This window comes from Notolabrus celidotus, chromosome 2, assembly GCF_009762535.1.
Source record: "Notolabrus celidotus isolate fNotCel1 chromosome 2, fNotCel1.pri, whole genome shotgun sequence".
In the NCBI taxonomy this organism is placed as follows: domain Eukaryota; kingdom Metazoa; phylum Chordata; class Actinopteri; order Labriformes; family Labridae; genus Notolabrus; species Notolabrus celidotus.
Window position 1 is genome coordinate 10,775,844 of NC_048273.1, and position 60,948 is coordinate 10,836,791.

Below are 60,948 nucleotides of genomic sequence, written 5' to 3' on the forward strand. Positions count from 1 at the left end.
GACCGGGAACTGAGAGAAGATGGATGAGACAGGACAGGGAACAGAGAGAGAGAGAGAGGGATGAGAAAGGACCGGGAACAGAGAGAGAGGTAGGGATGAGACAGGGCGGGCAACAGAGAGAGAGAGGGATGAGACAGTACCGGGAACAGAAAGAGAAAGAGAGGGATGAGACAGGACCGGGAACAGAAAGAGAAAGAGAGGGATGAGACAGTACTGGGAACAGAAAGAGAAAGAGAGGGATGAGACAGGACAGGGAACAGATAGAGAGAGAGAGAGAGAGAGAGAGAGAGAGAGAGAGAGAGAGAGAGAGAGAGAGAGGGATGAGACAGGACCGGGAACAGAGAGAGATGGATGGAGAGGCGAGGGAGAGGGGCAGGAGTCCCAGGAAATGAAGATACAGGTTGAAGAGGCCTGTGGAGAGAGAGAGAGAGAGAGAGAGAGAGAGAGAGAGAGAGAGAGAGAGAGAGAGAGAGAGAGAGAGAGAGGGATGATGGTGAAAGAGGATAGAGGATTGCTGGAGGGGAGCTTAAATCAAAACCACATGCAGGCTCAGTCTCCTGTATTGTTCCCAACTGGAACCAGCTGGCCGCTCTTGGCTGATCCATCAAAACAAACATTCTGTGGATGGCCAGGAGCTGCAGCGGCCTGTTCGTCATTAGAGGAGCTTCAGTTCGTCCTGCAGGCTCGCTTCATCACAGCACACACACAGCGACACACATAAACTACAATCTGACATATGTATGAGCTGCATTAGACACTGTTTGCTGGTATTCACCGGCACATCCTGCTGTGGGATGATTTAGAGGCACATGTTTGCTGCACGCTTGTTTGTTTGTTCTTCATAGACTTTTATAGCTGTTAACCTGAGTTTGCTGGCTCAGGGTCAAAGCATTCTGAAGCTATTACTGTAGGCCTTCCACATGAATCACACGTTTGTTTTTTCTCTGCTGGATTCATTCCTGCAATTAAAGTTTGAATCAATGTACAAACCACAGAGAGCACTTCAAAGACGCAGCATGTCCAGGCTGAGGCTCTGTGTTCAGTTTGGATCAGAACGCCAAGAGACCTGCAGCTGCTGTTGCTGCTGCCGAGAGAGCCCTAAACTCAGAGCTCTAAACTCAGAGCTTTAAACTCAGAGCTCTAAACTCAGAGCTTTAAACTCAGAGCTCTAAACTCAGAGCTTTAAACTCAGAGCTATGGACTCAGAGCTCAAAACTCAGAGCTTTAAACTCAGAGCTCTGAACTCAGAGCTCAAAACTCAGAGCTCGAAACTCAGAGCTTTAAACTCAGAGCTCTGAACTTCATAGCTTTAAACTCAGAGCTCGAAACTCAGAGCTTTAAACTCAGAGCTGTAAACTCAGAGCCTTAAACTCAGAGCTCAGAACTTCAGAGCTTTAAACTCAGAGCTCTAAACTCAGAGCTCAAAACTCAGAGCTTTAAACTCAGAGCTCTGAACTTCAGAGCTTTAAACTCAGAGCTCGAAACTCAGAGCTTTAAACTCAGAGCTGTAAACTCAGAGCCTTAAACTCAGAGCTCAGAACTTCAGAGCTTTAAACTCAGAGCTCTAAACTCAGAGCTCAAAACTCAGAGCTTTAAACTCAGAGCTCTAAACTGAGAGCTCTAAACTGAGAGCTCTAAACTGAGAGCCTTAAACTCAGAGCTGTAAACTAGCATGATGTAGACCTTTAGGCAGATAAAACCCATGCACCGTTACAATCCCTGAACCACAGCGGTGGTCCTTGATTCAGTAATTACCGCAGAAAACATTGGTGAGATAGAGAGAGAAAGAGAGAGAAAGAGATGAAGAGAGAGAGGGATGATAGAGTGAGAGAGAGAGAGAGGGATGATGGAGATGAGAGTATCCTGACATGTATGTAGACCGGTCTTTGTTGTTATGGGGTCTGATGATCAACAGGTCTTATCTCCTCATTACAAACTGACAGACAGTCTGCAGACTGTTAGGCACACGTGGGCCATCAGGGGGGTTCTCTGCTCCCTCGGAGGTGATGGAGAACTTGTTGTTAGTTTTTCAACAACCACTTTGCTGTTCTGGTTTTATCTGGTTTTGTTTGTGTTCAGGATGTTCTCTGTTTTTTGTGAGAATGAAGTGATCTCTAGTTTCCCTGTTGAAATTGGAAAATAAATGTTGTTTTTAAAACCAAAACGTCATTACAAACAGCTCCACAGCGCCCCCTGCAGGCCGGTGTTTCAGTGTTCAGGACCTGCTCTGTTGGTGAAGCGTCTTCAGATAACATATGTTGTGATTTGCCTGAAGAGATAAAGATTTATAGGCTTTGTATAGTTCCTGTATTTGCAGCCTGCTTGCTGTTGTTCAGGGTTTGTGTTTTTAACTTCAGTGAGTGTTTGTGACTCAGCAGCTCCTGATGTGAGGACTTGCCAGTCTCCCGTGAGGGTCTTTGTTCTGTGTTTGATGAACCGGCTGTCCTCAGTGGGAGATGTGTGATCAGCAGATGACAGAGAGTAATGAATACATGCAGAAGGAGAGGTGTCAGTCAAAGCCCAGCTCAGAGTCTTTGCTGTGAGATCCTCTCTGTGTGTTTCCCTTGGTCGACCCCTCTTGGAGCGTGCCTCATGTATGACCCGTGATAATGATCCATCTAAGCCTCACCTCTGACCCCACAAACCTAAACCAGGTGTGTGTGGTGTGAGTGCAGGAGGAGGAGGCGTGAATGTGTTTGTGTGCATGAAGGACCCCTGACTGAGCTGAGTGACAGCTCTGAACTTTTCCTGATACCACCAGGCTGAACCAGAGAGCCCCTCTCCTCTCTGCTTTCTGCCCTGCGGGACTCAAGTCCGTCCATGTGTCGGCCAACTAGGACCCCAAAGATCGCACAAACAGAGAGCCCAGAGGAGATCCTCTTCTGTCCCACAGTCAGAAACTGAAACCAACCCACGGACTCAGTGCTCATGGATACAGGTTCTGTATTCACGCATGTTATCTGGACTTAAGAGCGTTAGAGAATGTCTGTCCCTGACTTCAGACGTTTCCTGCCTGTGTCAAAGTCTCCTCGCGGAGTCAGGTGAGCTGACATGAGGACTCAGCAGGTCACACTCAGGTAGACTCACTGTGAGTGAGTTAGTGGGGTTTACATCACGTGACCGGTTTGTAATGAAGCTGCTTCATCCTCCTCTCTGCTCCCAGCATGCTCTCCTACTCTCATTCGTTGATGTTGTGAAGACGTCCAATCACACACAGCGTTGATAGAATCACTGTCAAAGTTGGATTCTGCTTCACACACACACACACACACACACACACACACAAACATACACACACACGCATGCACGCACACAAATGAGCATACACACACACGAACATAAACACACGCACACACACACAAACACACATACACGCATACACACACGCACACACAAACACACACACACGGATACCCCCCCACACACACACACACGCACACACACACATACACGCACACTCTCCTCCTCAGACTATAAGGAAGTGTGTCTGTGGGACTGTCCCTGCGTGTAGAGGTGGACATCCGTGAGAGTCTGGTGCCTCCCTGACTGCTGGCACCATCTGAGTTATTTTAGAGCAGTGATACCGGAAAACACACACACACACACACACACACACACACACACACACACACACACACACACACACACACACACACACACACACACATACACATACACACACACACACACACACACACACGCACACACACACACACACAGGCCTGTAAATAGAACAGTGGAATCTATGAGGACGGAGTATCCGGATGAAGCAGGTCCCTGATGAGTTTGGATGGATGAAGAGGAGGAGAAGGAGGAAGAGTCTCCTCTGTGTGTTGATGTTGGTCTCTCTCTGCTCGTCTCCTCTTCTAAACTGTTCTCAGGACCTGAAACATGGGAGCAGACTCTTCTCTTAGATCTCCAGATGAGCTCAGTATGACAGCATCTAGTCTTCACACTCGGTCTGCCCCAGAGTTCAGCTTCACGAGTCTCATCCAGAGTCCGTCTCCATGATGCGTTTACAAGAGTGTGTGTGTGTGCGTGCGTGCGTGCGTGTGTGTGTGTGTGTGTGTGTGTGTGTGTGTGTGTGTGTGTGTGTTCGTGTTTGTGTGTGTGTATGTGTGTGTGAAGGTTCAGGAGTGTGTTATAAAACAGGATCTCTGACTGTATATAACCAGGGAGGGAAACACCCTCAGCATCCCAAACCTTCCTGTTTTCACAGGTAACTATATAGGGTATCACGACTACACACACACACACACACACACACACACACACACACACACACACACACACACACACACAAAGACACACACACACTCACACACAGGAAGGAGGGCTGTCGAGAACCTTCAAACAAAGATACATTTTTAGAAAGGTCCTCTTGAGCTGGGAAACAAAGGGGGGAAGTCAGATGACGTTGCACGGGAGGGAATCGAAGGTTCCTCGCTGACGTGACGGACACGCCTATGGTACAGTCACACACTCACACTTTCACACACACATGCGCAACACACACACACACACACACACACACACACACACACACACACACACACACACACACACACACACATACAGTAACACTAACACTAAACCCAAACACAGCTACAGTCCTCTCTAATTAGCCTTTTCCTGGTTTCTTTTTTGTTGATGGATCTTAAGGATGATATTTTTTATCAACCTCATCTTTCCTCTTTGGGTAACCTGTCCTGATCCACCTGTCCTGGTCCACCTTTCCTGATCCACCTGTCCTGGACCATCCTCTGGTCTGATGTGATAAGGACGAGCTGGACTCCAGTCTGATGTGATGAAGACAATTATGGTAGTGATTATGATTATTACATTATTATTATCTGTATTATTATTATTATTATTATTATTATTATTACTCTTATTATAATGATAGTCCATTCTGTGGTGAGGGTTACTCTCGTCAGTGTCTCTGAACCCATTGCACCCTCTGCTGCAGGCTGTGGATCCTTCAGGATGAGCAGCGTTTCCAGATTATTAGAAACTCGAGGAAACTGTGTGAGCTCAGAAACAGAGTAAAGAACCAGCTGATGTTTTTGGCAGTCTAATCCTGACCTCATCATGACCTGAACTCAGGTTCACTAAAGCTCCACCTGCTGCAGCCTGAAACACACCACAGAACCAACCAGGTAGCTCCGCCAAGCCAGGTGCACTCATATTTGTGTTCTCTGGGTAATTTTGGATAATATTATTTCAGCCTGCGGCTCTGAACTTCTCCGCGTGCGCTGGGCGAGCTGGAAAGAGCTCCATCCATGGGACCGGCTCAGACAGAGGGATTACTCATGGTTTGGTCCACTTAAGCATTTCAGTTATTATGTACTTACACTGAACATGACTACACATGAAATTAACCTATCTGTTCAATGTAATAATTTAATGTCAGATATATTTAACTCAGGCCTCTGTGTCTCTGAACAGTGTGTCCACTGGCTGTCTCCCAGCTGAACATGTCATCGTGCCTGTGAGCAGAGAAACAACAGCATGTCTAATTCAATGTTCTGTTGAACTTCTCTCACACACTGTTAACATGCACTCAATGTAACACACACCATGTCCTCAGCTGGTTTCACTGACACACACACACAGGCACACACACATACACAGGGACAGTAACTATCATGCTACACACTCAAATGCTTTTAAAGTGTTTCAGAGTGCCAGCGTAAAACTCTGCATGATCTGTGAATCTCAGACTAAGGAAGGCACCTTTGGTTTTTTGTATGTTTATGTTCATATACTGACAGGAGTACATCATCTGCATAACATGGTACCACTGAATGGATCAACTAGTTTTATGGGCACATGCAGGACTAACATATATCCTGAGGTCCTTGAGCACAGAGAGAGTGCCAACAAATCCACTACATCCATAAAAACTGCAGAGAGGCAGATTATACACAATAATGGATCCTGCACAAGTCAAGCCCTGATGATATAAATGCAACGGATTGGCCAAAGTCTGGATCTGGAGTCCTGATCCCAAACTTCAGGGCCAAGGATGACTGTGTGGTTCATCCAGAGGAGCTCTACATCCTGGATGAAGTCTCATCTGGTCTCAGGTTACAGTTTAATAACAGGCTCAGTGCAGTCTCACCTTGTCTCGGGTTACAGTCTAATAACAGGCTCAGTGCAGTCTCACTTGGTCTCAGGTTACAGTCTAATAACAGGCTCAGTGCAGTCTCACCTGGTCTCAGATTACAGCCTAATAACAGGCTCAGTGCAGTCTCACATGGTCTTAGGTTACAGTCTGATAACAGGCTCAGTGCAGTCTCACCTGGTCTTGGGTTACAGTCTGACAGGCTCAGTGCAGTCTCCCCTGGTCTTAGGTTACAGTCTAATAACAGGCTCAGTGCAGTCTCACCTGGTCTTGGGTTACAGTCTAACAGGCTCAGTGCAGCCTCATCTGGTCTTGGGTTACAGTCTAACAGGCTCAGTGCAGCCTCGCCTGGTCTTGGGTTACAGTCTAACAGGCTCAGTGCAGCCTCGCCTGGTCTTGGGTTACAGTCTAACAGGCTCAGTGCAGCCTCACCTGGTCTTGGGTTACAGTCTAACAGGCTCAGTGCAGCCTCGCCTGGTCTTGGGTTACAGTCTAACAGGCTCAGTGCAGCCTCGCCTGGTCTCAGTTTACAGTTTATTAGGGTGATGGTTTGGATGTTCAGCCATGATCTTAATTGATAAAAATCGTCTGAAACTACTCACAGAGCTCCAAGAACCTCTGATCTGGCGGACAGGTTTAGGTTTCGTTCACCTTTGACCCGTGTGTGTTGAGTGTGGTCTCAGGTTACAGTCTAATAACAGGCTCAGTGCAGTCTCACCTGGTCTTAGGTTACAGTTTAATAACAGGCTCAGTGCAGTCTCACCTGTTCTCAGGATACAGTCTAATAACAGGCTCAGTGCAGTCTCACATGGTCTCAGGATACAGCCTAATAACAGGCTCAGTGCAGTCTCACCTGGTCTCAGGATACAGTCTAATAACAAACTCAGTGCAGTCTCACCTGGTCTTAGGTTACAGTCTAACCTGGTCTTAGGTTACAGTCTGATAACAGGCTAAGTGCAGTCTCACCTGGTCTTGGGTTACAGTCTGACAGGCTCAGTGCAGTCTCCCCTGGTCTTAGGTTACAGTCTAATAACAGGCTCAGTGCAGTCTCACCTGGTCTTGGGTTACAGTCTAACAGGCTCAGTGCAGTCTCACCTGGTCTTGGGTTACAGTCTAACAGGCTCAGTGCAGCCTCACCTGGTCTTGGGTTACAGTCTAACAGGCTCAGTGCAGCCTCGCCTGGTCTTGGGTTACAGTCTAACAGGCTCAGTGCAGCCTCGCCTGGTCTTGGGTTACAGTCTAACAGGCTCAGTGCAGCCTCGCCTGGTCTCAGTTTACAGTTTATTCGGGTGATGGTTTGGATGTTCAGCCATGATCTTAATTGATAAGAATCATCTGAAACTACTCACAGAGCTCCAAGAACCTCTGATTCGGCGGACAGGTTTAGGTTTCGTTCACCTTTGACCCGTGTGTGTTGAGTGTGTGTTCTGTATTCTCACGTGTATGATGGAGGTGTGAGCAGTGAAGGATCCTCGTGCCAAAGCTGAACTCGGTTAGTTTTGTTCCCGTCTCTTGAAGGTATGAGCTCCTCAGATCTCACATGTAAGATGAAGGTGTGTGTGTAGTATGTGTCTGTGATGGAGAGTGTGTGTATTGTGTGTCTGTGATGGAGAGTGTGTGTAATGTGTGTGTTCCTTGGATCTCACATGTGGCTCACATTTAAACTGAAACTCCTCTCAGATCTGCTGGCTGCTTTGAAATGGACGTAAACATGAACCTCTTAATAGTGTGACAGCTCTAAGGGGGCACAGGAGGGGTTTCAATGTGTTTGAGGGATGTTTCCCCATCCTGTGTGTATGTGTGTTTGTATGTGTGTGTTTGTATGGATAGAGTGGGAAAAAAGACATTTCACAACTCTTATAAATGTGTTGACATAGTCTGATTTAGAGGAATGCTAACTCTGAGAAAGGCGGCAGAAAACAGAACAAATGTGGTTTAAAAAGGTCTCTGTCATGAGTTCTGTCCTCGCTCTCATTCACGGACCCTGAAGTTTCCCAGTCCTCTTCGTGCTCGCTGCAGTTACACAACACTGCGGTGTGGCGAGCTGCCCTGTTATTGTTAAAACTCTCCGTACACTCATGGAGAAAACAGCTCTCTCTGAAGCTGATGACCCACATGTGTTAGATTCAGTCACAGTGCTGGGAATCCTCCTGGATTCCTGAACTTTATAACACTGGGGCAGTCAGCACTTATCACAGTCATTTAGACTAAAGAGATATATATAGTATTTACATACAGACATGACATCACCAGGGAAGCTCTCATTTCTGAAAGTAACCTCGGATTCTGCTGTAGTAGATCAAACATTACAAACTGCCTTCTCTGGCGCCCTTTCAGTGGATAACACGTAGAAAAGTGTCCTCTGGGTTCCTCTCCAGTGAATTAAATGCAAAAAAGAACAAAGATGTCTTTTTCTGTAAATAATAATAATAACTTCATTTGTATAGCACCCTTAAAAACAAATGTTTACAAAGGTTTTTGACAAACAAACACATGGCAGGATCTGGAAGATAAATAAGGCATAAAGTTTCCTGTGAATGCCCTTTTATTAAACTTCAAGGAAAACAGTGTCCTCTGGATGCCCTTGTAGTTAATTATGTAATGTAATCTATAATATCGAAATATATCAATCATTTTGTGTTTACATGTAATATAATTATAAATTACAAATACATTCACTACGATGCAGAGAATCAAGTGTAAGGGGCTCAAAATGTTCTGGGGATGGACAATAACACTGAGCGCTAAATACTACACACTGTACCTTTAAATACAACACACTGCACCTTTACTATACACTGTACCTTTAAATACTACACACTGTACCTTTAAGTACAACACACTGCACCTTTACTATACACTGTCACCTTTAAATACTACACACTGCACCTTTACTATACACTGTCACCTTTAAATACTACACACTGCACCTTTAAATACAACACACTGCACCTTTACTATACACTGTCACCTTTAAATACTATACACTGCACCTTAAAATACTACACACTGCACCTTGGGGCGGCAGTAGCTCAGTCCATAGGGACTTGGCTTGGGAACCGAAGGGTCGCCGGCTCGAGTCCCAGCATGGACGAAGCTTGGCAAGTGGACTGATGGCTGGAGAGGTGCTGGTTCACTTGCCTGGGCACTGCCGAGATGCCCTTGAGCAAGGCACCGAACCCCCAACTACTCTGGGTGCACTGGTTGACGGAAGTATCCTCACTCTGACATCTCCCCCTAAGCATGTTCACTGCATGTGCGTGCATTTGTATGTATATACCAAAAAAACTGTATGTGTAGCTTGTCCAAAATAGCATTAGTGGAAAAATTAAATTGAAGAAAGGTACTTTATTGATCCCCAGGGGGATCGATAAAGTACCTTTCTTTCTTTCTTTCTTTGTAAAATACTACACACTGTACCTTTAAATACCACACACCGCACCTTTACTATACACTGTACCTTTAAATACCACACACCGCAACTTTACTATACACTGTACCTTTAAATACTACACACTGCACCTTTACTATACACCGCACCTTTAAATGCTACACACTGTACCTTTAAATACTACACACTGTACCTTTAAATACTACACCCTATATCTTTAAATACTACACCCTGTACCTTTAAATACTACACCCTATATCTTTAAATACTACACACTGTACCTTTAAATACTACACCCTGTACCTTTAAATGCTACACACTGTACCTTTAAATACTACACACCGCACCTTTAAATGCTACACACTGTACCTTTAAATATTACACCCTGTACCTTTAAATACTACACCCTATATCTTTAAATACTACACACTGTACCTTTAAATGCTACACACTGTACCTTTAAATACTACACCCTGTACCTTTAAATACTACACCCTGTACCTTTAAATACTACACACTGTACCTTTAAATATTACACCCTATATCTTTAAATACAACACATTGGTGTTGGTTAATTGGAGGTCTGTTTAAGAAATACTGCTAGAGAGGAAACAGAGTCAAAAGGGATCACACACAGACACACACACTTGAAGTCACCTTGAAATCTTATGTGTGTGCGTTTATAGTTGGTTTCTGCGTCTGTATAAAAGCTGAAACTCAGATGTCGTGCAGCAGTGTTCAGGTTTCGGGCTGTATCATTAAAAAGAGAAAGATGGGATTAACCTTTAAACGCGGTACAGGTCTGCCTCCTGCTGGACAGAGTCATTTCTGCAAAAGCAAGCAGTCAAACGATAACAATTCATGGTTTATTCTGAAAAACACTGTCTATAGACATTAATATATGAAAACATTTTCTCTCTCCGTGGGAACCTTTAAACACACTGCAGAGATGACGGGATTCAGCTGCTCTCTGTGAAAAAACCTTACACACTGACTTCACCTGTGCAGGTAACAACCCTCCGACTGTAAGGGAGAATAAGGACCTGGCATCAGGAGGAACACCAAGAGGAGTAGTATTTAGTATTTGGCATAAGTGCCAGAAAAAGCTCAATCCATACGGAGGAAGGTTTTCAGAGCATTTTGAGTATAAAGTCAGAGTGTAATGTTTCTTCGGGTAATGAACCTGGGACAGACCCCAAACAGACCCAGAAAGGACCTGAGATAAAAACCCCAAAAGGACCCTAAACAGACCCCAAAAGGACCCGAGACAAACCCCAAACAGACCCCAAAATGGGATCCCAAACAGACCAGAAACAGATCCAAAAAGGATCCCAAATTGAGCCCAAAAGAATCCAAACCCTGATCAGAATCTGAAAAGACGCTGAAGGGATGTGTGCTGTGTGCTAACTCATACTGACGTCTAACCATCCGGTCACTGCTCTCACTGCATCTTTTTATTCAGTCTGTCACAGGACAGTGTTACTCAGATTATTCTCTACTGAGTTTGACTATTTTCAGACTTTCTTATCCTTTCTAATTTGTCTTCACTTTATGCCCGGCCACAAAAAAACTCCTCAGTACCGCTTGTTTCTTCATTCAGTGACAGAAACATTGAACATAAATTTAAAGATTATGATCAGGCTGTTCCCTGCATTTAAAAAAACATAAAATAAATAAGGGTCATAATGTCAGACAATTAGAGAGTGAACATTAGAGAGCACAGTTTTCATGGTCACAATAATCCACCTGTTTAAGAGATTACTCATATTCAATTTACCCTCTCATAAAAACTGTCTAAAACAGTCTGTAACACTGTACACAAAGTAAATACACACTAAATCTAGAATCGCCTCAGAAACACTGAAGCTGCATTTTACATTGAAAATACCACAACGACAACATGTCAGACTAATAAATATTTATATTTACGGAAAACACAAATTTAACAGAGTGGACAGTTACATCAACAAACTGAAAAGTAAAAAACGCTGAAGGTGAGTTCTTGTTCCCTCAGTGTGTCGTCCTCGAGTCGTCTGAGTCTTTCAGTGTTTCTGATTATAGGTTGTTTCGGTCTCAGTTCACTTCCTCTTCTCAGCTGCGACTCGTCTTACAGAGCCGGGTTAAAGAAGATCAGAAGGCACCACAACTCTGGCTGACTCCTCATCATCATCTTCAACCTCCTCGTCCTCTTCATCATCATCATCAACATCGTCATCATCGCTTCTCCAGTTTTTTGAACCTGGCCTCTGTGGGCAGAAACAGAGGGGAACCATCAGGCTGAGGGTCATGTCTGGTCCTCTCTCTGTCCATGGTGACACAGCACCACCTGCTGGTGGGCTTCAAAATGACTTTAATGTAAAAGGATCTGCTACACACAAGCATGCAAGCACGCACAAGAAAGTTCTGACAGCTAAGAAATGTTCTTTAGTTTTTATTTTGTTCAGACTTTTGGTTTCTTGTTTCAGTTTAAATGTATCCTGGTTTTAATTTTGGACTACGTTTACTCTAAGTTTACTTTGCATCAGTTTAAGTTCTGTGGTATAGGATACTGGTCCAGGGCGAGACCCAAAAGGACGTGAAAGGATGTTGTGAAGAAACATCTAAAAAGATTTCAAATCCAAAAGACGAACATCCACAAAGACATCCACAGAGTTTAAGGTGGGGCCAAGTAAACTTCAGACAACTCCTGAAGATACGGTACGTCCATCGATCCCAGTGGCTGCCCCTGCTTCTGGTACGAGAGTCACATTCTGATCTGATGACCGGATACATTTTGAAGGATACTAAAACCAATGAAGAGGAGGAAGTGCTGACTGTCCTCTTGATGCACCCGAGATTACTCGGGTGCATCATTACTGACTCATGAACGTTGAGCGTCGTGTGCCGCTCTCTCTCTGAATAAAGTCAATGAGGCGACCCCTCGCTAACAAAGAGCCGTTTCTGAAACAGAGTCAGAAAGACACTGATAAATAAAGTTTCACACACACCCTCCTACCCATGTGTGTGTGTGTGTGTGTGTGTGTGTGTGTGTGTGTGTGTGTGTGTGTCTTACCCAGTTTCTTGGAGTAGGCGTCCAGTTTGTAAGCAGCTTGTTCAAGTGAAGACACCTGCTCCTCAATCTGATTGATCTGGTCCAGGTATGGCTGCAGACATGCATCTGAGGATGCACACACGCACGCAAACGCACGCACACAGGAGATCACTCAATTACTTTGGAGGGGGGGTGCAACATTGGCATGCTGACTCACTGACGTGAGTGTGTGATGCCATGTTATGAGTGTATGAGATGTCATGTTATGAGTGTGTGATGTCATGTTATGAGTATGTGTGATGTCATGTTATGAGTGTGTGTGATGTCATGTTATGAGTGTATGAGTGTATGAGATGTCATGTTATGAATGTGTGTGATGTCATGTTATGAGTGTGTGTGATGTCATGTTATGAGTGTGTGTGATGTCATGTTATGAGTGTGTGTGATGTCATGTTATGAGTGTGTGAGATGTCATGTTATGAGTGTGTGAGATGTCATGTTATGAGTGTATGAGATGTCATGTTATGAGTGTGTGTGATGTCATGTTATGAGTGTGTGATGTCATGTTATGAGTGTATGAGATGTCATGTTATGAGTGTGTGTGATGTCATGTTGAGTGTGTGTGATGTCATGTTGAGTGTGTGTGATGTCATGTTATGAGTGTATGAGATGTCATGTTATGAGTGTGTGTGATGTCATGTTATGAGTGTATGTGATGTCATGTTATGAGTGTATGAGATGTCATGTTATGAGTGTGTGTGATGTCATGTTATGAGTGTATGAGATGTCATGTTATGAGATTGTGTGATGTCATGTTATGAGTGTGTGTGATGTCATGTTATGAGTGTATGAGATGTCATGTTATGAGTGTGTGTGATGTCATGTTATGAGTGTATGAGATGTCATGTTATGATTGTGTGTGATGTCATGTTATGAGTGTGTGTGATGTCATGTTATGAGTGTGTGTGATGTCATGTTATGAGTGTGTGTGATGTCATGTTATGAGAGTGTGATGTCATGCTAGGAGTGTGTGTGAGACTGACATTTGTTGTTCAGGTCCTGCAGGTTCCTGCTGATGTTGATGCTGATGTCCTTCATCTCCATATACTTCAGACTCGTCAGCTTGTTCATGTTTTCCAACAGACAGTAATCCTCACACGTACCTGAACAGGTGAGAGACAGGAGGGAGGATGTATGAGATAATCACAGAGAAGAAGGTGATGAACATGAGAGGGGAGGATCGGATTATAACTACATGGACAAAGCTTTGAACTGCTAAAATAAACGAAAAGAGTCTGACAGTCAGAGAGTCTGACAGTGGCAGAGTCAGAGAGTCAGAGAGTGACAGAGTCCGAGAGTCTGAGAGTCACAGAGTCAGATTGGCAGAGTCAGAGAGTCAGAGGCTGGCAGAGTCAGAGAGTGGCAGAGTCAGAGAGTCAGAGGCTGGCAGAGTCGGAGAGTGGCAGAGTGGCAGAGAGTCTGAGAGTCACAGAGTCTGAGAGTCACAGAGTCAGAGAGTCACAGAGTCGGAGAGTGGCAGAGTGGCAGAGAGTGGCAGAGAGTGGCAGAGAGTGGCAGAGAGTGGCAGAGTCGGAGAGTGGCAGAGAGTCTGAGAGTCACAGAGTCAGAGAGTGGCAGAGAGTGGCAGAGTGGCAGAGTCGGAGAGTGGCAGAGTGGCAGAGTCGGAGAGTGGCAGAGAGTCACAGAGTCAGAGAGTCACAGAGTCGGAGAGTGGCAGAGTGGCAGAGAGGCAGAGAGTGGCAGAGTCGGAGAGTGGCAGAGAGTCTGAGAGTCACAGAGTCAGAGAGTCACAGAGTGGCAGAATCAGAGAGTCAGAGGCTAGCAGAGTCCGAGAGTTGGAGAGTGGCAGAGTCAGAGAGTCTGATAGTCACAGAGTCAGAGAGTGGCAGAGTCAGAGAGGCAGAGGCTGGCAGAGTCTGAGAGTGGCAGAGAGTCTGACAGTCACAGAGTCAGAGAGTGGCAGAGTCAGAGAGTGGCAGAGAGTCTGAGAGTCTGAGAGTCAGAGTCGGAGAGTCAGAGAGTCAGAGAGTCAGAGGCTGTTTTCGAAACCGCCTACTATACTAACAGTAGGCAGTAACCACTTCCTACTACGTTAGTAGGTAAGATGTAGCAGGCTGTTTCAGAAACAGCCTGAGACTCAGGGGACTGGAAAGATCTGTTTTGGTTTGTCTGATGGAGACAGATATACTGAGGAGGAGGAGGAGGGGGAGGAGGAGACTTATATAAAGTATCAGTGAGGTGTCAGTCTGGATGTGTGGGTTGATGGAAACCCTCTGATGAACCCCTGACCTGTGAGCTTTCAGTAGGGGGCGCTGTGCATGTTAAAGTTGTTTAAAGAAGAAGAAGAAGACCTGTGAGCTCTCCCTGCAGGAACACGGCCATCTTTTCAAACATGTCTGTGCACAGCTCGTTGATGTCAGGGTCTGCAGGCTCCACAGCCTCCTCTGCTGTTTCCACACCTGCATCACCTGAGAGAGATCAACCAGAGAGCAGCCCGTCAAACACTGACATACATGTGCACAAGAAGCACTGATCACATGTAAATACAGGGCATGTGATGTGTCCCACTCTAACACTTCAGTTGTTGTGTTAGCATTAGCATACAACAGAAGATGGTAGGACTCAGTCCTCACTGTTCGTGGTGGTCTTTCTCGGAGCCGCCGCCGGGCTACCCGATCCCTCCACCGGTCCTGCTCCCTGCCCACCGGGGCCTCCAGTCGGGTTCAGGGCCGGGTTCAGAGCCGCCGGAGCTCTGGAGATGCTGTCCATGGCTGCAGCGTCGTCTCCAGTGGCGGCCATTTTGATTTGACTCTCCTCTGTCACATGAGCTGATCACATGACGTCCGCCCGCCACCACCCTCCTGCGCGCGCGCACTGCCACGCCCTACTCGTGTTTTTATTTTTAACACTTTTTGTTTTAAAGACAAACTTCTCCATCGAGTTTACGCCGTTCATTTAAAGATATGGTTATTATAAAATACATGTTTATATGCGTTATTGATGTTTGAACTTAAGGATATGGGTTTTGTTTGCTGTTCAGTGGTTCACCTGTTCACACACTTTATCTATACAGTCTATGGTTCACACCTGAACCACTAATAAACCTATCATAACTGACATCCATTCATCCAAAGGCTTGGTCGCCGTGTACGGAGGGTGCAGTGAAATGTTTTCAGAACCTAACAGGAATATGCATTGACATGTAAATAAGTTTTTTTATTATTCATGTTTTTATTTACATGTCTGCTTTTTATGATCTTGTGATTGATGTGAAGACAGGACTCTGCAGTGTAATCTGTGCTTTTATTAATCTATCTATGAGAATAATACACATTTATCATCTGTAATTTTGTTTCTGTGTTACTAACAGCTGGCTACTTTTACCTCTCCTAAAATAAACTTTCTGTATACATAACCTTTCATACAAGCACAGCTCAAATGTCTGATGTCTGCACACACACACACACACACACACACACACACACATATATATATATATATATATATATATATGTGTGTGTGTGTGTGTGCATTTATATATATGTATACATATATATGCACACACACACACACAGATAAATATACATACACATATATATGTATATACCATAGACTATAAAATAAGGACGTAGTATCCGTGACGTTACCCATCTGTTTCTGAAGTGCTGTTTTGAGGCCAATCGGCAGCGGCAGCCATATTGCTACTGTTGAGCGATTGTGACGTAAAGAGTTGGGCTTTGAGCCTCCTAGCCAACAGCTACAGTGACCCGCCTGTCAATCAAGTCAGCTGTGCCTCTCATTAGAAGACTCGTAATCTCAATATCTTCGAAATTGCTGCTTTAGAAAAAAATTCACGCCCTGTACAGTGTGTGCCGATAGAGAAATGAGCTATCCAGACTACACTCATCTTTTGAACCAGGCTGTAAACATTTTTATTTCTGCTGTAAAGATCGTCTCTTTGAATTGGTGTGTATGTGGGTTCTGGTACTTCTGGAACCTGCCTGAAGTGGATCCTTGATGAACTGCAGTTTTTAGCACTTTCACATTGGACTCAAATTTTTAGACCGGAAGTTGCTGCTTGGTATATATAAAATATAAATAAATATATAAATATATATATATATATATATATACACACACACATACAGATACATACACATACACATATATGTATATCATAAGTGTGTGTGGAAATATATATGTATATGTATATACACACGTATAAATATATATACACACACATACAGATAAATATACATACACATATATATGTGTGTATGAGTTTGTGTATACACCACAGTTTATGGTATACACACATGTATGCGCGCTCCTGCTGTGAGCGTGCAGTTCTCGGGGTGCAGATCTCGGCAGTACACCTCCAGGCGCTGTTGTGGGGGAAGCTGATCGTGACAGGCTAACAGCAGCGGACTGTAAACATGGCGGCGTGCACAGCTACAGGGCTGAGCCGAACACCCCGTTCCTGTTAGTGTGAGAGCCGGAGACACCCCGAACATGGAGACCGAGGAGGAGCAGCACATCACCACGCTCCTCTGTATGGGCTTCCCGGACCCAGACGTGATCCGAAAGGCGCTCCGACTGGCCAAGAACGACATCAACGAGGCGGTGGCGCTTCTCACTAACGAGAGCCCCGGACTCGGGTATGGATACGAGCCGATGGAGAGCGGGCCTGCCCCCGGCCCGGGCTCCGGGGGAGACGGGGAGAACAGCGGGCGGACCGGGACTGGAGGGTTCGATCCCCCGCCCGCTTACCACGATGTAGTGGACAGCGAGGTAAGCGGCTGGTCTTGCTAACACAGAGAGGAGGCTAACTATAACTCACTGACAGAGCGGGGCTCGCCTAGTTAACTAGCATAGCTTAGCTTCAAAGCTAACTGTAGCGAGCCCAACGTGCAGAGCTGTCAAAGCAGCAGGTGGGACTCCCTCAGGTGAAACGGGACGAGACGTGTCGCCTGCTCGAAGGGACCTCAGGAGTCTCAGATTGCATAAACACCAGATACTGGAATAATAAAGTAGACTAGTGATTCCTGCTTTACCAGCTAACACTGCTAGCTAGTAGCTGGTCAGCTAACGCTGTTGGAGATATTGAACGCGCCAGTACCTGTCCAGGTGTGTCTGCACAGAGACATCACTGTGGAGGGCTGAAGCTTCTGTGCACATGTGAAGACAAGTACTCTGATGGGATAACAGCTGTCAGATAGCATTGGTTACTGACAGGGACTGTTCAACATGAGTCTGACCCTCGATCGATCAGGTGATGACCAGATTGCAAACCGGTAGAGATCAAGGAATGATCAAGTGATGAGCAGATTATAACAGGTAGAGAACAGGTGAAGATCAAATTACAAACAGGTAGAGATCAGGGAATTATCAGGTGATGTTCAGAATACAAACATGGAACATCAGGGCAAACTGTAGTAATGTGTAAGAAACGATCAGGGATATCAAGTGATCAGTATATGATCAGAGAACAATCATGTTAGGATCATGGAATCAGGTTAGGATCACGTAATCAGGTTAGGATCACATAATCAGGTTAGGATCACGTAATCAGGTTAGGATCACGTAATCAGGTTAGGATCACGTAATCAGGTTAGGATCACGTGATCAGGTTAGGATCAGGTAGTCAAGCTAGGATCACGAAATCAGGTTAGGATCACGTAATCAGGTTAGGATCACGTAATCAGGTTAGGATCACGTAATCAGGTTAGGATCACGGAAGCAGGTTAGGATCACGTGATCAGGTTAGGATCACGTGATCAGGTTAGGATCACGTAGTCAAGTTAGGATCATGTAATCAGGTTAGGATCACGTAATCAGGTTAGGATCACGGAAGCAGGTTAGGATCACGTGATCAGGTTAGGATCACGTGATCAGGTTAGGATCACGTAGTCAAGTTAGGATCAGGTAATCAGGTTAGGATCAAGTAACCAGGTTAGGATAATGCAACCAGGTTAGGATCCCGTTATCAGGTTAGGATCTCGAATCAGGTTAGGATCACGTAATCAGTTTTGGATCATGTAATCAGGTTTAGATCAGGTAACCAGGTTAGGATCACGTAAACAGGTTAGGATCACGTATCCAGGTTAGGATCAGGTAACCAGGTTAGGATCACGTAAACAGGTTAGGATCATGTATCCAGGTTAGGATCACGTAATCAGGTTTGGATCAGGTAACCAGGTTAGGATCAGGTAACCAGATTAGGATCACGTATCCAGGTTAGGATCACGTAATCAGGTTAGGATCACGTAATCAGGTTTGGATCACGTCGGATGTGAACGTCCGAGTCCGATGTGAACGTCCTATGTAAACGTCCAACGTTAACGTTCGATGTGAAAGTCTGACGTGAACGTCTGATGTAAACGTGAATGTCCGATGTAAACGGCAGACGAAAACGTTCGATGTGAAAGTCCGACGTAAATGTCCAACGTCAACGTTAAATTTGAACGTCCGATGTGAACGTACGATGTGAACGTACGATGTGAACGTACGATGTGAACGTCTGATGTGAACGTCCGATATGAAAGTCCGATCTGAAGTCTGATGTGAAGGTCCGATGTGAACGTCCGATGTTCATGGTAACTCATGGTAACTAGATTGACTCAAAATGTTGATAACCATCTTCGTGTGACGGGTTAGTGCGATCTCCTTTGTTAGGTTCAGTGTAGGCAGATCAGGAGAAGTTATCTGGGATATGTTGAACTCGCTTTGTAGTATACCCCTCAGCTTAAATCTATTCTCTGTTAGCTTAGCCCTGTTAGCTTAGCTCTGTTTTTTGTGTTGGTACATCAAGGGAGTGTCACAGGACTTTGGCCTCATGTTGTGTTCCTAAATATAGCCCCCCCCCCTGCCCACACACATACACACACATTGCAGTTGTTGTTTTTTTGCAGTGGGGTCCCTGGAGGGCTGCTAGGTGCATAGTAACAGAGCAGTAGAGCTACCTCTTCGTCCTACACACACACACACACACACACACACACACAGGGTTGAACACGGAGCTCTGCAGTGTGAGGAGGGTTAGGCTTGTGTCTGGTTCTCTATGGGACGGTTGCTGACTTTAATGATCCTTAATAATCAGTGTTTCAATTACTTTCTGAGTTTGCTCTTTAAAATCAAGTCTCATAATGTTGAAACATGCCAGCAGCACTCTCCTGCAGTAACCTGACGCTCAGTCAGAGAGGTGTCAGGTTTATCTCTCTCTCTGTTTGCTTCCTCTCATCCCTCCATCTCTCTGTCATTTATCAATTTCTGATTAAAGGAAGAGATGAAATCTGATCCCTGTTTCCTCCCTCCATGCTCTTCTCATCTCTGTGACATCAGTGCATCCCTTCATACTGTGTGTGCATACTACACTAAATATATTCTGCACACTGGATATCTCATTATATACTATACACACTATATGTGCTGTCACTACCCTTTACACTGTACGTACAATGTATACGCTTATATTGCATATACACTGTATATACCTTTATACTGCATATACACTATACCTTTATACTGCACACTATATACCCTGTATACTGTACTGTATGGTAGTACACCACATGATTGTCAGGGTCTGAGGTTGTGAGGGTCTGGTTGTTGGGGAGCATTGTTTGAGCCTGGTTCGTTGGAGGCTGCTGGTTCCTGTTGGCCTCTTCAGTAGTGTTGAAGCTGAACAGTGTTTTGAAGTCTCGGAGTGAGACGCGTGTTTCAGTGTTTATCGTGTTTCAGCTCTAACGTTGAGCCTTCAGCGTGTAAGGACAGGAGGAGCTGGGCCACAGGGTACGGAGTAGATTAGATTACTGCTGCAGTATAAATCTATCTATACTACAACAGACTGATTCCAGCTCTTTCCTCCTCTTCATCCCCTCATCCTCCCCTCATCATCCCCTCTTTCTCGGTCTCTGTTTAGCTTTTATTAGCAGATAAAATGACCCCCTAGTTTCCTTAAACACAGAGGAGCTCCTCTCTTCCTCTCCTTGACTCTGAGCAGTCTGCCTGCGTCTCTGCAGAGACAGAGGTCAGATTATAAAGGGGACAATTTCCTGATGAGAGCTTTCACTCTGCCCCCGAAGGACTCGCCTTCAGAGACTGACTCTGAAGACTCGTCCTGAGTCCGACTCTGATGACTCGTCCTGAGTCCGACTCTGAAGACTCGTCCTCTGAGTCTGACTCTGAAGACTCGTCCTCTTAGTCTGACTCTGAAGACTCGTCCTGAGTCAGACTCTGAAGACTCTTCCTCTTAGTCCGACTCTGAAGACTCGTCCTGAGTCCGACTCTGAAGACTCTTCCTCTTAGTCCGACTCTGAAGACTCGTCCTGAGTCGGACTCTGAAGACTCGTCCTTTGAGTCGGACTCTGAAGACTCGTCCTGAGTCTAACTCTGAAGACTCGTCCTGAGTCTGACTCTGAAGACTCGTCCTGAGTCTGACTCTGAAGACTCGTCCTCTGAGTCAGACTCTGAAGACTCGTCCTCTGAGTCCGACTCTGAAGACTCGTCCTCTGAGTCCGACTCTGAAGACTCGTCCTCTGAGTCCGACTCTGAACAGGCCGTTTAGACTTTCCTCCCTCAGAGGACAGAGACTCCGTTCAGGTGATGGAGCAGCTGTGTGAGATCAGCTCACCTGGTCAGTGTTGTAATTTGTCCTGTGTGTGTGTGTGTGTCGACAGAGGAGTAACGATGAGAACGGGAACTGTTCTGGGGGCAGTATGGAGTTTCCCACCACCAACCTGTACGAGCTGGAGAGTCGGGTCTTCACCGATCATTGGTCCATCCCGTACAAGAGGGAGGAGTCTCTGGGGAAGTGTCTGATCGCGTCTACCTGCCTGGCTCGACACGGTGAGAACACATCTTTGTTTTTAAGCTCTCACTTTAAAAATACTCGCTTAGACTTCTCCTCCTCGAACAGGTGAGTCTCTGTAACCAGCTCACATTGCTCATAATACATTGTGGGATGCTTGAGCAGTTCCAAACTCCATTACAGATTACATGGGATGGGAATTTACTGGAATTAATGGGAATTAATGGGAATTGAGTGTAATTTAATGGAAAGGTATCATATCCAAGCATAAATATTTGTTTAGTTATAAGCAGACATCCATCCAAAATAATACAATTAAAACAGATTTATTTGTAAGTAGAACTTTATCAAGTCTTAAATATTTTTTTGAACAATCAATTCCTTCATTGAAGAACAAAAACATTAATGTTGAGTTAAATATTACTCGTCCCCCTGACCCAACCCATTGAAAAATTAACAAAAATGCAATCCCAGCAAAGTCCCATTCAACATGTTAAATGAAAAGAGCCCCTCTCCCTCCAAAAAAGTCACAGTCAACATGAAAATCTAAAAGCATCGTTCCCTCAAGCTTCACAAGCCTAGCCTCTGCAGGATTCTAGAAATCATCTGTGCATGTGATGGAGGAATGCACAGTGCATGTAGGGGGCGTGGTCTCAATAGCCCTGCAGTAAGCAGTGTGCTATGTGCATGTGATGGAGGAATAGCATAGATATTCAACTGTACTTGCATGAAATCTGGTTGTTTTAGTCAGGATTATGCTAAAATATATTTTCCCCAACTATATTTAAGTTCCCTATTAAGAGCCAACCTTCAATTTAGTAAATTCCTGGTTTATTCACATGGCAAGTTTCCAACTTTGAACATTCCCAGAATTTTGCAACCCTATGTATAACTTCTTAACAGTAAACTCCTTCCTGTCTCAGGTCTTGCGGACGCTGATGAGAACTGTAAGCGCTTCATCGACCGCTGCATGCCCGAGGCCTTTAAAAAGGTGAGGATGTTTCTCTGACTCTGCAGGTTTTATTCATTTCATCTAACTAACTGACTGACTTTCACTCTCTGTGCTGCTGTCCTCCAGCTGCTGACCAGCAGTGCTGTGCATAAGTGGGGCACAGAGATCCACGAGGGGATCTACAACATGCTGATGTTACTGGTGGAGCTGGTAGCAGAGCGGGTGAAGCAGGACCCCGTCCCTGTGAACCTGATGGGGGTCCTCACCATGGTAGGTCCTCTTTGTGTTAAAGCTTTTAACTGTTAGCAGCTCAGTGGGCTGGTTGACAGTGTGGATGGACTTGGTGTCAGTGTCTCTGTGATGGTGTACGTGTAGACTAATGAGGGGTAAAGACAGCTGTTGCCTCCTCGTGTCAGAGGACTGGTTGTCCTGTTCATCTCAGATTTTTGGCCCACTGCACCAACAGATAAAAACACTGAGAAGATCTTTAGATCCTTGAGAAGGACTTCCTGGGAGTTAAAGTGTGACTCAGCGTTTTACTTGGTTTTATGTCAGCACTTTTTAAACGTCCTGCAGTTGAACCTTTGAGGGATTTTGTGAGCAGTGAATCTTTCCTGCAGAGATTCAGAGCTGCAGTGTTTTTATTAATGAAACACTGTTTATGTCTGTCTCTTTGTCGTGTGTCCACATCCTCTCTCTCTCTCTGTGTTCAGGCCTTTAACCCTGACAACGAGTACCACTTCAAGAACAGGATGAAGGTCTCTCAGAGGAACTGGGCTGAGGTGTTTGGAGATGAAGCCAACATGTTCGCTGTGTCTCCCAGTAACACCTATCAGAAAGTAAGAGACGTTTGTCTGCTCTCTCTCTCTCTCTGTCTCTCTCGGTCCCTCTCTCTCTCTCTCTCTCTCTCTCTCTCTCTCTCTCTCTCTCTCTCATACACACACACACACACACACACACAAACACACACACACACACACACGCACACACACAGCTTTGTTTACAGTCAGTGTTCATGTTCAGGACAGAAAAACAAGCTGTTTATATCGGTGTTGTGTAACCGGTCCTCAGCAGCTCAGCAGAACATGACACTGACATACAACAGCTGTCTCAGAACTGTGTGTGTGTGTGTGTGTGTTTGTGTGTGTGAGTGTGTGTGTGTGTGTGTGTGTGTGTGTGTGTGTGAGCGCGCGTGCGCGTGCATGTGTGTCTGTTCAAGTGTTTGTATATGTGTGTGTTCAAGTGTTTCTGTGTGTGTTTAAGTATTTGTATATGTGTGTGTGTAAGTGTTTGTATATGTGTGTGTTTAAGTGTCTGTATATGTGTGTGTTTAAGTGTCTGTATATGTGTGTGTTCAGGTGTTTCTATGTGTGTGTTTAAGTGTTTGTATATGTGTGTGTTCATGTGTTTCTATGTGTCTGTTTAAGTGTTTGTATATGTGTGTGTTCATGTGTTTCTATGTGTGTGTTTAAGTGTTTCTATGTGTGTGTTTAAGTGTTTGTATATGTGTGTTCAAGTGTTTCTATGTGTCTGTTTAAGTGTTTGTATATGTGTGCGTGCGTGTGTTTTTGTGAGTGTTTAAGTGTGTGTGTGCGTGCGTGCGTGCGTGCGTGCGTGCGTGCGTGCGTGCGTGCGTGCGTGCGTGCGTGTATGTGTGTGTGACACACTCATTAAAGCTGTATTGAGTCCCCCTGACAGTTGATTGTGTGTTTCAGGAGCCTCATGGTTGGCTGGTGGATCTGGTAAATCGAGTGAGTATTGATCTTTAATCGGATGTTTCACTGTAAGAACTTGAACTTCTTCTGAACTTGACTTTCTTCGTCTCGTTGTAAAGTTTGGGGAGTTAGGAGGATTCACGGCCATCCAGACGAAGCTGAACGCAGACGAAATCGAGATCGCTGTGAGTCACACCTCTCATACTCACAGCATCAACATGTTTCTCTCTCATGGTACACACTCCGGGGTCAGAGCTCACCATGTTCAACCTAACGTCAGCTACACACATACACACACACAAATGCACACACACCCTCTAACCATAAGCATAATAAGTCTCTTTCTCTCTGTCTCTTACAGAGTGTGTCTGCTCTGGTCCAGCCTCTGGGTGTTGGTGCAGAATACCTGAACTCCAGTCTCGTCCAGGTGAGACGTGTGTCAACACACACACACACACACACACACACACACACACACACACACACACACACACACACACACACACACACACACACACACACACACACACACACACAGAGTTTATGATATAGAAGGGAAGCGTGTGTTTTCTGTGTGAGCGCAGCATTGTCAGTTGTTGTCAGTTGGATCCTGATGCTGTGCTGTCAGTTTCTTCTGACTGGTTGCTGTATACAGTTCTCCTCCCTCAGTGATGGCTGCAGGCTCATGTGTATTGTGTATTGTTTTGCAGCCCATGCTGGATCCAGTCATCCATAAGATGATCAAGTATGTGCAGAACCTGGAGGAGAAGGACCTGAAAGATAAGGTAAGGATATTTTATTCCACAGAGCAGAGCTGCAGATATGAAACAGTACATAGCCTGGTTTATAATCCAGTTCAATGAGCCGGAGCTATATAAATACACCACCTACAACCATGTATTAACAGGACCATATACACACTGGGAGCCGTTTTAACTCGTTCAGGGGGATCTCATCCTAATATTTAATCACTCCTACAAATTCAACATCCTCCAACCAAGTTTCATGAAAATCAGGCTGCTGGTGTTTCTGTAATCGACAATCTGTGGAGTAAAAAGCTCTGAAAAGTTACCTCCCAAAGAAGGAGATGAACACAGGGTTAAAACATATTTCTGTAAGAACTTGCATACCTTGATCCTGACTACATTTGTCTTCACTCCCAGCGTCTGGTGAGCATCCCTGACCTGCTGTCGGCCATCAAGCTGCTGTGTATGCGGTTTCAGAGAGAGCTGGTCACTGTGGTGGATGACCTGAGGTTGGACACGCTGCTGCGCATGCTCAAAACCCCCCACTTCTCCACCAAGATGAACTCCCTGAAAGAGGTCAACTCAGAGGAACTCTGAATCAAACACAGATAATGTTTAAAGATAAATATAATCTTACCCGGTGATATTTTCCTTCTGCTCTCAGGTGACTAAGTTAATAGAGGAGAGCACGGTGTCGAAGACGGTGAAAAACGCCATCGACACCGATAAACTGTTGGACTGGTTGGTGGAGAACTCGGTCCTGTCAATAGCACTGGAGGGTAAGACTCAGAATAAGTCTAAGTTGGGTCTGAACTGCATCAGATCAGTCAGTCACTGTGTGTATGATGTGTGTGTCTTTATGCTGCAGGTAACATTGACCAGGCTCAGTACTGTGAGAGGATTAAGGGAATCATTGAGCTGCTGGGGAGCAAACTGTCTCTGGATGAACTCTCTAAGATCTGGAGAATACAAGTGAGCACAAACTTATTCATCCGCATTGTAACTTTCTCTCTTTAAACACTAAACTCCAGAAATATTGTACTGTCTAAATACTGTGTAAACACTGTCTCTGAGCCTGTTTGTCTGTGCTGTGTGTGACCTCTGTGTGAGGTACACTCAAAATGTAAACAACACCGTGATCTATTTCATCCCTCCTGGTCATCCAGGATTCATAGAACCATAGTGACATAACTTATCGTTACCTGGTGTCCAGATCAGGAATAAAATAAAACTAAATAAAGACACATTTTGACTCCACAGCTTTGACATGTGACAGCTGACAGGGATGAGTTGAAGACATGTTTTGATTCTTGTTCTTCAGGCGGGCCAATCATCGACTGTGATAGAAAACATCCACACAATCATCGCTGCTGCTGCTGTGAAGTTCAGCTTTGACCAGCTCACACACCTCTTCGTCCTCATACAGAAGGTCAGCTCTGGCTCTGTGAAGGTCCAAAGAATAAAGTACAGGTGTGTATGTGTGTGTGGTATTAATGTGTGTGTGTGTGTATGTGTTTTCATGCTGTGTAGAGCTGGGAGGTGGAGAGCGACCGTGTGAGGCAGAAGCTGCTCAGTCTGATCGGGAGGATCGGCAGAGAAGCTCGCTCTGAAGCCACCACGGGGAAGGTCAGTGTGTTTCTAAATCATGGAGGAGAAAACACACTGTCCACAGAGTCTGAACCGTGTGTGTGTGTGTGTGTGTGTGTGTGTGTGTGTGTGTGTGTGTGTGTGTGTGTGTGTGTGTGTGTGTGCGCGCATGCACGTGCACGCTCAGGTGCTGGAGGTGCTCTGGGAACTGGCTCACCTGCCCACCCTGCCCACCAGCCTGGTCCAGCAGGCTCTGGAAGAGCACCTGGGGATCCTGAGCGATGCCTACGCTGTGAAGGAGACGGTGAAGCGCAGTTACATCATCAAATGTATTGAGGACATCAAGAAGGTGAGACAGTCAAACACCACAGAGACGGGATCAGGACAGTCTTGGGTCTCTGCATGTTTCTGGCTGCTGTGACAGTTCACCTCTAAAGTTAGCATATCATTGTTTGCGCTGCAGGTTTAACCTCCACCGGCAGTCTGTCTGTCCAGCTTCATGGAGCTGCAGGGCGTCAGAGGCATACACAGAGAATATTTATTGAATACTAAATATTGTAGATTAAATAATGTAGATTAGGGCTGAACGATTAATCAAATTCAAACCAACATCGCAATGTAATAGAATGCAATTTTCAAAAAAAAGAAAAAACAGAGACCCTGTCACTTAGCTGCAGCCCTCAGCTGACCGTCTCCGCTGTGTGCAGTCAGCTGATTCACACCAAACAGGCTTTAAACTTAAAACACTTGTTTGGCAGAATTTTGTTAAGTAGTTGTGAACGCTTACAAGACTACAAGTCAAAGTATTTAGTAAGTTTACAATTGTAAAACAAGTAGATAAATAAACCGTCTTTCATATTGATTCATGCTTCATTTGTCTTTATCTTAACATAAGCCTAGCCTATGAGAAAGAACAATTTGTGTATAATAAATCTGATATTGTTTATTATAATACAGATTGATTTATTGCTTGTGTTTGTTGTAAAATGCATGAGAAGAGAACCTTGAAAAAACAATCGCAATTTAAATCGCAATCTTGAGGAAAATAATCGCAATTAGATTATTTTCCAAAATCATTCAGCCCTAATATAGATCAAATAATGTAGATTGAATAATGTAGATTAAATAATGTAGATTAAATATTGTAGATTAAATAATATAGATTAAATAATCTAGATCAAGTAATGTAGATTCAATAATGTAGATTCAATAATGTAGATTAAATAATGTAGATTAAATAATATAGATTAAATAATGTAGATTCAATAATGTAGATTAAATATTGTAGATTCAATAATGGAGATTAAATATTGTAGATTAAATATTGTAGATTCAATAATGTAGATTAAATAATATAGATCAAATAATATAGATCAAGTAATGTAGATTAAATATTGTAGATTCAATATTGTAAAATTAATATTGTTGATTAGTTATTGTAGATTAAATATTGTAGATTAGATATTGTAGATTAAATATTGTAAAGTGTCATGAACAGATTTAAGTTCAGGTTAACTCTGAACTCTTCACATTGATTTTGGACTCTTAAGACCGGTTTAGAAGCTGATGATTACTTCGAGCTGCTCCTTTGTAAATAAAGTTTTACTCAGAGTTCTTTCTGATGAAGATCAGGAGAATAAATCAAACCGCAGCATGAGATGAGTAGAACCAGGGAGCTGTAAATCGGTCTCCATTTAAAACATTAAATAATGAGATTCAGCATGATGTTGGATTAACAAGCTCTTTATTATTTACCATTACGGAGATCTGTTCATCTTGTTCTTATTTACTGATGATTGATTTTATTTCTATCTTGTTCTTATTGACCTTGTTGTTATTGATTGCTCATTTCTTGTTTTTATTTAGAGTTACCTTTCAGAGTCACTTTGTCTCGTCTCATGCTGTTTGCTGGTTGTTGTTGTTGTTGTTGTTGCTGTTAAAAGAAGGCTGACTCACTGCATACCACATCTACTAACCAGTACAAATAAACTAACCTTGAGCCTTAAATACACAGGCACCAAACATCTGCTCCTCGGTGACACACATCTGTCTTTGTATTAGGGGTATATACACACAGGTATGAGTCCACCTGTCTAAGCTGAAACCACCTTATGTTTGTAGACTCTCAGTCAGGAGGACAGTAAAGGCAGCGACTCTCAGAGCTCCTTTCTAACCACAACATGGAGCAAGAAGAAACATAGCGCGGTGCTCAAAGTAAGAGGACAACAAGAGATTTATATTCCCTCAAATCTGTCTCCAAACTCACCGTTTCACTCCCCACAGCCAATCAGGGGGCAGGGTTTCAACACACGGGGTCATTTAACCTGAGGGATTTAACCAGGTGTGTTCATCTGCTGCTCACAGCACTCTGATTACAATGCTCTGTTCTGAATGAGAGCAGGATCAGTCTAATGATTGGCGTATCTGTGGGAACAGTCTAATGATTGGTGTATCTGTGGGAACAGTCTAATGATTGGTGTATCTATGGGGACAACCTAATGATTGGTGTATCTGTGGAATCAGTCTAATGATCGATGTATCTGTGGAATCAGTCTAATGACAGGTTTATCTATTGGCTCAGTCTAATAACTGGTGTTTCCATGGGATCGATCTAATGACTGATGTATCTGCGGGATAGGTATAATGGCTGGTGTATCTGCGGGATAGGTCTAATGACTGGTGTATCTGCGGGATAGGTCTAATGACTGGTGTATGTGCTGGCTGAGTGTCGGCTTTGGTGAAATGGGAGCACAGGTCTTTATTGGTGCAGACAGTGATCAGAGTCTGGGATGAATGAAAAGAATGTGTCTGATATTTGATTCGTACGTTTCAAACAGTTGAGCTGAAGCAAGCTGTAACAGACTCCTGTTTGTTTTACATTCCTGACTCTGTTTATGTCTCAGTGAAGCTACAGACACAGAAAGTTTTACTGTTGTCGTCCTTTAACTCAAAATCTTTTCCAACTATCACAGATTCTGTTTTTGTAGCATGAAGTGTGTTTGGGTGAACATCCAGCTTTGGTGGGAATCATTATCCTGTGTGTGTGTGTGTGTGTGTGTGTGTGTGTGTGTGTGTGTGTGTGTGTGTGTGTGTGTGTGTGTGTGTGTGTGTGTGTGTGTGTGTGTGTGTGTGTGTGTGTGTGTGTGTGTGTGTGTGTGTGTGTGTGTGTGTGTGTGTGTCACAGGCCTCTCAGCCCAGCAGTCCTCAGTCCGTCTGGGTTGTTCCTGCTCTCCGTCAACTACACGAGATCACTCGCTCTTTTATTAAGCAGACATATCAGAAACAGGACAAGGTAACACACACACACACACACACACACACACACACACACACACATATACACACACACATACACATATCTAATTTAAGGGTCAGTGGACAGTCTGATTGCGGTGTTGTCATGATAACAGTCTCCTCCTCCTCACAGAGCATCATCCAGGACCTGAAGAAGAACTTTGAGATTGTCAAACTGATCACAGGATCTCTGGTGTGCTGCCATCGGCTCGCTGTGACGGCGGCCGGGAATAACGGCCTCTCAGCGTCCACAATGGTGGATGGACGATACACCTACCAGGAGGTAGATTCATTTGTCCAATTTAATCTTAGTTTATCAGACAAACGTCAGAAATCTGAAGGATGATGCATGAAACAGAAAAAACGAGATGTTAGACACAAACAAAACACTGTAACAGCAGGAGACCGACAGTCACAGAGAGATTATTCAAAAGCAAAGATAATTGTTAGAAAGTTAATTCATGATCACTGTGATCAATAAAAACGTCCTGCCTTCACTTAGCTCCCTAGGTAACAGAGAGCTGTACAGCTACAGGGCTCCTCTGTAAGGAGAATAATGGGAGGAGTCAGGACTGTATGTACTACACATTCATTGATCAGCTCATAATGTGTGAGAGATCATCATGTCCTCACCTCGAGTCAGCATTACCTCACACCGTCAGATCACCCGTTACATACAGCCAGAGACTCACACTCCTCTCTCTGTGCCTGAATCATTGTTTCTGGATCAGCTGGGACACAGCAAAACAAACCCATGAGGTTCACCAGGGAAGTACTCCAACATGACACTGACAGGTATCTCTGACTCCCTGTGTGCAGTACCTGGACGGCCACCTGCGCTTCCTGGCCTTCTTCCTGCAGGAGGCCAGCCTGTACCTGGTCTGGAACAGAGCCAAGGAGCTGTGGGAGTGTCTGGTGTCAGGACCTGATGTCTGTGAGATGGACCGAGAGGTACCAACACACTGATACATGCAGATACACATATACAGCTCATACAGTTCATACAGTTTACACATGTTCACACACTAGATAAACTTATAGTTCACACACAGAAACATTACATATCTTTATACACACAGAAACATTATATATCTTTATACACACAGAAACATTAAATATCTTTATACACTCAGAAACATTATATATCTTTACACACACAGAAACATTAATTATCTTTTTACACACAGAAACATTAAATATATTTATAAACAGAAACATTATATATCTTATACACACAGAAACATTATATATATTTATAAACAGAAACATTATATATCTTATACACACACAAACATTGTATATCTTCATATAAAAAGTGCAGGAACAGAGATTGAAACCTTCAAACATCAGACTTTGTAACCTTTAAACAATTTATAAGGAAGAGACACAAACAGTTTTCAAGTCAGAAATAAAAACTTAAATGATAAATAATACAAATCCCGGCTCATGGCCTTTCTCAGAAATAATAAAGTATAAATTAAATCTCTTGTGTCTGTCACATGAAAAGTAATGAGGTACAGAGGGATTCAGCATCAGTACAATGATTCTAAAAACACCTAAACCTCCCGGTTTTAATATTTCATCGTATTAAAGGCCACAATTTAAAACATGAGGAATAGTGAACTTTTTAGTAATTTATTCAAACCTGGTTGTGAAACTTTTTCGACACTAGCATCCCAACCATCACTCTTCTGTCACTGTATGATACCTGCTTCATGATGTTAAGTGTCTGTGCATTTACATTTGATGACACTGAGATATATCGTGGTGATGTTTGTGTGCAGATGTGTTTTGAGTGGTTTACCAAAGGACAGCACGACCTGGAGAGCGACGTTCAGCAGCAGCTCTTCAAGGAGAAAATCCTCAAACTGGAGCCTTACGAGATCACTATGAACGGTGAGAATTACAGATTACAAAATAACATTTTACAGTTTACAATATTACTTTTTACAGTATCACAGTTTACAATATAACATTTTACAGTTTACAATATTACTTTTTACAGTTAACAATATTACTTTTTACAGTTTACAATATAACATTTTACAGTATCACAGTTTACAATATAACATTTTACAGTAAACAATGTTACTTTTTACAGTTTACAATATGACATTTTACAGTTTACAATATAACATTTTACAGTTTACAATATTACTTTTTACAGTTTACAATATAACATTTCAGAGTTTACAATATAACATTTCAGATTTTACAATATAACATTTTACAGATTACGATATAACACTTTACAGTTTACAATATAAGAGTTTACATTATCACAGTTTACAATATAACATTTTAGAGATTACGATATAACACTTTACAATTTACAATACAACATTTTACAGTATCCCAGTTTACAATATAAGATTTTACAATTTACAGTAAAACATTTTACAGTATCACAGTTTACAATGTAAGAGTTTACAGTTTACAATATTACTTTTTACAGTTAACAATATTACTTTTTACAGTTTACAATATAACATTTTACAGTATCACAGTTTACAATATAACATTTTACAGTAAACAATGTTACTTTTTACAGTTTACAATATGACATTTTACAGTTTACAATATAACATTTTACAGTTTACAATATTACTTTTTACAGTTTACAATATAACATTTCAGAGTTTACAATATAACATTTTACATTTTACAATATAACATTTTACAGATTACGATATAACACTTTACAGTTTACAATATAAGAGTTTACATTATCACAGTTTACAATATAACATTTTAGAGATTACGATATAACACTTTACAATTTACAATACAACATTTTACAGTATCCCAGTTTACAATATAAGATTTTACAATTTACAGTAAAACATTTTACAGTATCACAGTTTACAATGTAAGAGTTTACAGTTTACAATATAGCATTTCAGAGTTTACAATATAACATTTCAGAGTTTACAATATAACATTTCAGAGTTTGCAATATAACATTTTATAGATTACGATATAACAGTTTATAGTTTACAATATAAGAGTTTACAGTATCACAGTTTACAACAGTATTACAGTTTACAATACAACATTTTACAATATCAGAGTTTACAATATAACATTTCAGATTTTTTAATATAACATTTTACAGATTACGATATACCAGTTTACAATTTACAATATAACATTTTAAAATTTACAATATAAAATTGTATAGGTTATAATATAACAGGTTACAGTTTACTTAAATGAATACTCCTCGTTCCGAAATCCAGCCTGGCACCTACAGATTACAGATTTTTACATAAAGTGTATAATCAGAGATTATGAGGGAAACAGCAGCTAACTTCTTTCTCTCTCTCTCAGGTTTCAATCTGTTCAAGACGTTCTTCGAGAATGTGAATCTGTGTGACCATCGCCTCAAACGCCAGGGGACTCAGCTGGTCTGTTTATAGTTTTTACGGCACATTAAAAGTTTAATGTGATGATTTTGTGTCAGCGTTTAATGTTTCCTGATTTCAGTGTGTGGAGCGACTCGACCTGGCAGGGATGGATTTTATCTGGCGTATCGCCATGGAAACCCCTGATGAAGAGATAGCCAATGAAGCGATCCAACTGATCATCACATACAGCTACACCAACCTCAATCCCAAAATGAAGAAGGTTTGTGCGTGCGCGTGTGTGTGTCTCTCTAACTGTCTTTAACGTCACTCCCAGAGATCGACAGGCTAGATAGACCAACGCTCTTCTCTGTCCAGGATCGCCAGGACAGCAAAGTTCAGATCCTGGACAAAGAAGAGCGTTGGTATGAAAGAGGGGTCAAGGAAGCCATCTATGTTAAGCTTGAACACCCTTCCCTTAACAGAGGTGGTGGACTAAGACACCATTTGTCTCCTACATACAATGCTGTTTTGAATTCTCTGTCAAAACAAGTAAGACCATACTCACACCAGAGACCATGTGACTCTAACGACTCACAGCTGACCCATCACCCTAACAACTGTCAGGAATTAGGTTAACGATTGTCAGGAGGTACAGAACGACTGTCAGGAACTAGACTAATGACCCCACTTAGGACCTTTGTGACTCCTGGACACACCCAAGACTGTTAGTGGCTTATATCTTCGAGCTCTTCCCCAGTCTGGCCAGAACTGAAGAGGCCTTTCGGAGGAGAGGTGAAACGTCTTCAAGAATTTCTACCAGTCCAGTTGCCTTACAGATCAAGCTTTGGACATGTTGACATGTTGACATGCTGACATACTGACATGCTGTAATGAATCAGTGTGTTTTAGGGATGCACTGAAAAGAAAGTTCTTGGCTGAAACCGAAAACCGAAAATGAGGAAACCAATAAAGAAAACTGAAACACCGAAATAAATTATTATGCCAATCATTAGTAGGGAGACTGGGAACAGTTGTAACATTTCACTCCTTGGATTTGAGATTAAGCCATGCATTTTCTGTTAGTGTTGCCCAGGCATTTTCTAAGCCATTTATTAGCAGACACTTGAAGCTAGTTTGTATAGTAGTTTGAACACACTGGGTTAAAAGAGCTCAAAGTTATAGACAGAAATGTCAAAAATGTTACAACTGTCCCCGGCCTCCCCTACCATTACATTTATGGCTCTGACTGTGTACTAACCTCACTAAAATCAAGGATCTCATTGAACGTATCAGACAACGAGGGTGAATGCCCCTCATCTGGTTCAGAGAGACGAGTCCTTTATCTGCGCTCTATTCTCCTTCCTGCGCTTTGTGCTTCTCCATCTCCAAGCAGGTTCTCCGCATCCATCGCGGCCTGGATCCTTGTGCGCGCTCCTTTATTCCCACATCCAAGTAATGATCTTTATAAGGCAGATAGTACAGTCACGATGAAGTGCAGAGGATCAGAATAGATCTCAGTTAAACGTGTGCTGACAAACTCTAAGAGTGTACTTCTCATTGTTTACACTCTGTTGTTCGTCTCAACCTCTTCGCTTAGAAGACACTTTAGTGCTGCAATTAAAGGAATAACAGATGCAGACATGTTGGCCCTTATCCAGACCATGATCCAGACAAGCATGTACTGGCCGCGGTTTTTGCTTGCGTCATCACAACATTCTGTTTTGGCCGTGTTGTTTTGGTGATAAAAGTCTCCGAAAATTTTCGGTGCATCCCAAGTGTGTTTGTGTCCCTCGTTGCAGGACTCCATGTCTCTTCCTGTTGACATGTTGAAATGAGTCAGTGTGTTTCTGTCCCCCCTTACAGGACTCTGTGTCTCTGCATAAGAAGTTTATCGCTGATTGTTACAAGCGCCTGGAGGTAAGAAGTGTTGATTAAACAGGCAGGACCTGATATTTGAAAGAAACACATGAAAATTGTTTACGTTTTTTTTTGTTCGTTTTTCAGGCGGCGAGCTCGGCCCTGGGGGGACCAACTCTGACACATGCTGTTACCAGGGCAACTAAGATGCTGACAGCCACCGCCATGCCGACTGTGGCCACGTCTGTACAATCACCATCCAGGTACAGAGGGGGGTTTGGGTAAGAGCAGAGTTACTAAAGCTATAAAACATACAGGTTAAAGAGTGTATGTGTCCTGAGGTATCATCGACTCCTCATCATACAGAGAAAATATTGAACACTGAAAACACCTTTTTCCTCCAGATCCACTAAGCTGGTGATAATCGAAAGACTGCTGCTATTGGCTGAACGCTACGTAATCACCATAGAGGTAGGTCTACTACTTCTTCTTCTTCTTCTCTGTAACTCTATGTTAAGGCCAGTTCTTTTGATTCAAAGCCTCACACCTGAAGTCTCTGATACATCTCTGTCATCCTCATGCTGAGTTGAATTGACCTTTTCAGGCAGAAAGGCTGAGCACTTCTCTGCAGTGCTGGGAAACCCTGTTAGGATTTAGGGTTGCATTAGAAGAAGGCATGCTAAATTCAGTTAAAGTTGGTGTCCATCAGATAAATTCTGGTACTGATGTGAGCTAACAAGTCATCAAACTGGACTCTGGTCAGCCTCAAGAAGCTGGAAGCAGCAGGAGAGTTCATCCAGACACCGTTCATGGTGGAGGAAGTGAACCCAGCTGAGAGGCTGAGGATGATGAAACACATCCAGACATGACACTGGTTGTTTTCTGAGGTCTGGTCTTGTATTCACTGGTTGGTTTTCTGAGGTCAGAGGGGTATACTATCCAGGTAACTTCAGGGTTAACTCTGGATCTTCAGTACTATGAAGGTGGTTCCCGTTTTACCTGGGTAGATCACCATGGTTACTCATGCTGAACTCCTAACCTGCCCTGGGGCAGCTTATGCTCAGAATCAGAGATCAGTTTGCAGAAAACTCCGCCAACTGACCAATCAGCTTGCTCGATTACAGAGCTCTGTGAGCTGATCGCGAGGGGAGGGGAGAGAGACGGGCAGGACACTTTGTCTACCTGTATGATTTTATATATAAAATACTGATGACAGTCATTTATTTTCTTTCCTGACATCATACTTAAACAGAGTCTAAAATAAGCTAGTATATCGATTAAATATAAAACTGCACGTGCTTATCTCTTTAAATCATGTTCTCATTTTTATTTCCCCACAGCGCTCAGTTTGATACCATCAGGGCTGCAGCGGAAATATTACGTCTAAAACTGTCACACACGACACAAGATTTAATCAGAGAGCGAGATCACTGTCAGGGAATAAACAGTTATTATATTCAGATCTATCTGCACTAAATGATGAGAAATAAGACGTAATTTGTGAACTCAAACTGTTTTTGTCTTATCACTCAGTTCTTCCTTCATGTTTCAAACTCAGCTGTGTTGATCTTAGTCGGGATTATGTCTTTAACTTCTTCATATTTTACTAATATCAGTGCAGTGTTTGAAAAATATGTAGATGTGCTGACGGCAGACTGTCCGTGTCTGTGATTGGTCATATGTTTCTTTCTCCGCCCCGTTCATGTGAAAGCGCTCAGGGTAATTCTGGATTGACTCAACATTGTTGATAACCAGCTTCGTGAGACAGATTACCACAATCTCCTTTGTTAGGTTCGGTGAAGCCGGATCAAGAAAAGATATCTGGGACTTGCTTGAACTTGCTTCGTAGTAGGGATGCACTGATCCTACTTTTTAGGTCCCGATACCGATATCGATACCTGGGCTTTGGTATCTGCCGATACTGATACTAGCCGATCTGATCCTGGTTTTGATTTAACAATCTCTATTCCTTAATGTGAGGATAGAATCATGTTTTGCCAACTTCAGGCTTTTCTGACTTGATGGTGAACTGGAACAATTAAATGAAATGACCTGTCCGTTTTTTCACACTTTGAATCCATTAATAGAAGGTTTCTTACTTCTTTGCAGTACGCTACAGCTCATGTGAACTTCGTCCTTTGGGCTGCCATTATATTTTTCTGCGCAACTGCCATCCGTCGAAACATTAGCGCTGCACATGTTGCAGGTTTCCGGCGGAGTTGTTAGCAAAAGAAGCGTGACATGCACCTAAACTGCAGATCCTCTGTAGTTATCCTCCATCATGCTCCACCAGGCAAAAATGCACAGACCGGCCAGCGCTGATGAGGTAGGATACGCACATGGCTGTTGTAAACACAGAACAGCATAGAACTGAGATGAATAGATCTGCCATATGGATCGGCTCTATATATATATCTATATCTATATATTAGCCCCTCGTCACCGATATCCGATCTACCTTTTTGAGTCCGATCTGGCCGATATCCGATACCAGCATCAGATAAGTGCATCCCTACTTCGTAGTATACCCCTCTGGTCTTGTATTGACTGGTTGTGTCCTACCAAAAAAGAAAGAACTGATGCAGAGGTCCCCGTTTGTAAGTCACACAGGGTCAGATATGTTTCTCCTTCAGACAGATTCAGGGTTCCACTCTCTCTGACAGGTGTTCATGAGAAGCAGCCACACACGGGGTTTGATGTATTTGTATTTTCTGTCTCTGTAGGACATGTACTCAGTTCCTCGCACTATTCTACCTCACGGCGCATCGTACAATGGACACCCCGTCACTCTACACATCACCTACGAATCAACCAAAGACACCTTCACCCTCGAGGTACGCCAAGCCTTAACCTGTAACATCTGTAACACCACACCTTACACCGTATGTACAGTAACAGGCACATCTGCAGGGAATAACCCCTCTGTCTGTGTCTGTGTGTCTGTGTGTCTGTGTGTCTGTGTGTCTGTCTGTCTGTCTGTCTGTCTGTCTGTCTGTCTGTCTGTCTGTCTGTCTGTCTGTCTGTATCTGTATGTGTGTGTGACATGCAGACCCACAGTAATGAGACCATAGGAAGCATCAGGTGGAAGATTTCGGAGCACCTGAGCTGTCCGGTGGATAACGTGCAGATCTTTGCTCATGACAGTGTGGTGAGTGTGTTCCAGTCTCTGTTTGTCATTTTGTGTTTGATAAAGTTTTAAACAGAGTTTCTTACCTCAGTATGTCGCTCCTCTCCTGGTCACGTGTTTCCCCTGAAGCCAGTAACCATTAAAGACTAAAATCAGTGAACAGGGATTTATTCTGCCCAGGTTTCCTCCTCTTCTTTGGTATACTCTGTAAGTCAGGGGAAACACAGCCTCAAACAACCTTACCCCTCGTTATTCTCTGACTCCGCCCCTTCGCTGCCCCTCCCCCCTGTGTGTTAGTTGACCATGAACCGGGACCAGAAGCTTCTGTCTCAGCTGGGCTTCAGTGACGAGCAGAGTCTGACCGTGAAGAGCTCCAGCACCGGAACACCATCTGGCAGCTCCGAGTCCTCGGCCTCAGCTTCCAGCAGCTCCAGCTCGGCCGTCTTTAACTCCGCCTACGCCTTAGAGCAGGTACCAGGTCACGCCTGACTCACTAGCAGTACACATAAAAAAGATGGATACACACTCAGGCTGACCTCAGTCGACACGCACTTACTGTGTGGGGGTGTGTGTGCACGCGAGTGTGTGTTCTCATGTTCATGTATATGTGTGTTTACCTGTGTGTGTGTCTACCTCTCTCTGTCTGCAGGAGAAGTCTCTGCCCGGTGTGGTGATGGCGTTGGTGTGTAATGTGTTTGAGATGCTTTATCAGCTCGCTAATCTCGATGAATCCAGGTGAGACAGTGGAGGGGTCAATATTATCTTTAGATCTGTGTGTGGGCTAAAGGGACTGCCTACATACAAAATGTATTATCCCTAACCCCAAGCATCTCTTTTAATTTAATCTTCAATCCACAGGATCACTCTCCGAGTGAGGAAACTGCTGCTGCTGATTCCTACAGATCCAGAGGTTCAGGACGCTCTCGACAACTTTGTACCCAAAGAATCAAGCGTGTGGAGCCACCAGGTACACACAGCTGTCTGTGACTCCTCCTGTGTTCCTGACTGTCCTCCTCCATGTTCTGTCTGTGACTCCCCCTGTGTCCCTGACTGTGCTCTACCATGTCCTGTCTGTGACTCCTCCTGTGTCCCTGACTGTCCTCCTCCATGTTCTGTCTGTGACTCCTCCTGTGTCCCTGACTGTGCTCCTCCATGTCCTGTCTGTGACTCCTCCTGTGTCCCTGACTGTGCTCCTCCATGTCCTGTCTGTGACTCCTCCTGTGTCCCTGACTGTCCTCCTCCATGTCCTGTCTGTGACTCCTCCTGTGTCCCTGACTGTCCTCCTCCATGTCCTGTCTGTGACTCCACCTGTGGTATTCTGACTGTCCTCCCCATGTCCTGTCTGTGACTCCTCCTGTGTCCCTGACTGTCCTCCTCCATGTCCTGTCTGTGACTCCTCCTGTGTCCCTGACTGTCCTCCTCCATGTCCTGTCTGTGACTCCTCCTGTGTCCCTGACTGTGCTCCTCCATGTCCTGTCTGTGACTCCTCCTGTGTCCCTGACTGTCCTCCTCCATGTCCTGTCTGTGACTCCTCCTGTGTCCGTGACTGTCCTCCTCCATGTCCTGTCTGTGACTCCTCCTGTGTCCCTGACTGTCCTCCTCCATGTCCTGTCTGTGACTCCTCCTGTGGTATTCTGACGTTCCTCCTCCTCGTTATTATTGTTTGTTTTTGTAGAAGACGCTGTTCACGCTGGGTCAGGGTTCAGGCTCTCGTTCACCGTCTCTGTCCTCCAAGCAGCAGCACCAGCCGAGTGCTGCTTCCATCTTAGAGTCTCTGTTCAGGTCCTCGGCCCCGGGCATGTCCACCTTCAGAGTGCTTTACAACCTGGAGGTAACACTTGTCCACACACCCTCCATTCAACACAGTAATGTTTCATCTGCAATCAACAGACGCCTGTTTACCAATCAGACAAGTCACTGCATTTATCCTGCCCCTCTCTCTCTCTCTCCACACTCTCTCTCTCCTCTCTCCTCTCTCTCGCCCCTCTCTCTCTCTCTCTCTCTCTCTGTCTCTCTCTCTCTCTCTGTCTCTCTCTCTCTCTCTCTCTCTCTCTGTCTCTCTCTATCTCTCTCAGGTGTTGAGTTCGAAGCTGATGCCGACCTCTGACGATGAGATGGCTAAAACCAGCAGCAAGTCTTTCTGTGAGAACTTTCTGAAAGCAGGAGGCCTCAGGTACCACAGAGAGAGAGAGAGAGAGAGAGGCATCAAATAAAGAAAACAGAGTTGCCTCAGAGTGTATTTTTGTACTGACAGATGCGTGTGTGTGTGTGTTCGGTCTGTGTGTGTGCGTGCCCGTGTGAGAGCAGTCTGGTGGTGAACGTGATGCAGAGAGACTCGATCCCTCCTGAGGTGGACTATGAGACCAGACAGGGAGTCTACTCCATCTGCCTCCAGCTGGCCAGGTGAGCTGCACCTGGCGTCACACACCGACAGGAGAGGACATTGAAGTCCTCAGATTTTACTCATGCTCGGTCGTGTGTGTTTGCAGGTTTCTCCTGGTTGGTCAGAGCATGCCCATGTCCCTGGATGATGATGTCATCCGGGATGGCGACGCGCTGTCATCTCGTCCGTTTCGCAATGCAGGACGATCCGGACGTCAGCTGTCTCTGTGTGGGACTCCAGAAAAGTCCTCGTACAGACAGATGTCTCTGTCCGAGCGCTCGTCTATCAGGGTTGAGGAGATCATACCTGCAGCTCGTGTAGCCATCCAGGTAAACAGACTTACCTGCTCGGTGACACCTGTACGGTGACACTGATCCTCTGAGCCATCATTGCTCTAACCTGTTTTCTCCTCAGACCATGGAGGTGGGGGACTTCACCTCCACTGTGGCCTGCTTCATGCGTCTCACTTGGGCGGCTGCAGCGGGCAGGTTGGATCTGGTCGGCAGCCCTCAGCCAATCAGAGAGTGCCACAGCTCATCACTGCCACAGGGTGTCCGCACTCGAGTCAGCAGCACAGGTAAGACAGGAGGGACCTGTTTGATTTTATAGTCTTTAAGACAAAAAAGTTTACAACGGGCTCTTCACGGAGACGAGATCAGAAACACATATCAGACAGGATGATCCAACTAACACCATGTCAACAGAGATACACACACATAAACACATAAACACATACACACATACACACAGACACAACACAGACACACACAGACACACACACACACATCAGGACGAAGCTATAACACAGGTGTGCACTAAGATAAGTTGAGAAAGGAGTTTATTTTATCTTATTTACCTGTCAGCAGTCTGAACCCAGAGTCTGCCTGACACAGCAGAATAAAGCCAGCACACCTTCATCCCGGATTTTAATCCACAAACACATAATCCAGTTTAATGAGGCTCTGCAGCTCAAACAGGAAACAGACTGAGGCAGAGCGTGTAAAACACGCCTCATTACAGATGATCAGAGAGACGAGCGGTGAGACCGTGCAGACTGATATCACAGGCACACACACACAGGTGCATGTTCACTGAGAACAGGTGGAGCATCATGTGAGTCCTGATTGAGTCCTGAATGAGTCCTGAATACCTGGGTCAGTCTCGTGTGTAGCATCCTGTATTAGATATCTCCTGCTCCTCCACAGAGAGCTCTGCTTCTTTCTATAACGTGTCAGCTGCATGCTCACAGTCGGGGGGCGCTGACCACTCCAGAGTAACACATGCACCATGTTCTGCAGGAAGTAACTGCAGCTCCAGCAGTGAGGGGGAGTCCATACCCACTGCACTGCATGCAGGGATTTGTGTCCGACAGCAGAGCGTGTCCATCAAAGACGCCATCATCGCCCGAGAGGCTCTGTCTCTGCTGGTGACATGTCTGCAGCTTCGCTGCCAGCAGCTGTGTAAGACACACACACACACACACACACACACACACACACACACACACACACACACTCACACACTCACACACTCACAAACACTCACAAACACTCACACTTACACACTGACAAACATACACACTCACAGAAACACACACACTGAAGCACACACTCAATCACACACTGACACACTCGCACACTGTCTCACACAAACACTGACACACACACACTGACACACATACAGACACACACACACACACAGACTAATACACACACATACACAAAGACTAACACACACACACACTCATACACACACTCACAATCACAAACACTCACAAACACGCACACTCACTCACATACTGACACACGTACACACTCAAAGAAACACTGACACTGAAGCACACACTCAATCACACACTGACACTCACACACTGTCTCACACAAACACTTACACACACACATTGACACACATACACACACACACACGCACTAACACATAAACACTATGACACATACACAAAGACTAACACACACACACTATAAGACACACACTGACAAACACACTAAGACAGTGTGTTAGGGTGTCAGAGTGTGTCTTATTGTGTTAGTGTGTGTCTTAGTGTGTGTGTGTGTTAATGTGTGTGTTAATGTGTGTGTTAGTCTTTGTGTATGTTTCTTAGTGTGTGTGTGTGTGTGTGTGTGTGTGTGTGTGTGTGTGTGTGTGTGTGTGTGTGTGTGTGTGTGTGTCTTAGTCCTTGTGTGTGTGTCTTAGTGTTAGTGTGTGTGTCTGTGTGTATGTGTTAGTGTGTGTTGGCGTTGTCTCACCCTCTGCCCGTCTCTCCTCCTGCAGCGTCGTTCTATAACCTTCCCTCCGTCAGTGACTTCATCATCGACATCCTGCTGGGGTCTCCCAGTGGAGAGGTAAACAGCTGATCTGCTTCAGGTGAGAATCCTCAGAGCTGCAGTTTACTAATCGTGTCTCTGTCTCAGATCCGACGTGTGGCCTGTGATCAGCTCTACACTCTGAGTCAGTCTGACACCTCGGCCTTCGCTGAAGTCCAGAAACCGAACCTGTTCCTGCTCTCAGTCGTCCTCACGGCTCAGCTGCCGTTATGGAGTCCAACGTCTGTCATGAGAGGAGTCAACCAGAGGTAAGTCCCACACCTTACACCTGACTGTGTCTGTGCCAGAGGTCTCTTATTGATGCTGCTCTTCTCTTCAGGCTGCTGTCTCAGTGCACAGAGTACTTCGACCTGAGATGTCAGCTCCTGGACGATCTCACCAGTAAGACCACTAACCCTGCCTCATGAGCAGCTCCTGTTTATCTCTCGTTCAGACCTTAATCATGAAGTTTGTCAGGCTAGTGGCAGAGCAGCCGGTTACTCATCAGAGGTGTTCTCTGAGGAGACTGCTCAGATAAAGAGCTTTAAACTCCTCCAGACGAGCTCTCAGCATGTTGAAGTCATATCTGGATTATCAGTGTGTTAAAATAAACAGAGATTAGGTGCTATGTCAAATTAACTGATAAATTAAACACAGATAACGACAGGAAGCCTTACGTCTCTGTGCTCCACCTCCTGCAGCGTCAGAGATGGAGGTTGTCAAAGTGAGCGCAGCCGCCATGCTGGAGGACGAGATCTCCTGGCTTGATAACTTTGAGCCCAGCTGGAGCTCAGAGATGGAGACCAGCGAGGCTGACAACATCCTGCTGGCCGGACACCTGCGACTCATCAAAACCCTGCTGTCACTGTGCGGCAACGAGAAGGAACACCTGGGTCAGCACATACACATATACACACACACACACGCTGGAAGTTTGTACTGGGAATAACTCGGGAGTAATAATCTGTATCAAATTGCCATCTGCAGGTCCGTCTCTGATTCAGCAGCTGTTGGATGACTTCCTATTTCGAGCCTCACGAATTATCATCAACAGCTCGAATCCGACCCCCTCCCCCGCCCCGAGCCACGACTTCCACCCAAAGTACGACAGGTGTAATTTTCATCCACTCACCAGTTAGACTTTTCTGCGTCAGGTGACGCTCGATTTATATGAAATAAAGCTTTAAATAAATTTATCCTGTTCATAACTCAGACTGCCGTCCTCAGCGGGAGCTTATAGTTTCATAATCAGATATATTTTAGAACATGACGTGACTTTACCGGAAGATTTCAACATGGTGAAAATATTCAGAACACACAAGGAACTCTGCTCTTCTGCTGGAGACAGATTATATATTGTATAATGTATAATACACTGTATAATCACAGAGTTATTACAGTGTTATTACAGCATTATTAAAGCGTTACTACAGTGTTATTACAGTGTTACTAAAGTGTTATTACACTTATTTGATCTTTCGATTATCACGACTCTGAGACCGGGAACGCTCTGAAGAGATACTGCTGAGCTCTGATGGTTAATGTCATCCTGTTAAACCATGTGTGTGTGTGTGTGTGTGCGTGTGTATCTATGCGTGTGTGCAGGTGCAGCACAGCCAGCAGCCGTCTTGCAGCCTACGAGGTTTTGGTGATGTTGGCGGACAGTTCTCTGTCGAACCTGCGTCTGATCACCAAAGAGCTGCTGTCCATGCACCACCAGTCAGACCCGTCGCTCTGCAAAGAGTTTGATGTAGGATATCAAAGCCTGCAGTCACAAACATTTCAATAATCAAACACTTCGTACTGATACAGTGTAATGACGTTTTATCTGTGACACTGTGTCTCCCAGTATCTCCCCCCCGTCGAGAGCCGCTCAGTCTCGGGTTTCGTGGGGTTGAAAAATGGTGGCGCCACGTGTTATATGAACGCTGTGTTCCAGCAGCTCTACATGCAACCCGGTCTACCAGAGGTACAAAGTTCTGCTCACGCTGTTTCTTTCTGCAGCCACCAGGTGGCATCTGATATCGTGTAAATGAGTTTGTGTGTTTGGTTTCAAGGCCTTTCTCTCCATCGAGGACGACACTGATCAGCCTGAGGAGAGCGTCTTCTATCAGGTCCAGTCTCTGTTCGGTCACCTGATGGAGAGCAAGCTTCAGTACTACGTCCCTGAGAACTTCTGGAAGGTAGCATGCTCTCATCTTGTCTAGAAACCAGTTAGTTACAATGAGACAAAGATTTATTACCAAACTTGTATGATAACCTATAATTATTAGTTAGTAACATTCACAATAATGTGTTTACAATTACATGTTAAATTACACAAGAAATACTCCTGCTCACACCAACACAACAAACAACATACTTCACATGACCTGCACACAATCACCTGAGCCACACACACTCACCTGTTGCACCTTGTTGTTTAGCATCTACTGAATGAAGATTTTATAGAATCAACACCGAGATTTAAAGATTCATGATTAATCGTCCTCCCTCTGACGCCTCAGATCTTCAAGATGTGGAACAAAGAGCTCTACGTGAGGGAGCAGCAGGACGCCTACGAGTTCTTCACCAGCCTGGTGGACCAGCTCGACGAACACCTAAAGGTAACACACACACCTGAAGGTTACACCTGTAAGTAACACCTGAAGGTTACACCTGTAAGTAACACCTGAAGGTAACATCTGAAGGTAACAGACACACCTGAAAGTTACACCTGTAAGTAACACCTGAAGGTAACACATACACCTGAAGGTAACATCTGAAGGTAACAGACACACCTGAAGGTAACAGACACACCTGAAGGTAACACATATACCTGAAGGTAACATCTGAAGGTAACAGACACACCTGAAGGTAACACATATACCTGAAGGTTACACCTGTAAGTAACACCTGAAGGTAACACATACACCTGAAGGTAACACCTGAAGGTAACAGACACACTTGAAGGTAACACATACACCTGAAGGTAACACCTGAAGGTAACGCATACACCTGAAGGCAACATCTGAAGGTAACACCTGAAGGTAACAGACACACCTGAAGGTAACACATATACTTGAAGGTTACACCTGTAAGTAACACCTGAAGGTAACACATACACCTGAAGGTAACACCTGAAGGTAACAGACACACCTGAAGGTAACACATACACCTGAAGGTAACACACACACCTGAAGGTAACACCTGAAGGTAACACATACACCTGAAGGTAACACCTGAAGGTAACACATACACCTGAAGGTAACACCTGAAGGTTACACACACACCTGGAGGTAACACCTGGAGGTAACGGAGGTTTCTTTGTCTGACAGAAAATGGGGCGGGAGCAGATCTTTAAGAACACGTTCCAGGGAATCTTCTCAGACCAGAAGATCTGTAAAGACTGTCCTCACAGGTGAGAAGGGTGGACTGATTGATTTGAACCCATATAACCCACAGTGTGTGACCTTTGACCTTTTGTTCAACAGGTATGAGCGTGAGGAAACCTTCATGGCTCTGAACCTGGGGGTGACGTCGTGTCAGAGTCTGGAGATCTCTCTGGATCAGTTCGTTCGAGGAGAGGTGCTGGAGGGCAGCAATGCTTACTACTGTGAGAAATGCAAAGACAAGGTCTGTACCCGATCCTGCTTTTACCTGCAGTTACCTCAGGTTTACAATAAGGTGTACTAACAGAATGTTCACCTGCACAGAGAACCACAGTGAAGAGGACGTGTATTAAATCCCTGCCCAGCGTCCTGTGTATTCACCTGATGCGCTTCGGCTTCGACTGGGAGAGTGGGCGGTCCATCAAATACGACGAACAGATCCGGGTAGGAAGAATGAGTCCTGATCAGATTTAAACCCGAGTCAGAGAGACGGCTCATCCTCACTTTGTGCTTTCCCACAGTTCCCCTGGGTGCTGAACATGGAGCCCTACACCGTCTCTGGGATGGCTCGTCAGGACTGCAGCAACGAGGGCGGCGAGGGGCGGGGTGACGGTACCCCAGGAGGATCACCCAGGAAGAAAGTCACAATATCTGAAAACTACGAACTGGTGGGCGTTGTAGTCCACAGCGGTCAGGCTCATGCCGGACACTATTACTCCTTCATCAAAGACAGACGGTGAGAGACACTGAAGATCCTCTCTAAAGCAACCATTATACAGATGTGGGGAGCATAGTAGTCCCCTGCTTTAGTTTTCCTGGTGGTCCCTAGTGGACATCCCCGGGCTCGTGAATAGAGACCAGAGGAGCTGATACCTGAATCCTCCTCTCCCTCGGTTTTGTTGTTTTAATCTGTGAGAAGCTGGTTTGCCTACAGGACGTCAGTCACTCTGTCAGAGGTAGCAGGAGTCAGTGCCGGACTCAGAGGGGGTCTGATCAGAGACTTAGAAACATGATGAAGACTCAGATTAATCTGGAGTTTGAAGTGACTTCAGGTTTGTTAGACGTGTGACTCTGAGTTTCCTCTGTTGGTGTTTTTATTTGTTCACATGCCGCCTCTAAAAAGGAATCGATTATCAACTAGTCTTCACTTTAAATAAAGCAGGTGTCCTTTCTGTCAGACGTACAGGTGGACTCTGTTGACTCACCTGTCCTGCAGTGTGTTAACAGTCTGCTGTAACCTGTCTCATATGTAACAGACCCAGAGCGTCCCTCATCATGTGTGCTCATTTTGTTCCTGATTCATCAGAACTTAATCTGACATGTTCCCCTCTCCTCCTCTCTTTCCCCTCTTTCCCTCTGTCCTCTCCTCCTTTCTTTCCCTCTCAGAGGTAACGCTCGAGGACGTTGGTACAAGTTTAACGACAACGTGGTGGAGGAGTTTGACATGAACGATGAAACTCTGGAGTACGAGTGTTTCGGAGGAGAGTACCGACCCAAAGTCTATGACCAGTGTAAGAAACGATCATTAACTCTGACGGCTGAAACATCACATTCATTCACTGACCCCGTCTGCACACATTACCACGAGGAAGATGCTCCCGCTCACCAGATCATACCACACAGACTCACAGCTGCTACCGCTCACCAAATCATACCACACAGACTCACAGCTGCTACCGCTCACCAAATCATACCACATGGACTCACAGCTGCTACCGCTCACCAAATCATACCACACAGACTCACAGCTGCTACCGCTCACCAAATCATACCACACAGACTCACAGCTGCTACTGCTCACCAAATCATACCACACAGACTCACAGCTGCTACTGCTCACCAAATCATACCACACAGACTCACAGCTGCTACTGCTCACCAAATCATACCACACAGACTCCCTCACAGCCGCTACCGCTCACCAAATCATACCACACAGACTCACAGCTGCTACTGCTCACCAAATCATACCACACAGACTCACAGCTGCTACTGCTCACCAAATCATACCACACAGACTCACAGCTGCTACTGCTCACCAAATCATACCACACAGACTCACAGCTGCTACTGCTCACCAAATCATACCACACAGACTCACAGCCGCTACCGCTCACCAAATCATACCACACGGACTCACAGCCGCTCTTTAAAGCTCTGAGCGAGCTGACTCTAACACGTGGAGATGATTTTCCCTTACTGAACAAGAAGTGAGTCAGAACAAACAGCCACAGTCTGAAACAGACTCTCACAGCACACGCACACACACACACTCGCACTAACTCTGAGATTTTATAATTGAAATAATTTTGATTTACTTTTAAGGAGAAAACAAAAAGACAGAAAAACTGAAGAGATATTAAAACAATGCAGAGCTTAAATAAATGTTCAGTTCCCGCCTTCGTCACGTTCAAGACACACACAGACAGTTGTTCACACTCCATTACCATGATGATCAGGGTCCTCGCTGAACATGACGAGCCAAGCTGTTAGTTACATGTAGAAGTAACCTTCTGTGTGCATGTGTGTGTGTGCGTGTTTAGCTAACCCCTACCCTGACGTCAGGAGGAGGTACTGGAACGCCTACATGTTGTTCTATCAGAAGATCAGCGACCTGAACTCACCTGTGCTGCCGAAGAAGAGCCGAGTGAGCATCATGAGACAGGAGGCCGAGGACCTCACACTGTGAGTCTCCAGCAAAGATAACTCTATGAGGATTATAGATGTATAATATATGATGATAATATCACAAACAATACTATTGATACTATTATTAATAATTTATAATCATTAATTGTATTATCATTAACATTGTGATTGTTATCATTATTCATGTTATAATAATAATAATTATTAATGATCATGTGAGGATCATTGTTTGAATGATTGGTACAAGAGGACATTGGAGTAAATCCAAACATTGAAGAGGAAAACATGAATAGGTGTGTCAGTTTGGAGCAGGTAAAGTGGGTGGGGTCTAAAGTGTGTTTTAGTCAGGTGTGAGTTGTTTCTGTCTTCTTGGCTGTGGTCAGTGAACACAGAGCAGGAGCTGCTTTCTGTACAAGCAGACATTAAAGTGATATTTCAGTTTTTTTGGAAGTGGGGTCGTATGAGATACAGTACACTATTGCTCCTGCTAGCCACAATGCGTGCCGATGAGCTCTTCCCCTTTAATGAGAAAATTCCCAGCTAGTCTATTTTCTCTGCCGACGGGGCCTCCTATTTCGTGTAATTTCACCAAAGTTAAGAAAATATGGTCCAGGAACTCATCACGGTGCAAATGCATGCACCAGTGTTCAGTTTGCCGTCAGAAACCCCTTTTTTCGCAGACTGGTGTTCTCCCGCTGCATGAGCACGGATACACGCCGATCAGCTGTTTGGACCAACAAGCACGTAGCAGGATCGAGTAGCGGTATCGGTCTTTAAAGTGAATTAAACTCACTTTTCTGCAAATTTAAAAGGTGGGACGTACCTGTCTTTATCCCGGCTGTTCAAACAAGCAAACATCCTCCAGTGTATCACAAGTTTTCAGTAGCAGGATATTTAACCCTTTCCACACCGACTGCTGCGCTTCTATGTTCAAACTTTCTGATGTTGTGTTTGGAGTCAGGGTTCAACATGTCCAGGAACTATCATCAGGTCCGTCCTCTCCCCCTTCTCTTTCAGGTCTGCCCCTTCCTCCCCCGACGTCTCCCCTCAGTCCTCCCCTCGTCCCCCCAGAGCCAATAACGACCGTCTCACCCTCCTTGCTCGTCTGGTCCGTAAGGGGGAGAAGAAGGGGCTGTTTGTGGAGAAGATGCCGGCCAGTATCTACCAGGTCAGAGCCAAGGAGCTGAGAGACATCACACAGGCTCATCATGTTAACGATCATAGACGCCATTGTGACGTCTCTGTAACATCAGCTCTGTGAGAAACACATCTTAGATTTCAACAGCTGGACCGTGCCACCGTCTGACCTCTCTCTCTGTCTCTGTCTCTGTTCAGATGGTGAGAGACGAGAATCTGAAGTTCATGAGGAACAGAGACGTCTACAACAGCGACTACTTCAACTTCACCCTCTCCCTCACCTCCGTCAACGCGGTAAGACCTTCTGCTGTTTCAGTTTCTAATCCAATGAGAGGGCAGGCAGACAGACAGACAGACAGACTCTGGATTCAGTCATATAAAGATTTTGATAGGCATGTAATTATTCAAAGAAAAAGAGAGGAGGAGAAATATTAGTGTTTCAGATTTTTGTTTCTGTCAAATATCAAACAATAGAAGTAAGACAGATTCAGACAGTTTACCTGCTGTCACCTGCAGAGTTTAAAGGTGTATCAGAGAGCACAGACACAGGTTTAATGGCTTCAGCAGAGCAGGACAGAAGTGATGAGTTTGATGTCCCTCACAGACGAAGCTGAAACATCCAGACTACCAGCCCATGGCCAAAGAGAGTCTCCAGCTGGCTGTCCACTTTCTCTTTCACACCTACCTGCACACCAAAAAGAAACTCAGGTACATCCACACCTGCAACATTACACATGCGAGTGAAGTGTTTCTCAGCAGCAGGGTCTCACCTGTCCCCCCCCCCCTCCCAAATGTCTGTATCTCCGTCTCTCCTGCAGGGTGGACACAGAGGAGTGGATGGCGGCGGTGGAGGTGCTGCTGTCCAAGAGTAGCGAGGCATGTCAGTGGATGGTTCAATACCTGGTCGGACCCGAGGGACGAGAGATCACCAGGTAATTGATTCATTGTCTAATGATTCATGATGTGATACTTATCTGATCTGTCCTGTTCTATAGTTGTAACATGAAGGATAAAAGTGCCTAAAAAAAGGTCCTAACTGATACTGAGTCCCTGAGTTACACACACTGAGCAGGCTCAGGGCATGTTGATGCATGTTGATGCATGTTGATGCATGTTGATGCGTGTTGGAGCGTGTTGGAGCGCACTATAGCATGTTGTGGTGTGTTGTAGTTTGTTGTAGCATGTTGTAGCAGAATATATCAATTGTAGCTTGTAGTAGCATGTTGTAGAGTGTTATAGCTTGTTGTAGCGAGTTATAGCGTGTTGTAGAGTGTTATAGTGTATTTTAGCATGTTATAGCATGTTATAGCATGTTGTAGCATGTTAGAGCATGTTATAAGGTGTTGAATCGGTTGTAGCTGGTTGTAGCGCAATGTAGCATGTAATAGCGTGTTGGAGCATGTTGGAGCATGTTTTAGTGTGTTGTAGTGTGTTGTCGTTTGTTATAGCATGTTATAGCGCGTTGGAGCGTATTATAGTGTGTTGTAGCATGTTATAGCATGTTTTAGGGTGTTGTAGTGTGTTATAGCGCGTTGGAGCGTATTATAGTGTGTTATAGCATGTTTTAGGGTGTTGTAGTGTGTTATAGCGCGTTGGAGCGTATTATAGTGTGTTATAGCGTGTTGGAGTGTATTATAGCGTGTTATAGCGCGTTGGAGTGTATTATAGTGTGTTATAGCGTGTTGGAGTGTATTATAGTGTGTTATAGTGCGTTGGAGTGTATTATAGTGTGTTATAGCGCGTTGGAGTGTATTATAGTGTGTTATAGCGTGTTGGAGTGTATTATAGTGTGTTATAGCGTGTTGGAGTGTATTATAGCGTGTTATAGCGCATTGGAGTGTATTATAGTGTGTTATAGCGCGTTGGAGTGTATTATAGTGTGTTATAGCGCGTTGGAGTGTATTATAGTGTGTTATAGCGTGTTGGAGTGTATTATAGTGTGTTATAGCGCGTTGGAGTGTATTATAGTGTATTATAGCGCGTTGGAGTGTATTATAGCGCGTTGGAGTGTATTTTAGTGTGTTTTAGCGTGTTGGAGTGTATTATAGTGTATTATAGCGTATTATAGCGTATTGTAGCGTGTTATAGTGTGTTGTAGCGCCTTGCAGCTTGTTAAACACATTGTATCATGTTATAGGATGTTGAATCGGTTTTAGCATGTTGTAGCGGATTGTATCGTGTTTAAGTCTGTTGTAGTGTGTAATAGCATATTGGAGCTTATTGGAGCGTGCTGGACCATGTTATAGGGTGTTGGAGCACCTTGCAGCTTGTTAAAACACATTGTAGCATGTTGTAGTGTGTTGTAGCATGTTAAATTCAGACTTGGTTTTATGTTGTGTATGTTGTGGTCCTCACTTCAGACCCTGATTAGTCGCTCTCTCTCCTCCCCCCTCAGGGTCTGTTTGCTGGAGTGCAGTGTCAGGGAGGTGAGGGTGGTGGTGGCATCCATCCTGGAGAAGACTCTGGAGAACGCTCTTCACTTTGGGGACCCCGGATTGGACAGTTATGTGGACGCCCTGCTGTCCTTACTGGACAAAGACGTTCCTGAGAACGTGAAGAACTGTGCGCAGTACTTCAGCCTCTTCAGTAACTTTGCTCAGAGGGTAAAGAACACAGACCAACATCTGGATGCAGATTTCTTACATCCTGATTCAAATAAACAGGACATTGTCTCCCTCCCTCCCTCCCTCCCTCCCTCCCTCCCTCCCTCCCTCTCTCTCTCTCTCTCTCTCTCAGGGATGTGGTTCTTGTCAGCTGTTGTTGAAGCACTCAGCGTATCGTCGGATGCTACTCTTCCTGTTGGGTTCTAACAGACAGAATAACCAGGTAAACTAGTAACAGGCTGTGTTTTAGCTCAGAGGGATCCTCTTAGAACTGATCAGCTCATGTTCCTGATCAGGGCGTGTTCATTGTGAGTTCTTGTTTTTGCCCCTGATGACTCAGTTTGTTCATGACTCTTAGTGTTGTGGTGTTTGTTTTGTTTTTTTAAACTCTGCCCTGTACGGTGACCTTTAGTGCTAAGAAAGGCACCTTTAAATAAAATACACTATTATTATTATTATTATTATTATTATTATTATTATTATTATTATTATTATTATTATTATTATTATTATTATTACAGATGGATTCACTGCTGCAGACATTTAAATGTGTGTGCTCCTATTTGACCGACAGTCTGTGAAAACAAACAGGTGGAAGTCCGGTCTGAAATATGAAACTGCTGCTATTGGTGGTTTATAGAATGAATTCAGAAATATGGTTTTCAGTTAAACAGCAAATGTCTCATTAAAATGGAAGGATATAAGTTCATGTCCCGTACATCAGGAGGATTGTTTTTGGTGTTTTTTACAGAACCGGCGGTGGAGTCCGGCTCAGGCTCGAGAGTTCCTCCACCTCCACAGCACCCTCGCCCTCATCACGCTGCACTCCGAGCTGAACCCCCAGAGGACACATGGTCAGACTCTTTAAATATTGTTGGTTTACTTTCTGAACAGTCCAGCTCTCAATCTGATCCACAAATGTGTCATTTGTCACCTGAAGCTCCAGGAGGGTTTAAAATCCGAGTGAGCTACGTCCCGTCCTCCTCCACCTCGCTCCTCCCGCTGCACTCAGACATCATGACCTCTCTGTTCACCCCGGAAGGACAGCCGTATCTTTTAGAGGTAACATCCAAACAGACTCTTTCTCAGATTTGATGTAAGTTCATTGTTTCTGTCCTTTATTCAGAATATCAATCAGGGTTTCTACAAGGCCTCAAAGAACCTAAGATCTGACTGAAACCTTAAGATGTTCTGATTCGGAAGTCAAAGGCAATCTTCACAGTGAAAACAGCTGCATTAATGAGCTCCTGAAAGCACCAGCACCTCTCTGCAGCCTCTGTGCTTTCTCCTTTCATCAACCAAGGGTTGTAAAAGTAAAACAGGTTTCGGTTAAAGTTATCTATCCCGTCTGTTACGATGTGTCTCCTCCAACTCCTGCCAGAAAACCTCAAATTATCAAACTCTGCATTAAATGCACGGTTTCATTTTGAATATCAGTAAATCCATGTTCAGGTATACTCCTGAACTGATCTCTACATGTGTTGTCACTGCTGTTATTATAAACATCTGACACGTGTGTGCTTGTGCTTGTGTTTGTGTTTGTGTTTGTGTGTGTGTGCACTCTCCAGGTGATGTTTGCGATGCGTGAGCTGTCCGGCCCTCTGTCTCTACTCATAGAGATGATCACCTACGTCTCCTTCTGTAATGAACCCTTCTCCCTGGGCTTGCTGCAGCTGCTAAAGGTAGAAAACTTTCTCACACACACACACACACACACACACACACACACACACACCTGTCAGAGTCGTCAGGCGTCCTCTGTGAGTGTGCTCTGTGACCGATGTTATTAATATTGTTTCTGTAACAGGTCCAGCTGGAGACGGCTCCTCCTCACGAGCTGAAGAACGTGTTTCAGATGCTTCAGGAGCTGCTGGTGAGAGAAGACGTCAGATCACCTGCTTAGTTCAAATCTGATTCACCTTTAAACCAGCTTTTCTAACATCACTGAAATCCTTGTCCTCAGGTGATGGAGGATCCTCTGCAGTCCCAGAGACTGAAGTATGCCTTTGAGTCAGACAAAGGCCTCTTAGGTACGTCACAGTCTTAGTGTGTTTAAGGGTTAGGGTCTGTCTGTCACACCTTCTGTCTCTCTGTGTTTGAAAGTCTGATAATCCAACGTCCTGTTTTTGCTCTCAGCTCTGATGCATCAGAGCAACAACGTGGACAGCAGGCGGTGCTACCAGTGCGTGAAGTTTCTGGTGACTCTGGCTCAGAAGTGAGTTCATGTTCAGGATCAGAGAAGACGTGTTAGTTCTCACCAGGTGATATGTTACTGATGTTTCCATACTCTTTATGCTGCAGGTGTACTCCAGCTAAGGACTACTTTAAAGACCTGTCTGGACACTGGAGCTGGGCGGTTCAGTGGCTGCAGAAAAAGGCAGGTTTCTCCTGGTTCATCCTTTTAAAAGGTTTCTTACCTCATTCAAGACCCTGACACGCACCCACACCCTGACCCCCGGCCCAACCCTGACCTAACCCTGACCCTAGCATCCCCATAACTAACGTACTGGTTAAAGTATTCAACCTTCATACACCCCCTACAGCTGCAGAGGCTAACCTGGGTTACAGGCAGTTCACAGTCCCTCATGGTTCACAGTCCTACATGAATCCCAATCCCTCATGGTTCATGGTGCCTTCTGGTTCCAAGTCCCTCAGGTTCCCAGATCCTCATTGTGCATGGTTCCTCATGGTTCCCAGTCCTACATGAATCCCGATCCCTCATGGTTCATGGTTCCTCCTTGTTCCCAGTCCCTCTTGGTTCATGGTCATTGTTTGCAACCATTGTCATTGTCATGACCCCAGAGGAGACCTTAAAGGGTTCTTTATTGAGGTTCTGTTAGTCCCCTGAGCTCACTGTGTTCCTGCGTCTCTTTCTCAGATGACCGAACATTACTGGACTCCACAGAGCAACGTCTCCAACGAGACCTCCACCAACAAGACCTTTCAGAGGACCATCTCTGCACAGGTCAGACACACACATGCACTGGTGCACACACACAGGTACACGCACACACAGGTACATACACACAAAGGTACACACAAAGTCATAAAGGTACACAGAGGTACCAACACACAGGTACACACAAAGACATAAAGGTACGCACACACACACAGGTACACACACAAATAAGTAACAGAGGTACACACAAACACATAAAGGTTAAAAAAACTTTTTTTTTGAAGAGTTTAAATAAAGTTAAATAAAGTTTGAATACAGTTTAATAAAGTTAAATAAAGTTTGAATAGAGTTTAAATAAAGTTGAAGTGTGAATAAAGTTGGATAGAGTTGAGATAAAGTTAAATAAACTTTGAATAGAGTTTTAATAAAGTTAGAATAAAGTTGAATTTTACATAAAGTTAAATAAAGTTAGAATATAGTTTAAATAGAGTTTAAATAAAGTGTAAATAGAGTTTCAATAAAGTTTCAATAAAGTTGAAGTGTAAACAAAGTGAATATAATCTCGTTGATCATCTCTCCTGTGGTTCATGTCTGCAGGATACGCTGGCGTATGCCACGGCGCTGTTAAACGAGAAGGAGCAGTCCGGCAGCAGTAACGGTTCTGACGGCAGCCCGGCCAACGAGAACGCTGACCGCAGCCTGAGACAGGTAGAGCACACCTTGACCACAACTGAGTCTGGCTTCAGGGCTCAGAGGAGAACGTGTTGAGGCTATCTGTCATTGACTCTGTTCTCCTCTCACCACGTCTCCAAGTCCGCTCCTGCTGTCACACCTGTGAAACTCACCTGTCCACTCTTTCTGTCCGCCTCCCAGGGCTCTGAGTCTCCCATGATGCTCGGGGACTCGAAGAGCGACTTGGAAGATGTTGACCCGTAGCTCCGCCCATCAGCAGCATCCCTCCGCAGGAGAGGCGGCTCAGCTCTGAGCAGCCGACAGAAAGGGCTGCACTCTGCCTCTGATTGGTCGGGACATTTAGGACTCACAGCAAACCAATCAGAACACTTAATCTCTGGGTCTCCACGGCAACAAAGGGGCTACGAATAAACCATGAATGAGTTCCTGTGAGAGCGGCGAGGCGATGATGGAGGAGCGGCAGAGAGGATCATGGAGGAGCAGCTCCTTCAGTCAGCGTGACAGTGAGCCGGACGGCGCCCTCCATGTTTTAATCTTATTTACAGACTCAGACGCCTGCTCCTCAGGGGTCACCTCCAGATTTTAAAGTTCTCCTCCTCCTCACAGCCCCGCACAGAGAGAGAGAGAGAGACAGAGGTCACATTAGCTGCTCTAGAGGAACTCACACCTGTACAGGAACACCTACACACACACGCACTCAAAGGGGGCAGGGTTTAGTATGCACTTTATAGTCCGGCCCGGGTCCAGTGAGACACACTTTACTTCCTCTAGAGCCTCCAAGTGATCCCGCCTTCTTCTTCTTCTGTTGCTTTTTAAACGTTTGATTTCAGTGCCATTTATGCAGACACCTGTGACCTTTGACCCTGGAGACCTCAGTGTAGCCATGGTCACTTAGCACAGGGCCAGACCAGAACCGAACTGGACCCTGATCCGGGACAAACAGTGCCATCATCAGTGCTCTCTCCTCCTCCCGCTGCTCCTGCTCCTGCTCCTCCTCTTCCTCCTCTTCCTCCTCCCCCTCATCCTCCTGCTCCTCCTTTTCCTCCACCTCCTCCTTCTCTTCCTCCTCCCCCTGCTTCTCTTCTTCCACCTCCTACTCCTCCTCTTGCTCCTCCTCTTCCTGATCCTGCTCCTCCTCTTCCACCTCCTCCCTTCACTGTTTCCTCTCTCTGGATGGAGGGATTCTCAGAGAGAACGTTTCTCGCCTTATGCAAGAGAAGCCGATCTTAGAGCACAGACCAGCTGTGCCGACTGAGAGGAGGAGTTCATGAGCAAGTTTTGCTTTAGGTGCCAAGGTTACGCACACACACACACACACACACACAGAGTAAACACTATGATAGAACATGTGAACTCATATAAATGTGTCACTCATGAACAGGTCGTCTCGCCTCACTGTTACCTCCATCAGCTGATTTCTGTTTGCTTTGCCTTTGTTTGCTGTTGTGTACCTTCTGAAACACACACACACACACACACACACAGGAGCTCCACCCAAATGTAGCTCAGTGTCATAGCGTGCCCCCCTCCTCACCCCTCCACGTCGGGAGACTAGAAGTGCCTTAACCTCCCGTTTCCCGTCTCACTGAAGGAGAGTGCCACGGCGTCCTCACCTCATCATGAAATGAGTCTGAGACAGACGAGCAGGATTGTACCTGTGGCTCTGTGAGGGGGTGGGGGGGGGGGTCAGGTGAAAGGGCGGGGGGGATAAGGGTGAGGTGAGAGGAGAAGGTGATGGATGGTGCAATGCTGCTTCTTGTCACTCTGTAGATTGATGCTACGTAGCTTCATTCTCACTCTGCAGACAGGAGCCTCAGTTAGCTTAGCATATTAGCTTTAATGGGTAAATGTTTACAGTGCGAGGACCTAAAGAAGCAAACATGCTAAATGTTTCTGTTGATGCTCGTCTGCTTTCTCACAGCCAACGAGAAGACCACACACACACACACACACACACACACACACACACACACACACACACACACACACACACACACCCTCTGTCTTACTCTCCAGCCTGTTAGAAAGTGAAATCTGTCTTCTCTGACCCCCCCCCCCCTCCACTGCTGTGTGTCTGCGTGTGCGTGTGTGAGTGTGCGTGTGTGTATGTGTATGTGTTTGCTGTGTAGTTTGGTCATTAGACCCCCTCCCCTCCCCCGTCTGATGGATGCATGCGGTGTGTGCCAAAAGATTCATGGTTACCTGAGCATCCAGCCCAAGTCTCTCCTCGCCCCATCACATCCTCATCACCACGACGACTTCCAAAAGAAGAAGAAAGGGTCAGGCTTAAAGTGAGGGGGGGGAGGGAGGGGGAGGGGGAGGGTGGGGGGAGAGGGGAGAGGGTGGGGCTCTGTACGGGTTTTTACTGTCCTTCAGTTTTTGAATTCACTCCTGCTGACTCCTGCAGGATCCTGTACTGCATGTGAAGCTCTGTTTTAATTTGTACATCAGAGTTTGATTAAAGGGGAAATTTGATATAAAATAAACTGGAATGCACAAACTGTGTGTCATGTGTTTTTGTTATTAACTTCATATTTATTATCAAACTTATAATTACACTTCTTAAAAAAACACCACCCTGAGGTTTGAGATGTGAGGGAGTCACAGGCTTTAACATTTTGAATGTGCAGCTGATGAAGGTTCATGAAGTTTAACCTTCAAACTGAACAATGGCAACATCTGGAGCCACCATGAAACACAACCATGTTACATCATCACGAGGGAGCTCAGCCCTCACTGTCCTCAGAAAGACGGGGTCTGATTAGACTGTCCTCTCTGGAGGGAGGTGGTCTCAGGGTGGAGGTGGTCTCAGGAGGGAGGATGTCTCAGGATGGAGGAGGTCACAGGAGGGAGGTGGTCTCAGAATGGAGATGGTCACTGGAGGGAGGTGGTCTCAGGGTGTAGGAAGTCTCAGGATGGAGGTATTGTCAGGGTGTAGGAAGTCTCAGAATGGAGGAGGTCTCGGGAGGGAGGTGGTCTCAGGATGGAGGAGGTCACAGGAGGGAGGTGGTCTCAGGGTGTAGGAAGTCTCAGGAGGGAGGAGGTCACAGGATGGAGGTGGTCTCTGGATGGAGGAGGTCACAGGATGGAGGTGGTCTCTGGCTGGAGGAGGTCTCAGAATGGAGGAGGTCACAGGAGGGAGGTGGTCTCAGAATGGAGGAAGTCACAGGAGGGAGGTGGTCTCAGGATGGAGGAGGTCACAGGAGGGAGGAGGTCACAGGATGGAGGTGGTCTCTGGATGGAGGAGGTCTCAGAATGGAGGAGGTCACAGGAGGGAGGTGGTCTCAGAATGGAGGAGGTCTCAGGAGGGAGGTGGTCTCAGGATGGAGGAGGTCTTAGGTTGCAGGAGGTCTTACTCAGACCAGGTGCAGGGTAGGACAGCTGTGACACCGACTCTTAGGGGATTCAAGAAGTCGTCTGCTGCTCGACGTCTGCCCACAGACAGGGGGAGGAGCCCCAGAACACCTGGAATAAGACCAAAATGGGGAAGGAGAGGGAAGAAGGGGGAGACAGTAGTAGTCTAGTTTTAGGGTTTAGTCCTGGTTTTCTTTGATTAATATGGGGGAGTTTGGCTGAGCATGCAGGTCTCTCTCTGTCTGCTGAGCTGTCCTGTAATCACTAACTTAAGCAGGAGCTGAAATCTCAGCTTCCTCTGTTCAGCCGCCAGCCTGATAAAAAACAAAGTGCTTCCGAGGAACATTAAAGGTTCCTGTGGGAGGGGCAGCCCTCCTCTTTGTCTCTCCATCCTCTGCTCTGCTGCCAGACCAGCTCAAAGAAATCTGCATTCATACTCAGAGCTTTAGTCTGTGTGACTTCACATCCATCCTCTCCTCAGAAACTGTGTGTGTGTGTGTGTGTGTGTGTGTGTGTGTGTGTGTGTGTGTGTGTGTGTGTGTGTGTGTGTGTGTGTGTGTGTGTGTGTGTGTGTGTGTGTGTGTGGATATGGATGTGTATGTGTGTGTGAGTGTGGGTGTGTGAGTGAGTGTGTGTGTGTGTGTGTTACCTATCGGCTCTGGCTGCAGTACACACTCCATCCTCCAGACTCTCCTCCTGAACCACCGGAGCCAGGATGACCTACAAACACACTCTCTCCATTACAAATCAATTTCTGTGTTTATGGCTCTCTTTCACATACACACATACACACATACACACAAACACTCACTCTCACACACACACACACACACACACACACACACACACACACTCTCTCTCTCTCTCTCGCTGTACCTTTGGGTAGCACTGACAGAGGCTCCACACTGTCCCCACACAGACCATAGTGACACCCAGAACACACATGGTAATAAAGACATGAGGTCGCTCCTGTGTCATGATGAAGAGGCCGACGGCAAGCACGCTTGTCCCCGCAGCGATCAGCCCGTATCTGTGAGGTTTCCCCTTCATGTGTGCACACCTGAAACTGAAGCAGCCGTCACTCACACAGAGAGTTTGCAGGTTTTCTGAAGGTGAGGTATCGGTTAGTGTTTCACTCTGCTGCTCATTACAGCCTGCAGACAGCCTGCTCAGGTGGAACTCTGCAGGTGTGTGTGTGTGTGTGTGTGTGTGTGTGTGCGCGTGTGTACCAGATAGGTCACCTTGCCTGGAGCTGCTGGCAGTAAGGAAAGTCTTTTTCCTTGCTTTAGACGTTTAATGTGAAGCTGTGTTTTTCTGTTGCATATTTTAATTCTTATTAAAAAATTAAACTTAATTATTAACAAACTGATGTTTTGCTCTGACATCACATTAACTCTAACCACAGGCTTAATAACGCTGTGAAGGTACGCTCTGTAATTCTGAAGGGAACTAAAAACTCAAACACTTGAAATAATATTTTTATGTTTATCTTTTTAGATAAAATGTGATTTAAATGATTTTAAGATCCTAAATG

General features: G+C 45.0%; 3 protein-coding genes across 10 annotated transcripts; 1 reads left to right on the forward strand and 2 right to left on the reverse strand.

The window, feature by feature from the left end:
* Window positions 1-11,421: 11,421 nt before the first annotated feature.
* On the reverse strand, window positions 11,422-15,393 carry bloc1s2 (biogenesis of lysosomal organelles complex-1, subunit 2). Its single transcript, XM_034677445.1, has 5 exons — window positions 15,204-15,393; window positions 14,922-15,038; window positions 13,593-13,712; window positions 12,571-12,675; window positions 11,422-11,764 (listed from the first exon to the last, which is right to left on the reverse strand). The coding sequence occupies exons 1-5, from the start codon at window positions 15,367-15,369 to the stop codon at window positions 11,733-11,735; spliced, it is 540 nt and encodes a 179-aa protein (XP_034533336.1). The 5' UTR covers window positions 15,370-15,393; the 3' UTR covers window positions 11,422-11,732.
* A 1,540-nt stretch (window positions 15,394-16,933) lies between these two features.
* On the forward strand, window positions 16,934-57,443 carry usp24 (ubiquitin specific peptidase 24). Of its 7 annotated transcripts, none has more exons than XM_034703472.1 (67): window positions 16,934-17,361; window positions 21,249-21,417; window positions 22,303-22,370; window positions 22,458-22,601; window positions 23,045-23,170; window positions 24,047-24,082; window positions 24,166-24,231; window positions 24,408-24,473; window positions 24,757-24,831; window positions 25,210-25,368; window positions 25,457-25,571; window positions 25,661-25,764; window positions 26,114-26,221; window positions 26,323-26,418; window positions 26,567-26,728; window positions 28,501-28,593; window positions 29,564-29,671; window positions 29,807-29,956; window positions 30,493-30,624; window positions 31,458-31,569; window positions 33,004-33,080; window positions 33,160-33,300; window positions 34,884-34,937; window positions 35,025-35,158; window positions 35,282-35,348; window positions 37,601-37,711; window positions 37,927-38,025; window positions 38,302-38,475; window positions 38,654-38,739; window positions 38,863-38,971; window positions 39,680-39,835; window positions 40,080-40,177; window positions 40,312-40,407; window positions 40,494-40,716; window positions 40,802-40,964; window positions 41,686-41,847; window positions 42,677-42,747; window positions 42,817-42,977; window positions 43,049-43,110; window positions 43,410-43,601; window positions 43,696-43,819; window positions 44,314-44,458; window positions 44,558-44,677; window positions 44,766-44,891; window positions 45,216-45,314; window positions 46,026-46,108; window positions 46,182-46,323; window positions 46,404-46,523; window positions 46,601-46,815; window positions 47,466-47,590; window positions 48,623-48,764; window positions 49,746-49,896; window positions 50,064-50,159; window positions 50,470-50,573; window positions 50,684-50,797; window positions 52,261-52,468; window positions 52,602-52,691; window positions 53,220-53,322; window positions 53,409-53,530; window positions 54,037-54,150; window positions 54,276-54,341; window positions 54,432-54,498; window positions 54,605-54,683; window positions 54,770-54,845; window positions 55,347-55,433; window positions 55,965-56,075; window positions 56,241-57,443. In XM_034703472.1, exons 1-67 carry the CDS (start codon window positions 17,083-17,085, stop codon window positions 56,301-56,303), a joined length of 7,896 nt encoding a protein of 2,631 aa, XP_034559363.1. In that variant the 5' UTR covers window positions 16,934-17,082; the 3' UTR covers window positions 56,304-57,443. The 7 variants fall into 7 exon arrangements, with proteins under 7 accessions (XP_034559363.1, XP_034559369.1, XP_034559375.1 ...); XM_034703478.1 differs by having other exon boundaries at window positions 43,696-43,810; XM_034703484.1 differs by having other exon boundaries at window positions 35,025-35,140.
* Window positions 57,444-58,596: 1,153 nt separating this feature from the next.
* On the reverse strand, window positions 58,597-60,661 carry bsnd (barttin CLCNK type accessory subunit beta). Of its 2 annotated transcripts, XM_034673576.1 has the most exons (4): window positions 60,644-60,661; window positions 60,291-60,480; window positions 60,064-60,134; window positions 58,597-59,525 (listed from the first exon to the last, which is right to left on the reverse strand). In XM_034673576.1, exons 2-4 carry the CDS (start codon window positions 60,462-60,464, stop codon window positions 59,417-59,419), a joined length of 354 nt encoding a protein of 117 aa, XP_034529467.1. In that variant the 5' UTR covers window positions 60,465-60,480; window positions 60,644-60,661; the 3' UTR covers window positions 58,597-59,416. The 2 variants fall into 2 exon arrangements, with proteins under 2 accessions (XP_034529467.1, XP_034529460.1); XM_034673569.1 differs by lacking the exon at window positions 60,644-60,661 and having other exon boundaries at window positions 60,291-60,606.
* Window positions 60,662-60,948: the final 287 nt, after the last annotated feature.

Bases quoted from the DNA above. Each gene is read 5' to 3' on its own strand.
- bloc1s2 (XM_034677445.1), bottom strand. From the start codon at position 15,369: ATGGCCGCCACTGGAGACGACGCTGCAGCCATGGACAGCATCTCCAGA. The intron at 15,039-15,203 runs GTGAGGACTGAG...GATCTCTCTCAG, and splicing joins GAGAAAGACCACCACGAACA to GTGATGCAGGTGTGGAAACA. The intron at 11,765-12,570 runs GTAAGACACACA...TTCTGCCCACAG, and splicing joins CGCCTACTCCAAGAAACTGG to AGGCCAGGTTCAAAAAACTG.
- usp24 (XM_034703472.1), top strand. From the start codon at position 17,083: ATGGAGACCGAGGAGGAGCAGCACATCACCACGCTCCTCTGTATGGGC. The intron at 38,026-38,301 runs GTGAGTGTGTTC...CCTGTGTGTTAG, and splicing joins TCTTTGCTCATGACAGTGTG to TTGACCATGAACCGGGACCA. The intron at 54,151-54,275 runs GTAGAAAACTTT...TTTCTGTAACAG, and splicing joins GCTTGCTGCAGCTGCTAAAG to GTCCAGCTGGAGACGGCTCC.
- bsnd (XM_034673576.1), bottom strand. From the start codon at position 60,464: ATGAAGGGGAAACCTCACAGATACGGGCTGATCGCTGCGGGGACAAGC. The intron at 60,135-60,290 runs GTACAGCGAGAG...GTGTGTTTGTAG, and splicing joins TCTGTCAGTGCTACCCAAAG to GTCATCCTGGCTCCGGTGGT. The intron at 59,526-60,063 runs GTAACACACACA...GTCTTATTCCAG, and splicing joins ACTGCAGCCAGAGCCGATAG to GTGTTCTGGGGCTCCTCCCC.